We start from the raw sequence: 60,948 nt of genomic DNA, 5'->3' as shown, positions 1-60,948 counted from the left end.
CACGTATCAAAACGCAGCAGATCCGAGCCCGTTGTTCTGAGATTCTGATGTTCTTCGAACTATCATTATAGAATTATTCTGATAGATGAAGTCATGTTTTGACTTAACTCCCATGTCACCTGGCACGAGGGTGGCTGAAAGTTAGGAGATTCTTTGGCAAAGATCATAATATAAAGTGAAGATGAAAACAGCTCTGCTGGCAATGTAACAACAATAGCTGTTCCAAAATCCAATTGTGACAACGAATGTTTTCAACAGTACGATTGCAAAATTACAAAGCGGTACTGTTGGAGCTCATGGGCCGATAAAAAGGAGGGAGATGCAAAAAGGATTGTATTAACTGGATACATAATCTTACAGTTCTGTGGTTGCTAAATGCCTGGGTTCACTGGGATTTAATTAGAACTTATATGTTAAAACAGGATGTCAGACTGGTTTGTTCTAAGATATGTGTTAGACTCATGTATATTAGGCCAAACACCGTGTGTATTTAAGCTGTGTGCTAGACCTTTCTAATCCTTTAATTGAGCCAAGTGTAAAAGCTAATTAACTCAGGCAATTTCCTTTTGAGGTGTTAGCCTGAGGATCAGGCCATCTTCAGGAACTTGTAATAGTTGTGTTTTTAACAAACATATGGATTGAGCATAGGTGGAGACACAACTCCACATTCCTAGCCAGGTTTTGTCATAGTGATTTCGACTTTTGGTGACTTCTTACCCAGCAGGTATGGAAAGATGGTGAATGGGTCGATGGATTTGGCAGCCGTGGAGCCAAGGTCTCGCAGTTGGGCCCTGCTGTGAGAAATCTGGTAAGAAGCCTTTCTTATCAAGTAGACAAACACACACTCTTCAGACCCTACCCACTTCTCAGTGGCGTAGCGTGGGGAGTTTGGGGGGGCCGGCCGCACCGGGCGCAACATCTGGAGGTTAGGGTTAGGGGGCGCAAATCCATGGGTTAGGGGGCACAAATCCACGGGTTAGGGGGCACAAATTACTTGCCTTGCCCCGGGTGCTGACAACCCACGCTACGCCACTGCCACTTCTTCCTTCTCTTTCATAAAGGTAAAGGTAAAGGTACCCCTGCCCGTACGGGCCAGTCTTGACAGACTCTGGGGTTGTGCGCCCATCTCACTTAAGAGGCCAGGGGCCAGCGCTGTCCGGAGACACTTCCGGGTCACATGGCCAGTGTGACATCGCTGCTCTGGCGAGCCAGAGCTGCACACGGAAACGCCGTTTACCTTCCCGCTGGTAAGCGGTCCCTATTTATCTACTTGCACCCGGAGGTGCTTTCGAACTGCTAGGTTGGCAGGCGCTGGGACTGAGCAGCGGGAGCGCACCCCGCAGCAGGGATTCGAACCGCCGACCTTTCGATCAGCAAGTCCTAGGCGCTGAGGCTTTAACCCACAGCGCCACCTGTGTCCCTTCTCTTTCATATCATTCTGTAATTCTGTGGCATCTCGTTGCTGCTTCAGACAGCCCTGCTATAATTATGCAGTCTGCTCTGTCTTTACCTGACATCGCCTTGCCCACCTGCCCCCATGCAATTCTCAAGCAGACACTGGTGGAGGTGTGATAATAGATCCACCAGACAAGGGTCTGGTGTGTGAAGAATTGGATGCTCCCAGCCTACGGATGGCATTCATCTCCAAATCCCCAAGGTTTTTAAACTGGTCTTGTCAACATTTAAAAGAGAGGAGCGGCATTGAGCCCTCTGGTATGCTAAAGGAAAGATACTGAGGAGTTTATTGGTGATGACTGATGGCAAGCATTCTTGTACCTTACAAGAAAATTTCAGAGGGTAGTGATGGGTGGTAAGGTAAAGGTAAGGGTAACGGACCCCTGGACAGTTAAGTCCAGTCAAAGGTGACTATGTGACTGTGGCGCTCATCTTGCTTTCAGGCCAAGGGAGCCAGCGTTTGTCCACAGACAGCTTTCCGGGTCATGTGGCCAGCATGACTAAACCGCTTCTGGTGCAATGGGACACACTGCACATGGAAACGCCATTTACCTTCCTGTCACAGTAGTACCTACTTATCTACTTGCACTGGTGTGCTTTCAAACTCCTAAGTTAGCAGGAGCTGGGACAGAACAATGGAAGCTCACTCCATCACAGGGATTCGAACCGCCGACCTTCTGATTGGCGAGCCCAAGAGGCTCAGTGGTTTAGACCACAGCGCCACCTGCCTGGTGGGTGGTAACCCATAAACAGGGAGCAACAAGGTGTATTGATGGTCACTGACTTCATAGAATCGCGGAGTCGGAAGGGGCCACAAGAACTTTCCCAGGTACCTGAAGAATGGTGCCAACTCTCTTGGAGCTGGTGTACTTGGTGATGGCTTTGGTGCCCTTGGAGATGGCATGCTTGGCCAACTCCCCGGGCAGCAGGAGGAGCACAACAATCTGGATCTCACAGGAGGTGATGATTGAGTGCTTGTCTTTAAAAGGGAGTGAGGCAAATTCATAGAGGATAAATCTAGCAATAGCTGCTAGTCATGATGACTGTGTCCTATCACCAGTATATGGGAGTGGTTTGCCTCTGAATACCAGTATCTGGGATGTGCAAGCAGAGAGAGTGCTGTCTTGCTCATGTCCTGTTTGAATTTTCACTATGTTATAGGAATTCTAAGGCCTCCAGTAGAGAATAAATGTTGATAATTGCACAAGGTAAACACACACACATAAGTATATAAACCACATGTCTAAAATAGTACAGGAGAGCAATCCAAAAGCCATCTTGGCTCCCCTAAAGATTCTAAATATTTCCTCTGCCTCCATAATCCCCCTTGCCTCAGAACATCAGGAGAAATTCCTGAAGGGATTCCTTTCCTATATCTATGAAACTCCTTTGTATTGTCATCGTTTGCCCAGATGCTCTGCATTGAGGGATGTCTGCTGGCATCCTAATTGTCTTATCAGATGCTACTGTTTTCTGTAAACTGTGTCTGGAACTATGTAAAACTTGCGGAATCCTCAGGAACATCACACTTTGGCCTGCCTGAGCCACAATAACCCCACCTCATGTGTGATGTAATTTCTGACTGGTTGCAGAGGGGATGTCCTGCTTCTCCACACCAAAATGCAAACCCTTAAAAGAGATGCTTCTTCTTGGTTCTGGATCTCTCTTGCCTTTTTGTTAGGAAGGGAGGGAACTCTGTTGCAACAGAAAAATAAGGACCACTTCATTCTGCCCTCCATCCATTCATCTCTGACCGATCATGGACTTGGGGGGCTCAGTCCCTTGGGGAGTTGGGCAGCAAAAGCCAACCACCCCCATTTTTTTCTATATCAGAGAACAGAAAGCCAGATGAGATGGGCCTTTGGTTTCATTAGGTTCTTAACAGTATCAAAGGCCGTTCAAAGATCCAATAAAACGCCCAGACTCGGATCTCCCCTGTTGATTTTCTAGAGTAGCTTGTTTTCCATGGCTGCACACAGAGGCTCAGAAATATATTCAGGTGTGTCTAAAGCTGAGCAGCAGCTAACCACTGTCTATTCTAAGAGATCATTAGAATCGAATTAGAAAAATTGAATTAGAATTAGAAAATGGGATGAGAAATAGCTGGTGAATCAACAAGAAGTTAGTTTATTGATCAAGCTCTTGACAACAGTACATTTTGAGTATAAATGATTGCCACTAGAAGGAATAGAGTAAATGGGGTAATGCTAAATACAATTGTAAAGCAGTTATTGAATGGCTGAGTTTTTAAAATTAAATTATGCTAATATGAGGAGCATGGAACAATACCCTTTTAGAAAAATATTTCTTAAAATCTTCACTTCATTGCAATCAATGGATGTTTTGCTTGAATGAACACCAACTCATTCTATTTAGTTTTTCAAACATTGGCTAGTTGCCACTGCACCATTTTTTAGTGAGCTTGCCAGCCTTTTGTACTATATTTAAACTCCGTAGTGGTAACAGTGCATGGAGATAAATATGTTTGGCATAATGTGCCAGTGTATACATCAGCCACTAATTCTGGAAATTGCTAAACTCAGAATATGCTTGCATGGAATATAATATATTCATACTCGTTTGTGCAATCACACAACCCCATTTGCTGAGTAAGGAATTGCCGAAACTGCCAGTTTTATGAAGTAAAATCTTTAACATTAATGCCTTCAGAATATTGCTGTTGTTGTTGTTTATTAAAAATAAGATTTAGGCAAAGTCCTTCCTCACAAGTGATCTCAGGGCAGATGACATTTAAACAAAATATGAATAAAGGAATACAATATAATCTATCAATCAAAGCCATTTCAAATTTGATTTTCTTCCTATGAAGATAGAAAAACTCCTATGTTTTAATTTTTATTTCTTTTGTAAATCACTTAGCTATTTTACTACAATCAAAGCTGTCTGTGGACAAATGCCAGCTCCCTTGGCCTGAAGCGAGATGAGCGCCGCACCCCATAGTCGCCTTTGACTGGATTTAACCGCCCAGGGGTCCTTTACCTTTTTACCTAATATAATACATGGCAGACTTCTAGAACCTGATGCCCTCCAGATGTTCTTGAACTCCCCCCAACTCCAGATAGTATGGCCAATGTTCAGAGATATTGCTGGTTGTACTCTGGCAGCATCTGAATGGCAGCAGATTGGGAGCAGACTGATTCAGGGTTTCTTTGAGCTGAAAAGCCAATTCAAAATAACAACATTCATATAGAACTTCGTACCATCTCCCCTTCTCAGCCCAGTCTTAGTATAAACATGACCTAATTCCGCCACAGAACAGAATAAGGTAAATTATTGTTTCGTAGTTATGGTTATTAATTAAGTTTTCTGATAACGAACATTTGTCAGCTGTCAAGCTGGAACATTTGCAAGCTTTCTTTCGGAATTAAGGTCAGGAGGTACTTTTTCCTTAATGAGAGTTGTCACCACTCTTTAATATAGATGGCATAAATGAAGTAATGATCTTGAGGCAGAATGATAGTTTGACAGAAATGTGTGCAGGATATCCGTGTCATAAATGGATACTATTCTGCATTGATTTTCAGCCATTCAAAAGATTTTTAGTTTTAGTTTTTGCTTTGCTTTGTGCCAAGAGCTTTTGGTATTCTTCAGATATATATTTTTTAATCTCCTGAATGTCAACACTGCATTTGGGGAGGACACTAAACATGGACATGCTGCAACAATATCTCGTTCCCTGTCCAAGACTGGTGGGCAGTTATTCAGAAGATCTGGGATCTCCCAGTCTTTTTATTCTGACATTAAATACAGCTGTGGAGAGCTCTGAATTTTAACAGCAGGGCTCTTATTATGCTCTTACAGTCACAGAAGCCTCCACTGGATCAGAGAGCCTTCAATGAACAGCAGGACACCACTGAAGTCAATTCATAATCCAGTATTTTAAAGCAAACAACACTGAAATGTTCAAACTGCAAATAATTTAACACACAGTTTGAAAGAGTGATATTCTTAAAGACAGGAATAGCAAAACTAACCACCAGTGTGTACCATGAATAATAATTTCAGTTGTTTCAACCTTTTTTTAATGGCTAGGGTGGCCATTTGTCTTATTTACAGATGACAGTCCTCTGCTTGAAAGGATGTCACTGGGCAGTCCTTTGTTTGGAGGAATCCTCTATTCCAGTGGTGGCCAAACTTGGCCCTCCAGCTGTTTTGGAACTTCAATTCCCATCACCCCTGGCCACTGGTCCTGTTAGCTAGGGATGATGGGAGTTGTAGTCCCAAAACAGCTGGAGGGCCGAGTCTGGCCATCACTACTCTGTTCAAAAGGCTGTCTGGTGCAAGTGTGGTTTAAAGGTAAAAGAGCTGTAAGAAGAGAGGGCAGGTGCAGGAGCATCAGTACTTAGCACCTGAGCAGTAGACTGAAAAGGTGCACAGCTCACTTGGTCACAGTGTTCTCCAGTATTGTGAGTTGCATTGTATATCTATTATAGTAAAAGTAAAGGGACCCCTGACCATTAGGCCCATCTGGGGTTGCAGCGCTCATCTCACTTTATTGGCCAAGGGAGCTGGTGTATAGCTTCCAGGTCATGTGGCCAGCATGACTAAGCCGCTTCTGGCAAACCGGAGCAGCGCACGGAAACGCCGTTTACCTTCCCGCCGGAGCGGTACCTATTTATCTACTTGCACTTTGACGTGCTTTCGAACTGCTAGGTTGGCAGGAGCAGGGACCGAGCAACGGGAGCTCACCCCGTCATGGGGATTCGAACCGCTGACCTTCTGATCGGCAAGCCCTAGGCTCTGTGGTTTAACCCACAGCGCCACCCACATCCCTATCTATTATAGTACTGAGTTCTAAACATGCATCCATACATGCACATCAGCATATGCACATTTCACATATTTCTTATGTTCTTTCTTTATTAGTGGCATAACTACTCTGGACTATGAAAGAACTGCTCAGGCTTGCATAGATCAAAAGACTCGTGCGCTTAAGGGGAGATGTTAAAAAATAATAATAGCGAAAACTTTCCAGTTACTCTGTATGCAAACCTTACCCTATATAAAGAAATACTAAGGGCTGAGCTGCACATAGCAACTTACCTAGTGTGTCATAGAACTGTCTTGTACCTCTTTGGAAGGCTGCAAAACCTTCTGGTCTTTGCTCCCTAACTTCACAGAATGCAATGGGTCATTTAAGTGGGGTAATCACTTCCTAGGAAAAAGAATCTCCATTTACATATAGACCACAACTATCCCTCCAACAAGCATCAACTGATAGACACCTTGTACCTTGTATCAAAAAAGGTACCAGTCATGTGGTCTTACACTTAAGGATATCACTAGCAGTAGTAACACAGTGCCCACATATATAACTTACCTGGTGGTATGTGTGTGCTTTGAATGTATGGTGTCTACAGAGACTCAGACTATCCACATCCACCAGCAGGTCTGTCAGGGGTGCAGAGACTTTCAACTTCATAGAAACCACGACACAGCGCTGTGGTTAACACCGTAATTCAAATTACAGACTTGGCCTAGTCTTTTACATCTTTGATGACTGCTTTATGAAGGCTACTTGGGGACATGATTTGGTTTAGGATTGTGAAACTCTCTCCTGCTGGAGATACAATTGCCCCCCTCGGTATTGGCATGCTGTTTAAGGTGGGGGTTGTTCTTGTTGTTGTTATAGTTAGGGAAACTGAGGCACAAGGGCTGAACATATTTTGAGTCTTTGAGATGCTCACAGTTAGTTTATTTCAACATTAGGTTTTTTTATGACACTCTGTGGATCTATTGCATGATTTTATATTATATTACTGTGTACCATCCTGCAACCTTCAGATAAAGGGTGGTAATAATAATAATAATAATAATAATAATAATAATAATAATAATAATAATAATAATAATTTAATAGTAGTAGTTTATTGATGGGAGAGTCAGGGGTTGGGTATTTAAAAGTTGCCTCCCCTTTCCTCCATAAATCAAGCGCTGGTTAACAAACTGGCAACTAAGGGCAAGAATTGACTAATTTTGCATTTTCTTGATTACTGCCATTTAGAATGCTTTAATTTTAGCCTTGATACTGCTAGTAATGGACTTCCTGCCATTAAAAGCATCCTAAAATGGCATTGGATTTTTTTTGTGCTACAGCATCACTGTGTTGACTTGTGCTCCTAGTCTCTTATCGCTCAAACATGTTCCCCTTGACAACATTCCTTTTGATTTGCGCTGTGCATGGCACTACAAATTACATCTAACTAGTGCTGAATAGTCCTGGCTGCAAGGACTATTTAATTCCAGGTACTGAAACTACCATTTTTTTAAAAAGAATGGATGTTTTAAATAAGGGTGCTAATCAAGTAAAGCTGTTCAATTAATTAACTGTCTTGCTTTTAACTGATTAACAGACACATGGTAGAAGAGGCAAAGGAAGCTGGAAAAACAAAGTCAGCTTGACATTGAAATTCTAGGGGGGGGAATTTACTCTGGGGTGGGGGCGAGGGGGTGCTGTGGTCTAAGGGCTGCATCCTTGGCTGACCCCTGGGGTGCAGGGGGGTGGGGAGAAGGGTAAAAAACTGGGAAGGAGAAGGAGCTGAAACCAATTGGGCAATGGAAGGAGGAAGTTGATTGAAAACCCTCCCTGAGAAATCTGCCCCTTCCCCAACCAGGGTGATGGACAGGAGAGAAGGTGGTGTCAAGATGAGTGAGGAAAAACAGGCAGACAGATCACTGCTGGCTTTGGCTGGCTCACTGCCAGCGTGTGACCACAGACAGATAACCTCCAAGGGGAGTTGGTCCTCAATAGGAAAAAAGAGAAAAGAATAAATTTTCTGCATGTACACCTCAGAGGTCCTGTTCTTTTTCTGAGAGGGACATCCATTCCACATGTCCTCTTCCTCAATCTGTTGGGAGGAGATGCTCCAGAAGCAAGCACTCAGAGTGGCCAATGAGTGGACAAAGAGACTGTTTGTTCCCTGAAGTTTAATGGATATAACTTTGTTTTCCTTTCCCCGAGCCATCAAGTTTAAAGATCCTGGCAGAAGGAAGGTGGCTGGAAGGCCATCAACTTTGGGGTAGCAGTGGTGGGATAATTTCTCAAGCCCTTGTGCTGCCTGTCAGATCTCCTGGCCAGTCACTGTCCACTGTTACCTACCCCTCTGGAAAGGAGGATGGATACGGCTAACACATGAATTGACTGCCTGGTTCTACATATTTCACATCCTAATACCACATCCTGTCAACAGTTCTATCCATCTGTGATCTAGCCCATAAGAAGAGGTTGTAGCTCTCTGGTGCAGCTCTCCTAAACAATTGCTTAATGTTTGCACTGGAGAAGAAGAGGCTCAAGAGCTCTTTGCTTATGTCTCCATTTTGGAGAAAACGGTTGAGGGACATGGTGGCGCATGTAGAATGGAGGGGCTGGAACTCCTTGAGATCAGGGGTTATGTTGGGGCCCAAATGGGAAGACCTGGGGTATGGCTTCGGGCATTGAAGAAATTGCTTGCAACATACATTGCACTTTTATTTTCAAGTTTTGCTCCATCCAGTCATGCAGGTCTTGAGAACGGTAACGGCACATCCTGAATTTTGAATATATTAGTAGAAAAATTCTACTCCTGTGCAGTGAAGCTTATCTTCACTTTTACAGAGATCATCTCTACATTAACAGGTCACAGTTGACTACTGTTCTTCAATTTACAAGACAAAATGCTCAAGCACTGGGGTATTTAAAAAAACCACAAAAAACCTCAGCAGGTTTTCCAATTTCAGAACCATCAAGCAGTTACCAACTTTCAGGCATTATTAATCATGTTTGTCACTGTTAAGCACTATGAACTCCATCTATTTTCTTTTAATAAAGCACTTGGTGCTAAACATGTAACCTTAAGCAAATGGAAAGAACAAAATCAAGTTAAAGGATAATTTTCAGCTATGGATTCAAATAATATTTCAGAGGTCCCAAGAGCTGTACTGTATTCAGAAGTCAGAGCAAAAAGCGTTCCCAAACGGACACTTGAGCGAGCGTGGTGTAGTGGTTAAGAGCGGTAGTCTTGTAATCTGGTGAACCGGGTTCGCTTCCCCGCTCCTCCACATGCAGCTGCTGGGTGACCTTGGGCTAGTCACACTTCTCTGATGTCTCTCAGCCTCACTCACCTCACAGAGTGTTTGTTGTGGGGGAGGAAGGGAAAAGAAGATTGTTAGCCGCTTTGAGACTCCTTAAGGGGAGTTAAAGGTGGGATATCAAGTCCAAACTCCTCCTCGTCTTCTTCTTTGCATCTACGCAGCCAATTTCCTCTTACATCACTGTATCATTTTGCAGTACAAAGTTCTACAGCCGAGGTGCAGAATTGGAAGCCCAAATGCAAATATCTCTGTCCCTCAGGATTGTTCCTAGGTCTTGCCCTCCCCAGGGACACTCACTCTTCCTGCCCTCTCCTGAAACACTTCTGCTTGGACTGACACATGTCCTTGAATTGGAGGTGTGAACCCAGAAGCTGCTCACCCAAGTGCTCTGGCTAGCTTCCTGGCAGCTGTGTCACTTTGGCTCACTGGAAGAGGGGAAGGGATGGAGAGGCAGCCCTGGGAGCCCTGCCCCAATGCCCACCAGTGAGCTTTTCATCTCAACTAATTTCAAGAGTCGGAGGAGAGTAGGTAGGAGTGGGTGGACATGTTTTATGGGGCAATCCAGTTTTCTCCCTGAAGAATTCTGCAAGTGGAGGCCTCCGAAAATTGTAAGTGAAATCTTCCTTTTAGTGCAAAAAAGGGGAAAGATTTCAAATAACTATTGTGATATGTGTAAATCAATGGCTGGCTGTTGGCATACATCTGTCTCAAGAGACAATGGAGTGCGCTTCCGCAGGTGCAGTCAAACTGCTTGTTCACCTCTCTGGAGTGCAAGCCTGGGCAGCGTGTCTGGAGGCCTTGGACTGCCCAGGCTTGCACTCCAGAGAGGTGAACAAAGGGAAGCAGAGCAGCGTTTGTCGTATAGTGGTGAGCATAGCTGCCTTCCAAAGGGAAGCAGAGCAATCCAGTTGGCACTAGCTGGGCTGCAGGAGCTGTAGGTGCCATCTAACCACATTAGGGACTCCACTCTGGGTTGCTGTAGGGTTTACTCCTTAAGCTGCCCGCTGCAGGGTTTTGGGGGGGCATTTTTGAGGAGGGGAGTCAGCTCCTCCCTGCTCCTCTCCCCCCCCAACACGTTGGCCAAGGGTTGCACACTGAGCTGCTGCAGGAACACGATGGCCTCAAAAAAATCTTCACTCTGATGGAGTCAGCTGCCAGTTTGAAGTAAAAGGGCAAATTGATGGAGACTGATACAACATGTTTATCTACCTATTGACATTGTAATGGAAAATATATGGTAATTACGTTATGCACTGCCAGCTAGAAATGTCATGGGTGAAGGGAGGTGGAGAATGAGGAGAGTAATTTGGTTATTAAAAAAGGGGGCATTTTAAAAAAAAATCAAAGAGAAGGATTTTTAGCAAGCACATTGATTTTGCTCCTCCTCCTCCTCCCCTGAAATGGTACCCCTAACAAATTAAATGGTAGGCGACAGGAACATAGGAGGCTGTGTTATTCTGAGTCTGGCTGTTAGCCCACCTAGCTCAGTTTGGCCTGCACTGACAGTCCATGTCTCTCCATGTTTTCAGAGAGGGGACATTTCCAGCACTACCTGAAGAAGCCTGAAGAAGATTACCTTCTACATGCAAAGCGGGTGGTCTACAGCCAGTTTTCCTCTCTTTTTAAGGTACCTATAAAATTTCCAGACATCTGCACTGCTATGAAAGACTAGCTCTATGGCAATTTTTCAACTATTTTCTTGTTTTTTCCAGAGCCCTAAGCTGAGAGCCTATTTTAAAGTTTTTATGAGCCCCGTGTGGATGATGAGGAGTCCTCAGTAGGAGCACATAGCACAAGATTTGATTGGGACCCCAATTTGGCGTTTTGGAAAACAGACTACTTTGACCCAAGGCACTTTGTAGGATGTTCGATTCAGCTTGGGTCTGCTTCATCCCCTCCCCCTTTACTATAGGGAAATTTAATTAACTTTACCCCCTTTTGAAAGAAGCACTGCAAGTCCATACACATGCATTCCTTTTATGCCAGCACAGCTGCTGCCTGGCATACACAAAAGTAGTGTGGCAATGCCGGTTCAGGGTAAGAGAGGGTTTTAAGTATTATCTCCTGTACATGAGGGTGCCAATATGAGATTGTTGCATTTTCTTGAAGGTTCACGTATAAGAGGTCAGATGAAGCGTGACATTCACACTCTGCTCTTCCTATGTTGGGACAGCGCTTTGAATGTTTAAATGTAGCAGCCATCATGACCCCTGGATGTGCTGATGAGGAAAAAGCAAATACGAGGCCTCAACAGCAGGATTCATAATCCAAAAGAATTTGAGAATCGAAGCTCACCAGCCTACCTTTTAATTAGGATACATGAGTTTGAAAACTGTGCCAACAAAGACTACAAATTTGGGTTAAGAAGTCATTGCCTTTCGACAGTTTTTCCTTTGTGCCAGCTGCTGAGAGGGAGGTGGGGAGCCAAGAGATGAGGCCCAGTAACAGATGGTGGGGAAATAACCATCTCCAGCTCTGTTCTTTTTTTATTTCCAGTTTATACAAACAACTGGTGGAAAGTTTCTAACAGTGCGATCTACTCAGAAGCCCCATTGAGCCCAGTGAAGTTTACTCCCCAGGTTATAGGATTGAAGGCAACATACGGAAAACTTGGCAGAGCAACTTGAAAACTGCTCTGTGGGTGAGGAGGATAAGGTTCTCTTGTAACGCTGTGGTCAGCTAGCGCGAGAGAGAAACAAATTGTCTGCTTAAAGTTCTGTCTGCATGAAATCCAATTCCAGTGTGCTGAAAAGTCTATTTATTGGAAGCCCCCTACAGGTATTCAAAGGACAATATTAGGCCTCGGTTTATGTGGAGAGGATTATGTATTTTCACTTTTGCTTACCATTGAGTGCAATGCTGCTTTTAAAGTTCTATTCAGTTGTTATAACTGAATATTTGCAGTAAGGTGAATAAGACCATATATATATATATATTAAAAAGCTTAAAAGATCTGAGATTGTATCCTGCAAAAGCATTCAGCAAATATAGGTTGCTACAAGACCTTTGACAGTTAATTTACAACTTGTACTTTGTGGCATTGCAGTTGATCCTAATACAGTGGTACCTTGGGATGTGAACAGGATCCATTCCAGAGCCCCATTTGCACCCTGAATAGAACGTAAGATGCGTCTGCGCGTGCCGCATTTCACTGTTTCCGCGCATGCGTGACGTCATTTTGCACGTCTGTGCATGCGCAAGCGGTGAAACCCAGAAGTAACGTGTTCCGTTACTTCCGGGTTGCCATGGAGCGCAACCCGAAAGCACTCAACCTGAAGCACATTCAACCTGAGGTATGACTGTAAAGGTATTGCCCTATTGTGGCTTTTGGACCAGCGTGGTTCTTTTTCTATGCTAGCCGTGTGTCTAGTGACACAGAACCCACCACCAAATTGTCCCCGTACGTAAGATCTAAAGAGGCTCTTGCAAACTTGTCCCATTAACAAGACACATCATTGTTCGTTTTGCTTTTTTACTCATTTCTTCACATGCCCAAACTAAATGGATATTTAAAAGCACTTTATGGATTAACTGGATCATTCCTGACCACTTTTTGCCTCCGAGACATAACACTTGGGAGATTTCACTGAAATATATACATGGCGTCATTGTAATGGAATATGTCATTCATACAGATTGTTTGACAAGAACCCCTGGATCCTGGATTCCTGCCCACAGCACTAATCTTGAAGAGGTGGCTGACAAGATGCAATGAAAACAGTTGCACTGAAACAAGCCTCAAGTCTAACTCAAATCTCCTTGCCTTCTGAAATGTAAAGAGGTATGCAATGGTTATGTTTGAAATAAGCGTTGTAAGTTCACTATATGGGCCTAGATTGGGCAAAAAACTTGCTCTAATTTAGCTTGTAGCTGGGAATCAGGCTTAGAACCTATTGCATGGTATGACTAAAAATTCATCTTGGGGAACAGAATCCAGGAAATGCCATCTTTATCTCACCAGGATGAAAGAAAAAGCATCTTAGCTTGTGCCACTATTTTATGCTCTCTATTGTTAGCTTTGAAGTTAACAATAGTTATGACTTATTATTATTTTTTATTGAATTTATACCCTATACCCAGAGGTCTCAGGGTAGTTCATATACTTAACAAGGTAGACATTTACTAGCTGTCTTGCTTTCCAACGAGGCTTCCTTTCAAATAGGTGTGCCCAGGATTGCAGTGATATTCTGCTGTATTATTGTTAATAATAATAATTAGATTTATATACCACCCTTCATCATAAGATCTCAGGGCGGTTCACAGAATAAAGTACAGAATAAAAACAAGTAAATAATTAAAACAAAACAGCAAAACAATAACCCCAACTCCCCACAGACACATTTAAAAGGCTGTAGAGTATTAGTTAGCCAAAAACCTGGTTGAAGAGGAACATTTTCGCCTGGTGCCTAAAAATGTATGATGAAGGTGCCAGTCAAACCTCTCTGGGGAGAGCATTCCACAAACGGGAAGCCACTAACAGAGAAGGCCCTTTCTTGTGTATCCTTGCACGGGTTGAGAGTGCTAAACAGAAAACAGTCTCACGTCTCTCTATAGTTTTGCAGTGCAGAAGCTTTGTGAGATGCATAGCCAAAAGTTCTGGATTATGCTCCGAGGTTGTACAAAACAGTTTCAATTAAAGTATGCATCTTCCCCACCCCCCAATAATATTTATTATGTTTCATACAAATACAACACATACTATAAAACCAATGAAACAAAAATAAAAGAGAAAAAAGAAATAAAACAAATATAACGAATAGTAACAAAAGATATAACCACAAACACATAGACAATAAAAATTAATTAATTAAACTTCCAACCTCATAAACATATTGCTTGACTTCCTCTAATCTCTTCCATCCGAATTTCCTTGTAACTAAATGTAGCAGTTTTCCAATATCATTATTCAGAAAACAATCTTCCGATTATAATCGAATTTCTTAATTTTTCTTAACATTCTATATCTCATTTATTTATTTAAATCCTAATTTAAACCTAGGCCTATTTAGTACTTTCAAGTAACTTCTAATCTTTAATATTACAATATTTATTCAAACAGTCTTTAAATTTCTTCCAAACTTCTTGGTATTCCTCTTCTTTCTGGTCGCGGATTCTCCCAGTGAGATCAGCCAGCTCCATAAAGTCCATCATCTTCATCTGCCATTCTTCCACAGTTGGTAATTCTTGTGTTTTCCACTTTTTGGCTATTAAAATTTGAGCAGCAGTTGTGGCATACAAAAATACCTTTACATCTTTCTTGGGCAGTTCAAAACCTAATATTCCAAGGAAGAAGGCCTCTGGTTTCTTAAAGTATGCATCTTTTTCAGGAAACATGTATTTCAGCATGAAAAATTTGATTTAAGAGGTTATTTAAATTGGACTTTTGGGCACCAAAAGCGTTGTTTATAATGATGGTAACAAAGAAGAATGCTCAATTTGCCAAGGCAGATTGATTTAGATCACTGGCGGGGGGGGGGGGTGGGGTGGGAGAGACAATCCACCCTGGAAAAAATGGGCATTCCCCTCATGTACCAGAGTGATAATGATGTTTCTTCTTGCCAAAGTCTCAGTCCAGGCATTTTTACCTAGTTTTGTAGAAGGGAGGAATGAAAGCATCTGTCTATTGCTAGGTGACTTGAGAACATAATTTCCTGTTCTTTAAACCTGACAAACTGGCTAGGCTGCATACAGCTTCAGCGATGTGGCATGGGGGAGAGGAAGAGAGCAACCGTGCAAGGATGCTATGGGAGCTTAAATAATTAGTCCTACACCCTTTCCAAACAGAGTCCAGCTGTTATTTCCCTTCTGTTCTAGAAACTGTGAGCTGACATTCTTTGTGGGTGAAGTGTGGAATTATTCTCTCCCCCCATCCCTGCTATTTCTTACAGTGCTAAAGCACTGCTGCAAAATCTATTCTTACAGGACAAGCGAAGAATATACTCTGACAACTGTTAAAAAAAAATGTAGCTGTTAACAGATCATTCATGTATAAGCGCAAAATCTTTTTTCATATCATGGTAAATTAAATAAGAGCTGGGTAGAAGAACCCCGGGATGCGTCTGTTTCACAGTCTTTTACAGTAAAATAATACATCTGCAGACACTTCAGTGTTGGAGACTTGCATAATTTCCCTAGCCATCAATATCATGGGTTTTGGATGTATTGCACAATGTATAAAGAGCACAGTTAGTGAGTGGATAGTTTATAACCCAGCAGCTCACCCTAGTGCACAGACAATTTTAAAATAATAAAAATATTAATAATGAAGTCAGCAGAAAATTTTGAAGACTAATGCATTGTAATGTAAAATAAACTTAGGTGTCCTACCAACAATGATCGGAGTTCTTTCCATTATATTTCAGTAGTTTTGCAGGCAGTATGACCCCTTTATAACCTCTCAACCTGGCCCCTAAAATTTGCCTATCTAAATTCCAACAGCTGATATAACGAAAGCACCCAGCTCCCACAGGTTTTCTATAGTCTAATGTGCCCTCAGTTTCTACCACAGGCATGTCAAATTGTGTCACATTATGAACTCCATAAAGCTGCCCAACTATCAGTTCTGGGTACTGGTTAGAGAAACGCTCACAAGCACACATGCTCTTATGAAATCACAGGGAAGTTGAGTTATTATGCTTTTTTATTTCCAGTGAAACCAAAGTATACTACTGCTGTGGTCACAGAACGTCTTCACATTTGATGCAAATATGAAAGAGCTATGTACAAAGTAATCAAGTGGCACTATTTTTCAACAAAAAGAAACAACCCAAGCCTCAATTATTATATAATGTAAAACAGGTTATATGCATAACATCCGTAAGCTCCAACTGCACTGCAGTTGCATTACCTTGAACACAAGTGCCACATTAATAATGATCATTCCTTAAGACAAATTTAATATAAGCATTAGACATTAACAGCGACATGTTTTACTGAGGAAAACTAGTGCAAGCTTTTACTCCTTTTAGTCTGATAATTCTAGCTCTAAATGGTTTCTAAACCATTTAGAAAGGTCATACATTCTCTTTCTAAACTAGTATACTTTAAAGTGTTTTTAATATATATTTATATTTATATATATATACTTACATATAAACCAATTTCACATTGTAATTAAACAGGAGAAATTTACAGTAAAATTTGATGGTTCAAACTCTCTTTTCAGATGTTCGTTTTATTGTGTTCCTGATGTACTGTGGACTGAAGGAGTAGAATCATGATCAGGCAGGAAGGTAACTGTGGGAATAGATGGCTCTGGAAGCACAGGCGCAAGCACATGGCGGCATACAGGACACGTTCCGGACTGGATGAAAGAAAAGGCCATCGATCAGTTACAATGCAGCTACAAGAATTCCAGGTACGCAAGAATGCCAAAATGCAACACCTCAAATAAACGTAGATTTGCGGGTGTGAACCATGAGTGAGTGAAGCAGCCTGTTTACTAACCTAAGACCACAGTCTTAGGTGTCATGCCAATTTCAGAGAAATTTCTCTGGAATAAGCAAATTGGGAGACTGCCTTTAGTAGAGGTAGTGAAACATCGAACACAAAATGATGAAATGTGGTATTACTTGTGTTCAATATTTTAAGAAGGTTCTTATCACTAGATTAGATTTTTTTGTTTAAAGTTCACTACTATGTGAAATTGAATTTAGCTTTCTGAAATGAATTTTGCCTAATTTTGCACTCACTACCCTCCCCTCCCCCTGGACTAGTGTCTTGATGAGGGCAGGTTACCGTATTTTTCGCTCCATAGGACGCACTTTTTCCCCTCCAAAAATGAAGGGGAAATGTGTGTGCGTCCTATGGTGCGAATGCAGGCTTTCGCCGAAGCCTGGAGAGCGAGAGGCATCGGTGCGCACCGACCCCTCTTGCTCTCCAGGCTTCAGGAAGCTATCCGCAAGCCTTGCGAGCCCGGCGGGAGTTCCCGCGGGCTCACAAGGCTTGCGGGCAGCAGCCCCAGCGAGTGTCCGCAAGCCTTGCGCGCCCGGCAGGAGCTCCCGCCGGGCGCGCGAGGCTTGGGGCGGCAGCCTGTTGCCCGAAGCGCAGGGAGCCCTCCAGAGGGCTCCCCGTACTTGGGCGAGTGTCTGCAAGCCTTGCGCGCCCGGCGGGAAGTCCCGCCGGGTGCACGAGGCTTGGGGCAGCAGCCTGCGAAGGAGAGGCACTGCGCAGAGAGAGAGAGAGAAGGTACAGCACCCCTTGAGCAACGCGCCTGTCCAGCGAAGCCGGAGGAGGAACAGAAGGGTCTCCTTCTGTTCCTTCTCCAGGTTCGCTGAAGGGCGATGCCCCTTCTCCCTCTCTGCGCAGCACCTCTCCTGTGAAGGAGGGGCGCTGGGCAGAGAGAGAGAAGGCGCAGTGCCCCTTCAGCGACGCGTCTGTCCTGGCTTCTGCTTTAGCCGTGCGCAGCCTCTTTGGGCAGGGGGAGCCTTCATCCCGCTGCCCTGAAGAGGCTTGGTGCGGTTACCCCAGAAGCCAGAACAGCCACACGGTATCCCAGAAGCCAGATCCCTCTTGCTGTTCTGGCTTCTGGGGTTCAGAATACTTTTTTCTTGTTTTCCACCTCCCAAAACTAGGTGCGCCCTATCGTCCGGTGCGCCCTATGGTGCGAAAAATACGTTAAGTTAACACTTGTTGCCCCAGCAAATGTTGAAATCTCAGGAATTTGTTAGGGACAAACCACAAATAGAATGTAGTCAAATTTTCCAATATAAAAGGCCTAAAACATTACTAAAACAATATTGCTAACTTGTGTTTCACTGTAATCAAACTTTATAGTAAAGCTGTGAAATTTGCAAATATTCCAAAAACTTTGGGGGTGATAGTCTGGGATCTACTCGTAGGTCTCTGAGTAACTTGCTGTAGACCAGCAAGGACTGCTGATTCCCAACTGTTTAACAATAGCAAACACACCCACACCCTACTTCCCCACCTTAATTAGGCTGCTGAAAGAAAGAAAGCTAACCAGGAGTGAACTTGTGTGTGGAAGGAGTGTTACTTAGGTTCAGTTCAGCTACTGAAAACAAATGCCTAGGATTGAATTGAACTGATCTTTATATTCTTTCAATACTAAGTTGAAGTATGACAATCACCACCAGCAGAGCTTTTCTGCCTTTAAACACAAGAACAATTGGATCTCTAGTCAATGAAGCATTTAAAAAATAATTAACATGGCACTGAACATATTCATGTAAATCGACTGGATAAAACAATGCACTTGTAGTTATACATTTAAATCTAACTTCAAAAAAGAGCATTATTATGTTTGTTGGGCATCTTCTCAAAGTACAACTGAAATCAAGTAGGAAGAAAGCCATGTCCACCGAGTGTAGTCAATGTTTCACAGAAATTGCGAGTTTTAAAGGAATTTGTTACATTTCAATGCAAATACACACCTTTTGCAACCAAAGTGTTATGCAGGGCTTATGAAAGAAGTGATGACATGGAAGTTCTGTTACAATTTCTTCTTTGATATACTCACTGCAGCAGATAGCACAGCACTGCTCCTGACCTACAGCTTAGGGAAACAAAGTACATATCAGTCTGCACTTTCAAAACCTAGGAGATCTCAAAGATTAAGGTGGCACAATTAGAAATATAAGCCTTCTAAGCATAAAGCTTTTGAAACTGGCCTCCAGTTCTAATTGCAGGTCAGATACTGCCATGCTAAAGCTTGCAAAAGAAAAAAACCACAGGCCACCATTATTTTAATCACAATTTGACCCGAGTTGTCTCATTTATGCTTACCATTGTGATCTTCTGTTATAATAATCTGTGGCAGACAGTCTATGCTCTCCTTACTAGCTGGTGGATGGGCCTGCTCAACATCAATTGCGAGGGACTCTAAATGTGCCAGAGCGGTCTAAAAAGATGCATAAGAAGGCATTTCTGTTATGCATAAGACAGATATAATTTATTCCTTTTAAAAAAATCCATTTAAAAGGGTTGCATGAAGCTCAACAACTGTAGAAAAGGATGGGTACAAATTGACATGCTTCTACATTTCCCCTCAGAAATGCTAAATTGATATAATACGTAGGAGAGATCCGGTTGTAAATATTAATCTCTGAGAATTAATTAAAGAATAAAATTTACTCCTTAATGAACATGAATCTATATTACTAAAGTGGATGAACCATCTGTCATCTTTTACTTCAGCAGGAGAGAGCGGTCCAAGCTTGATTGCCTTAGTAACAGCAGGGTGCTATCATGGATTAGTCTCTCATTTCAACCAATCACAGTTGTTACCAGTTCAATTTTCAGTCACAACAGTGGTTTGCATAGTTTAATGCTGCTATGCAGCAGGTTATTAAGTCATGCTTCTAAAACATATGCTTCCCTCTTTGTGCCTTGCCAGCTACATCTTCCTTTGCCACAACTTTGCTATGCTGTCCTTCTCCCCAAAATGGTGCTCAGGGGGGAAGCAGTGGATACATGCAGTATAATCTCTTAGGAAAATGGAAACCAGATGCCATGTGCTGGTTTGCACATACAGAATGAGCTGCAGATAGGTGATCAGGTGGTTCGATTGGGCTGCAGAATTAGGAACTTGCCTGTGGCGCCATATACTTTGAAGATGCCTTTGTTCAATATTACATCAAGATATTGTCTAAAAATTGAGAAACTCACCCACACAAGGGCTATTATTATTTAAACAAGATTTCCTATGTAAACTTCATTGGGTATGTGGCCAAGATAACCAAAACCCCTTTCCATAACCACAAGAATGCAGTACATTTTTGCTCTGGGGTCTAACTGCTTAGACTACATCCATATTTCCAATTAAGTTCTGATTGATTATGCATGGTCATTTTGGTGAACAGATGCCAAATTTCACCTTCAACACTGCATCACAGTGCTTAGTGAAAAGGTCCATAAATTTGCATTACTTCCCCAGAAAAATACTAGAATGGCATTATTATTCATCATTTACAAAGAACTTGCAGTTCTTCAATAAAAAATACATCACAGGAATATCTAAATCTATGTATTCTTTTAATACATTAATATTTATTCCATTAGACTACTTGCTGTTGTTTTAACTTAATATATTTTAAAAGGGAAACTGTTAGAAAGTCTGAGAGAAAATACGTTCACTTACTCAGGAAATCAAAACAAATAGTACTTTGAATTTATATTGTGCATTTTGAGTGCTCAAAATGCTCCACATACATGTCTTCTGCACTTCCCACAACAGCTATGTAGGCCAGGCCAAGCCCTACATATTGTAGATATGGGGCTGAGAGGATAGTGTGTGGCCCACAGCTTCTTAGTGAGTTAAAGGCTAACCAAATAAGCTTTTGGAGCAACACCACTAGTGTTATGTTAAACATACAACTCTAGTATTCAGATTTGTGCCAAACATGGTTTGGTTATTTGTTCTCAGGAAGATTAACAACTGCACCATTGGACCTGTGTTGTGCTTTCATAAACCTATCAGCCACTTAAGGTAAGCTGTACTAAAAACTGCTTGATACAGGTTTTAAGAAGCTTTAAACACTTCTCTTGATGAAATTTTTCCTCAAAACACATTTGCAACCACATTCATTTGTGCATCTGCCTTTTTGCTTTTGGATGTTTCTATGGCTGTTATTGATTCCCCCCCCCCCTTTTGCATTATTGAATGGGTATCACCGAGTTTGGTGCACAAGTGTCGTGAATCACAAGTGTTTCTGAAACCTAGGGCAGCTGACAATTGTGTCCTAGAAGATAACAAGTAATTGAGGCAAATTCTGCTGTTGTAGCAAAACTACTATTCTGTTTGTAGTTGTGCAAATGATAGAACTTCATACCATTAATCCACCAGGCAATACAAATATTTCTCAGTAACATCATTCTCTACCTACTTTTCTTAGTATTAATTATTATTATTAGCAGCTGCCTCTGCTTGTAGCAGAGTTCTGAATTTTCAAAATTGAAAAGGTTGTCAAAATATGAGAAAATTATGAACTATTCTAACTACAGTGGTGCCCCGCAAGACGAACGCCTTGCAAGAAGAAAAACCCGCTAGACGAAAGGGTTTTCAGTTTTGGAGGCGCTTCGCAAAACGAATTTCCCTATGGGCTTGCTTCGCAAGAAGAAAGCCCATAGGGAAATCTCCGGGGACCTCTTTTAAATGCTAGCGGTGGGGAGCAAAGCCTTCCCCCCCCTCCGGCCTTCAGAAGAGGTCCAGGAAGGCCAGCGGGGGCCGAAAGGCTTTGCTCCCCACTGCCAGCATTTTAAAAGCAGTCCGGGATAGCAGGGAAGCACTTCCCGCTATCCCGGATGGCTTTTGAAGGCAGGCGGGGGGGGGGAGCAAAGACTTTTGCCCCCCACCGGCCTTCAGAAGAGGTCCTGGACCGGTGGGGGGCAAAAGTCTTTGCTCCCCCCCTGCCTGCCTTCCCGGGAGAGCGGAGAAACGCAGCGCGTCTCTCCGCTGTCCCGGACGGCTGTCCAGGACCTCTTCTGAAGGCGGGCGGGGGGCAAAACTCTTTGCTCCCCCCCTGCCTGCCTTCCCGGGAGAGCGGAGAAACGCAGCGCGTCTCTCCGTTGTCCCGGATGGCTTTTGAAGGGGGGGGGGAGCAAAGACTTTCGCCGGCCTTCAGAAGAGGTCGGGGGACAGACTGTCCCCGGACCTGGTCTGAAGGCGGTTTCCATAGGAACGCATTGATTGATTTTCAATGCATTCCTATGGGAAACCTTGCTTCGCAATACGAAAAACGCGCAAGACGAGACTTGCGGAACGAATTAATTTCGTCTTGCGAGGCACCACTGTAATTTATCCTTAGAGAAGAGCCTGTCTCTGATTTCATGTTTATCTTTTCTAACTCCAACTTCACTGCACAAAATTCCACTGTTTTCAAAGAAGGTGCAAAACATGTAATGAGATGTTGTGACTTTCCACCTTGACCTACAGGGGATGTTCTCCCCCAGCCTTTCCACTAGCAAGGCAACACAGAAAGGTTATTCACAATGAAATGTATTGCAAACAGTAAAAAATGCAGATGCAGCTGCTTGGAGATGCCACACTTATTAACAAACCTAGAATGATGGGAAACATAACACACAAACAAATCTAAAAGATTAAGTTTAACTACATAAGCATGATGACAAAGTTACTTCAATGATTTGGAAGATTAATCTTCTAAACATCTAAAAGAGTTAAAGAATGAAGGAAATAATCTTTGCAGTAAGGCTGCCATCTTAAAGAAGGATTTGCTTACTTTTCTCTTTATAACTGCTTTGCAACACAATTTCAGTATTTAGTTAAGTCAGTGGTTCCCCAACTTTTTTCCCTATGGACCACTTGAAAATTGCTGAAGTTCTTGACAGACCACTTAAATCATTTTCCTGTCCATTGTAGCAACCGTAATTCCACAGAATTCAAATCATAATACAATAAAATGAAATGAATAAATGAATAAATGCACAATTCAAATCAATACAAATATTCAGTGTGATGGATGTGACGTCTCACATCTTCAATCACAAATTCATATATTTGCCACAGACTATCTGAATGAAGTTTATGATCTCCTGGTATAGGACATGCATCAAACACTTTCAACATAAAACACATCAGCAGGGCACCAGAACTATATTTAACTTAGATAAAAGTTCTCTTGATGAGGGTAGAATACACCCAATACCATTTCTAGATAACATAGGAATGTAAGAAGTATTCAAAAGTATTCAAAGAAGCTAAATAAATATAAGTAAATAAATAAATCCACAGCCAAAACTGCCACAAAATGACAAGTACCAATTACGGTATGGCATCAACATTTTACATTGTGCCTTTTCCAGGAAATGAGACTACCTCCGACTCCAAATCCTACATGCAAAGGCTCTTGTGCACTGTAATGTTCTTGGAAAGGTCACTGAATCTTACAGGAAGGCAATGACTCACTGAATCAGAAGAAAATAGAAAATAAAAATGCTGGCGCTCTGCCATATTAAGTACATCATCTACATAGATGGAATGGAGGCAATCAGAAATTACAAGTACCTGTGGACACTGGTAAGTCATTTATATGAACATGTTTGTTATTTGAATAGATTCACATTCCCCCACCCCGCACCTTGGATAAAAAGCCCGCAGGAGCCGCACATCTTTTAAAGAGCGTGCCACTCTTGGGGGCTTTTCCCCGAGGAGGGAGAAGGGACTGACTAGCAGCGTCAGTCCCTTCTCCCTCCTTGTAGAAAACCCTGCAGGAGCTGCGCACTCCTTAAAGGGTGCGCGGCATCTGTGGGCTTTGGCAGGAGGTGGGGAATACTCCCAGAGCTTGTTGGGGCTGACGGGGGAAGCCTGGGCTTTCCCCTCCAGCTCCCAGAAGCTCTGGGAGAAGCGGACAGGCTGTGTGCAGCCTGTCCGCTTCTCTTTGGGGCTGGAGGGGGAAACTCGGGCTTCCTCCGCCAGCCCCGACAAGCTCCTGAGCAGCTCTGGGGTAGCCATGCGAAGTCTCCGCAGGGCAGCGGGATGAAGGCTCCCCGCTGCCCTGCGGAGGCTTCGCGGGCTACCCCAGAAGCCAGAACAGCTAGAGAGAGTGCTGTGCAGCGCTCCCTCTAGCTGTTTTAGCTTCTGCCCTGCGGAGGCTTCACGTGGCTACCCCTGGCTTTTGCCCGTCAGTGATGGGCTGCCCTTCTCCTTCCTCGGGAAAAAGCCCCCAAGAGCCATACACACACTCCACACAGCTTGTGAAAGGGAGCGCTGAGCAGAGCCTGGGATGCATACAAGCTCTGCTCAGCACTCCCTTTAAATATTTTTTTTCTTGAATTCCCCCTCTAAAAACTAGATGCGCCTTATGGAGCAAAAAATACAGTAGTTTAGTGATGAAGAGGAGTAAAGCATTTTTTAAAAATGTGTACCCCGAAACTAAAGTAGCTAAGGAGTGGAATTTCAAAACATTTCAGTTCCTATGTAAACTAATGGTTGTTTCTGGTGCAGTTATTTTAGCTATAATGTTAAATTCTTACACAGCTCCTCTCTGATAAAGAAATACTAAGCATGTTATTTAAATGCAGCACATAGAAAAGGAATCTTTGTTTAAAGGTGTTGAAATAAATATATTGACAAAGGAATAAAACAGGCAGAGGGCCTTCTCGGTGGTGGCGCCCGCCCTGTGGAATGCCCTCCCACCGGATGTCAAGGCGATGGACAACTACCTGACATTCAGAAGACATCTGAAGGCAGCCCTGTTCAGGGAAGTTTTTAATATGTGACATTTTAGTGTATTTTTCATTTCTGTTGGAAGCCGCCCAGAGTGGCTGGGGAAACCCAGCCAGATGGGCGGGGTACAAATAATAAATTATTATTATTATTATTATTATTATTATTATTATTATTATTATTATTATCATATTCAACTGAAACAGAGTAGTGTTGACTAGTTTTTTTGCCACTTGAAAACAACTTCTCCAAGCTACTCAAGAGTACGGTGTTTTAAAGGAATCCACCTAAATGTTGATAACACAATGCTCAAAGTCAGTTCTGAATTTTCCTCTTAGAACAAAGTTCAAGAAACTGAACTATCTTCTAAAAAGAGTTGTTAGAATCACAAACTTTTCTCTTTTTATGAAATAAGACATTGAAAGAAATACACAGAAGTCTTTGGTAAAAGGACAAATGGCTTGTTTTTAAATCAAATAAAATGGAGAACTCATTTATTAATAAGGAATCACACAACTTATTTTTATACACAATGAAATCCTGTGAGACCAAAGCAAGACAGAACACATGCATATACTACCCACACACATACATAGGCACGCAAACTCTCTTTTTTTCTGTGTAAAAAGTTACTGACGTGTACTTTGAAATGTATAATTTATTCAACTGAAGTTGGGAATGCAACTTTCATTTATGATACTGTAATAGTAATTACATATTAAAATATCACTATCCTATTTTTAAAGAATATTAAGTATATTTATTTAAAACTATTGTTGATTTCTGCGGTCCCCCAACATGTAATAAAGATTGTATGTGTAAACAAAAAAAAGTTTGCCATTATTCTACGAAAGAAAATATCAAAAATGTCTAAGGAAATGAGTACCAGCATGTGATACCTCAGGGCAACTGCCAGGGTCCACCACAACTGCTGCCAAGTTCTTGCTACCAATGCTACCAATAAGCCTGTCCCAGGTAGCATGCTGGTAGCAACACCAACAAGGGACTTGTCATACTTCCCTGAGTTTACTGGTGCCCTGATGTTTAGGAAAGCTAGTGTGGTACAGTGGTTAGTATTAGAGACCAAGTTCAAATCCATAAATAAATATTTTCTGTAATCTAAGGGTGTGGCTGTCTCTCATCCCTCAAAGTAAGTTATGCTTCAAAAAGTTGGTAGAAAATTAAGGTCTTAACTCCAAGAAATTAGTTTTCTCCTAGCCAGTATTATATATAACGGACTGAAGTTCATCCCATTTTACTAAATGGAAAACCTACATCTCGACAGCTTTTCCAATTATGCATTCAGAAGTCAAAGTGCTTTCCCCCCACTTCAGACATTAGCCAGAAAAATGTGTTTTCCGTTTATTCATGAACTCAACAGGGAAAGCACAGAACTATCTAGCATCTTGGGGCAGGAGAAGAAAGGGGGGGGGGGGAAGCAGGGGAAAAAAGGATGTACAGGATAATTTCAGCAGTGGCAGGCACAATGATTTATTTATTTGCATATTCAGCAGACCTGAGCCAAAAAGCTCAGGACTGGTCCATATGCAACCTTGATGCTCTTTGCTCTACTCTCTACCATTTCAATTCTCCAGTAGTTGACCACATGTCCAAATTCTGAATCTACATTTTTGAAAACCTCAATCTGCATTATTCATTTAGACCACTAAACACTGCTATTTTAATAACGCAACAACATGCAACTCAGGCAATTCCTAATTTAATTTTACTGAGAGAATCCAAAAGGCAACTGACAAAAATGTCAATAAAGTGGCATTAATAGCAGAGCATGCAGACCTAATTGCAGGAAATCCAGGGAACATGTGACTATATTACAGATTAGTATTATATGCTCCCTATGCTGTGTTCAAGGGGTTGTGACAGAATTCTCTAGTTCAAACATATCCAAAATACTTTCCCAGGCTATAATGGAAAAGATCCAAGAAACTATCAGGTTCACAATTGTTACAACAGGTGGCTGAAATATTGTTAGCCCAAATAAATAGAACTGGGTTTAGTTTTGGCAGGGGGACTTTTCAACCTTCCTTGTTCACTAAAAAACAGGTTTATTATATTTCTCATTACGTTAAGATTCCAAGTGTTCAATGACCTCTATGATCTCTAAACTTGGATCTAAATTACTTGTGATCATATGGCCTGTTTCGGTACTTATCCCAATAATATGTAGTTATTTCAAAAACTAACTTAGGAAATAGCTGAATTTACCCACATCCGAAAGCCTGAAACTGATCTCCTACATAATACTGAACTTAAATACATAACAAACTAGAGAAACTGTTATACTGAAGAGCAGGTGCCAAAAATTTGATACCAAGGGCTATCTCTGTATACTCTGATAATACTTTGGTAATATTAAAGGATGAGCCACACTACTTTATCTACACTCCACCCCAAGGCCACCAACCCTTCCCCTACAACAGGTGAGGCAGGGACCTTGTGACATGATGCTAACCTCCAGAGGTGTCCGAATGCTTGCAAAGCACAATGCAACTGCATGGAAATCTTTCACCTTCCTTTCCAGCTCCTAAATCAGAGAGAGCCCTTGCCCTTCTCTATGTTCTATAGAAGAACTACACCTCTTTCCAAAGTAGCAATAACAAACAGCTTGGACCAGCTTGGCTTTAAAAACATACAAACAAACAAAAACTTAACTTAAAGCAGAAACCAATGAGTGGTTTGGATCAGATGTCACAGTACTGCTGAACCTGGGGGAGGTGGCCAGTCCCTTAAATGGGAGACTAATGGCAGCCATGTGTAAGATGCTATACAATATAAATTTTTTTTTAAAAAAAACCTTGGCTGGATCTAGACACGTCAAAGAAGTGATTCAGTTAAACACATCGTAAACTCATACAGGGAAATCCGGTAGGGAAAGACAGGACTCCACGGCACCATCTGGTGCCAAAGTGTTATATCGCATATACAACACATATAAAACGCTTTTTCTTTACCAACCTAGCTGAGTCCCTTGACTTAAACCAGGGGGAATATATAAACACATTCCAATGCTACAAGGATGAATGAACAAAACTGAAATAACTGAGACATCCATCCAGCAACATATACATTATAAATAGAAATATTGCCAATGTTTTAACATTGCATTTAAGACAATACAGTACGCTCAATGCTCACATAGCACACGTTGAACAGCAAAATCCTGTTTTAATCAGAGCAAAATCGAAGGGCAGAATAAAGCTTATGCAGATATCTTTATACTCCCTTTCCTCAATTCCTTACACCATTTGCAGCCCACCTCCTGCCTCCCCCCCCATTTTTTGGGGGGTAGGGGCTGGGCCCCTCCAATGTTCAAAAAACTATGTTTGGCCTCCACTGTCAGAGCCACTGTGCCTCGGAATACCAATTGCTTGGAGTCACTGTGGGGACAGTGCTACTGCACTCAGGTGCTTCTTGTGGGCTTCCTCACAGATGCGATAAATATGAAAAAGCCTAATCCACAGTGGATGTTCGCGCTAATACAAATGTAGCTGAGCTATGTTTTCCCTCAGTTTAACTAATCTTAAAATGAAAACTTAGAAAAGTATTGAATTACCTCCATGGCCTGTGCCAGTCGTTCTTCCAGGGCCATATATGTAAGGAACTGGGGATCCACATACGAAATGGCTTGAGCGACACCCAAGCCATCACCAAATTCATCAAGCAGCCTAGGGGAAAAGCAGGATTTATGTTCTCAATTGCAATTAGATACCATATTCCCCCCTGCCCCTCAAAAAATTAGGCTGTTACAAGGGGCTGCATACATGTGCTTCTCATGTTCCAGAACTTCAGATAGTAAGTTCTCAGTCTAAAAAACGAGCCACACAAAGAAACCTGCTGCTGCTGCCGCCGCCAATATATACAACCATTCAACAGGCTTGGCCTGGTGATCTCAGAAGATGCATGCAACACAAAATCAACCTGATTAGCAGTACTTTCAATATGGTACCTTAAGAGCCAAAATTTCTTTTCTTTGAGTCAAAAATGTTGGCTTTTTTAGGGTGACTATAGTTCCTCTGGGAGGAATAAGTGAAAGTGTAGTCTCCAGGGCTGAGCTTTAAGAGGTTTTTCTTGGATTTTTATTTTAAGTTGTGCTAATGAACACTTAGGTGGGAAGTAGAGCTGAGCAGTCATGCAGAAAGTAAATACAAAAATATCTTTTTTTAAAAAATTAAAAATTGTCCAGTAGCACCTTAGAGACCAACTAAGTTTGTTTGGGTATAAGCTTTTGTGTGCATAAGCATGCACACTTCGGAGTTGGCCTCTAAGGTGCTACTGGACAACTTTTAATCCCCCCCCCGACCTACCTGAAACAAAAATATCTGCAGCTACAGGATAACTATGGTAATCCGTTAGTGAGTGGCAGACCAAATATTCCCCCTTTGCACAATTGGCCTTGCCAGTAAGTCCCCCATGTATGCCAAGGAAACAGGTGGCATGTGAGGTCAATCCTTAGCAATTGCCCAACATGCTAACAGGCCTTCCTTTTTGACATGGACATACGGTCTATAAGCATGACTTGCCTCATTATATATACAGTGGTGCCCCGCAAGACGAATGCCTCGCAAGACGAAAAACCCGCAAGACGAAAGGGTTTTTCAGTTTTTGCGACGCTTCGCTAGACGATTTTCCCTATGGTCTTGCATCGCAAGACGAAAGCCCATAGGGAAATCTCGGGGACCTCTTTTAAATGCTGGCGGTGGGGAGCAAAGCCTTTTCCCCCCCCTCCAGACTTCAGAAGAGGTCCAGGAAGGCCGGCGGGGGCGAAAGGCTTTGCTCCCCACCGCCAGCATTTTAAAAGCGGTCCGGGATAGCAGGGAAACGCTTCCCGCTATCCCAGACGGCTTTTGAAGGCAGGCGGGGGGGAGCAAAGACTTTTGCCCCCCGCCCGCCTTCGGAAGAGGTCCTGGACCTCTTCCGAAAGCGGGCGGGGGGCAAAAGGCTTTGTCCCCCTGCCTGCCTTCCTGGGGGCTTTTAAATCGCCCCGGGACAGCGAATTCCTCCGCTGTCCCTGGGCGATCTTAAAATGCTGGCGGGCGGCAGCGAAGGCTTCGCTGCCGCCCGCCAGCCTGTTAAAAGCCCCCGGGACAGCGGAGGACTTTTCCGCTGTCCGGGGCGATCTTAAAATGCTGGCGGGCGGCAGCGAAGCCTTCGCTGCCGCCCGCCAGCATTTTAAAAGCCCCCGGGACAGCGGAGGACTTTTCCGCTGTCCGGGGCGATCATTTTAAGATCGCCCCGGACAACGGAAAAGTCCTCCGCTGTCCCTGGGCGATCTTAAAATGCTGGCGGGCGGCAGCGAAGCCTTCGCTGCCGCCCGCCAGCATTTTAAAAGCCCCCGGGACAGCGGAAAAGTCTCCGCTGTCCCGGGAAGGCAGGCGGGGGGGAAGCAAAGACTTTCGCCCCCGCCAGCCTTCAGAAGAGGTCGGGGGACAGACTGTCCCCAGACCTGGTCTGAAGGCGGTTCGGTTTCCATCGGAACGCATTAATTGATTTTTAATGCATTCCTATGGGAAACCGTGCTTCGCAAGACGAAAAACTCGCAAGACGAAAAGACTTGCGGAACGAATTAATTTCGTCTTGCGAGGCACCACTGTACCGGTATATCTAAATTTTATTACGGTCTCAGACCAGTTTTACATCCCATACTAAATGAGCATAAAACACAGTAGAATTAAGTTTGGATTAACCCTCCCCTCCCTTCCATCATGCAACTCTCCAAACTCCCTCCCTCAACCCCACACATTTTAATTTGCACAAAGGAAGGAGGGAAATCGCAGTGCTAGATAGCAATTGGGGAGCTAGCAGAACCTCTCTCTATGTTGAATTTGATTCAGAGACCCACCGGATGCTGAGACCCAATGTTCATAATACATTTCAGTAGTTCAGTTAGCCTGTTACAGCAGCACGGAACGCTTACTATGCCATTTCTCAGTTGATTTTAATGCAGGCAACATGTGAGTGGCGAATGTCTCAAATAAGCATCAGCACATAGTAAAGTACCTCCATTCCACATCTAGATCTTCACTCATACTGGAATCATCTTCCAGATTGTTGTTTCCATCCAACATGAAAAAGCCAGGATGCACAAAATGGCTCACTTGGTCATTTTCCTCATCGCTGCTGCTTTCAATTTCTTCATGATACTGCAACCAAGGAATTTCGCCGTCCTCTAGGGTAGTCTGTTCCCTTTATACAAAAATGAAAAAAGCTATACAAAATGAAAGTAAAACTACATGTAAGCAAGTGTACATAGGGTGCTCTTCATTGGTGAATGCTCATATTATGTCCAGCTGCTAGCAAACAAAACCTGGCAGCCGTTTTCCATAGAAAGCAGCACATCCTATTAAGTAACGATTCAACAGCAATACCTAAAATACCATTATTTCTATTTTTAAAATTGAGAGGGAGTAAGTATATACATATGAATAATAAACATCTAATGTCTGCATAAACTGCTCGGGTGATGTGAGCCAAAGTCCTAGCACATTGTGCAGAGAAGATATTACCCTACTACTCTCTTTGTCAAGTCCATTCATGAATCTATAGTTGAATTTTGTATTCTTCTACTGCTATAGCACAACGATGATAATTTAGTGTGCTTTTAGAAGTTTTTTTATTAAAAAAATACTTGTAAATGTTTTTACTTCATTTTTAATTGTTTTATTACTTTGGTGGTTGCTGTCCAGGGCTCCCATGGGAGGAAGGGCAGAATATAAATTTACTAAATGAATATTTTTTTAAAAAAAAAACTTCACTGTGTTTATTGAACATTCATCCTTGCATAATTATTGAATGATACTGTTTTCCCCATTTCATAAACAGAATACAAGACAAAGGTTTTATTGTAACTGAAAATTAGCGATCTTGCTCTGAAGAGGAATAAATCTGCCATCTTCACAAAATGCAAATCATGAAGGTAGGCTGTAATTGGATCATTTGGAAGGCAGATAGTCAGAGAAGTGAGTAGGACAAGTTAAAGCAGCTGGCTAATAACAAGAGCAGAGGAATTTCTTAATCAGAACTGTAATTTCTAGCTATATTAAATTTATTTTTCATAAATATTGATAGTAGTCAGAAAATATCCCTTTTGGAATTGAGCCTGGATAGTTCAGCTGGTTGGAGCGTGGTGCTGATAATGCCTAGGTTTCAGGTTCGATCCCTGTATGGACCAGCTGCATATTCCTGAATTGCAGGGGGTTGGACTAGATGATCCTCAGGGTCCCCCCCAACTCTACAAATCTATGCTTCTATGAATTGTGGAAGTGGAAACATCCACTAAGAACATTATTATAGTAAAAAGCAAATTATATAGTACAAAAGGAGCAGACCTGCACAAAGTAATGCACTTATGATTAGGGACACTAAACGGGTACATCTTTTTTCACCTTTTCTACTGACCCACTGCACAAGGAATGAGCCTCAAACTCCTGAGAATCTGGCACCGTGTGTTAGAATGAGGAGGCAGACCAGTGACTCAATCAGCACTACACAAGTGGCTATGCATCTCTACTACTTGTACTGAGTGACTGTGGAGGGCCTTAGTAGAACTATTACCTGCTCTTTGTAGAGTTCCTGCTCTTGATCCTTCTGTGTGAAAAGACAATGACACATTGTGGGCTTATACAACCCTGCATCTGATGAAAAACTCTTTGATTCAGCACAGGCTTCCATTAGCGAAAAGAGAGGGGAGAGCATTTTCACATATTCTTCCTTCCCTGTGCAGCAACCTGCACACACTCAAGGGACTGTAGGAGAAAGCAGGAGTTTGTGAAAATCACTTTCCTCTCACCTTTTAACTCACAGAAGTCTCCACTGGATCAAAAAGTCTTCTGTCAGCAAAGAAATACAATTAGATATAACCCTTTGCTTCCCCATCTGTCTTAACACAAAACAAAAGAACCCAAACTGTGTGTGTGTTTCTCTTAGCTTGAAATGTGAAGCTTGAGCAATTCTCTTCTTGACGATAAAAAAAGGCTAAATAAAGCAGTTTATAAACCTACATGAGACTAACTGGCTACATTAGCTGCAACTGAAATTTATCTTGCTTACTGATCACAGTCTACTGTCTTGATATAAAGGTCAACAATATCAAATGATTTACAAGACCTTCATATTTTTGTGTGTGAAAATAGGGAGAGGGAATAATTTAAAGTTAGCTACTGTTTAAAAAACTGTCAGCACTATGTATTCAAGAACACACGTACCTCTTATCTAAATCACTCTGTAAGAGTCACGATTTGTTATATTGTAGTCATGTGACATGAAAAAGGTCATTAGCATGCAAGTAAAACAATTTCCTTTTCAATTGCTTTATTGTGTAGGTGGACAAAATTATGGTCTTAACTATATTTTTCTTTCCATTTACAAAAATAAAATAAAAAATCTCAACCCAATGTTTCAGAATGAATCACACAATTCTTCACTACTTATTTGCAACAAGACATTCCTCCTGCTCTAGTCCAGTTCCCCAAAAGTGACTGACTTAAGCGGAAAGGTCATTAGAATCCCTGCTAATGAATTCTCAAGCTCTGTGCAACTGGTTGTACACAAGCACAACAAACTGGCACAGCTCTAAGAAAACATGACAATTTTATCAGAGCCAGAATTCTACATGCTCTTAAATCTAACCAGAAAGGAAATCATCAACCAAAATATTTAATATATGTTCCGTCTAGCGGAACTGAAGAACTGGAGGGAGTGGTCTAAACAGCTTTATAGCAGCAACAAAAGTCCACTTTGAGGTTTTCAAGTATTTTATATAACAAATTTACACCTTTCTCCCAGTGTTGGTATTGAATATGTAATACAGCACCTGCACCTGCAAAAATTACATAATCAATGACGCTTCTCTTAACATAACCTTTCTGCTATGGCCAAACTGTAACCCAGCAAAGTAACAACCATGGAAAAAACCCATTCCACCATATATAATTTTTCTTACAATTTGATATCACAGACTTTATGTTTGAGACTCCCTTTTAATTTCCTCAGTGAAAAATGCAGAAAGAAGTCAACATAGGGCAAAAGCTAGTTTTAGTATGATTCATGGTTGTCCTAAAAAGATTTAAATTCCTGAACGGCCCTTTAAACTGTGCTTTCACAATGAAACTACTGAATTAGATAACTTTATCTTACATCCATCATTACTGGCTTGCTTGAGAATAAACAAGTTTAATAAGGTAAGATAACACAGAGATTTTAGTGATACCATACTAAATTAGGAGCAGAATGAGGCCACATTAATGTTTTAGCTGTGGATGTATCAGTGGATATACCAATGTTATTTATTAGCACTATAACTACTCTTATTGCCTGCAGCCCTTATTGCTCTAATCTTACCAGCTCACCTTGCAGCTGGGTGATAAAAATAAATAAATATGCGAGACAAAAAGCTATGTGGTACAGCTTTATTGAGACTGTAACACTTCAGAATGCAGATAGAGGAAATGTATGTTGGAATGGTCCTCTCTACACCAAAACAGAAACAGCTGGTTTCTCTCCTATGTGATCATTTTCTAAGTGCTCTCTTGCTTACAAAAATTCCGAGTTACTTGTTGTTACCTTGACATTTTTGACAGTTCATAAATTATAAAGCAAGTAAAACGGAGAGAACAGCCACTTCAACAGTGATATATAAAGCTGACTGCATCCTGGAGTAGGCCCTGTACTTGTAAGTTACTGAGGCACAGAGCAAGAACAGTATCTGTAAATGCTTAAAAAGGATTTAGCACACAAAGGGAACACTCTGTAACAGTGACATCATTGTGCACCATCACATACCCTTCAACTGGTGTCCAGTAAACTCGGCGCATTCCATATAATGCTTACATTAGTAACAAACTGCGGCGTTCAAGTCACCATCCATGCACTTCAATAGAACTAAACCAAAGCTGAATTTGCTGCTTGACAATCACACCCCACCAACCCCCAGGAGATGTCACTATCTGGAGTCTTCATTACCCGTAACACTTCAACTTGACAAAATCATGGAAGATTGGACTGGGCACACTTGGCATGTCTACAAAAATAAACTACGCCGGAGTAAGCAGATGCTGCTTTTCATGGTAAGGGAGAGTCATAGTGTATTGAAGCTATAGATACAGGCAATCCTTGCTTTGCACGGGAGTTATGCTCCAGATGCCCATGCACATCGGCGGGGCCTGCGTAAAGCGTTCCACCCTGACCCCGTTCTGCCCTTTTAGTGACATTTTGGTGATACTTTCAGGTCACTTCCTGATTCAGTGCTGTGTACGAACACACATCAAATGCACGTAAACTGGTTGTTGCGTTCACACTAAATGTCACATACAGTGGTGCCCCGCAAGACGAACGCCTCGCAAGACGGAAAACCCGCTAGACGAAAGGGTTTTTCCGTTTTGGAGGTGCTTCGCAAAACGAATTTCCCTATGGGCTTGCTTCGCAAGACGAAAATGTCTTGCGAGTTCCTGCAGGTTTTTTTCCCTTTCCCCCCCTTTTCCTAAGCCGCTTATCAGCTGATCTGCTGATAAGCCGCTTAACAGCTGATCGCTAAAAGCCGCTAAACCGCTAATCCGCTAAGCTGTCAATGGGCTTGCTTCGCAAGACGAAAAAACCGCTATACGAAGAGCCTCACGGAACGGATTAATTTCGTCTTGCGAGGCACCACTCTATTCAATGTGCTGAAAGGCTGTAGGCTTATTGGTTCTGCTTCTCTATCTCAGCTAAACCTTACTGATCACAAAATAGGATATCAGTGACCCCAAAGCTGTTGATAATGCAGAGTATAGCAGAGCTAATGAAGACATGTTTTTTTGGAGGGGGGTCAGGGAAGAGGAGATTGAAGTCAACATCTACTTGGAAAACCTTACCTGATGTTACATACGGAAACCTATCCAAAATGGGGCTCCCAAAAGCTAATTATATACTTCCTGCTGGAATTATTTCAGCCAATGATCACATATGGAACAGTACATAATTAGTTTTCTTTTAGCAGCAACTATCACCTTTACCTATCACAGTAAAGTGTACATAATACATCAATAATTCTTACTGAGTAGTACACTTCATTCTATAAGACAACATACCCTGCTTGGAAACCAAACTCATTATGTTCCTCTTCCACACCACTGCTGTCACTCTGCAATTCAGGTTCCTGCTCCTCTTTTCCTGGTAGAGTCTCCCAGCTCTCATCGCTGGAGGACTGATCTTTCACTGTCACAGCAAAATAGGAGGGCAGAGATGCAGACCATTCACCATCACTGCATTCAGAGCTGCAATAGAAGACATTCCATTTGCATTTACAATGCTGATTGATTTTTATGTAGAAGTTAACATGCCGACTGTGATCTAAACAAGCTAAGTATATTTCTGTCCCAAAAACTATAATGACAGAAATTTAATCACAAGCTTAACTCTCCCATTGAAATCAGTGAGATTTGATCATGCTTAAAGTTTGGATGGATTGTGTGCCCATTGTATTTAGAGTGGTACCTCGGGTTACAGATGCTTCAGGTTACAGACTCCGCTAACCCAGAAATAGTACCTCGGGTTAAGAACTTTGCTTCAGGATGAGAACAGAAATTGCGCGGCAGCAGTGGGAGGCCCCATTAGCTAAAGTGGTACCTCAGGTTAAGAACAGTTTCAGGTTAAGAAAGGACCTCCGGAATGAATTAAGTTCTTAACCTGAGGTACCACTGTACAGTTTCTCTATGCATTATGTCAGTACACAATACATTGCCGAAAGCAAAATAAAAATAAAAATGGCTATCTTCCTTTTGGAGGGCAAACTAAAAGCTGTCAATTCTTTTACTGATTCTGGTCAACAAAATTTTCTTTCTCAAATCCAAATGTTTTCAAGCCTCTGAATCATGGACATCTAAAGAGATCTCTTCTAATTGGAAACTGGGGGTTAGTCTTGCTATTTGGAGCTGGTTAAACAGAAAATGGGAAATAGCTCTTTCAGAACACTTTACATACCATAGCAAAGTAATTCAAGAGCAAGCTAAACTGTAACTTGACTGTATAATTGCATCATTGTACTTCATAGTTGTTTGTTGTTATTGTTAATAAAACCAATAAAATGCGTATTCCAAAAAAATAAAACAAGAAACTGAAGGCATTTCTGCCCTGGCATGCTTTCAGCATGCAATTGTAAATCTTGCTGTTGCATGATTTAACTGTTTTGATATTACTGAGTTTGGTTAATTGCTTGTTTGTGCTGTATTTTATTACAGTTTTTTAACCTATTATAAGTAAATAACAATAAATTACCTTTGAGAAATATACACTTGAGATGTTTAATATTTTAGCTCCTGGTCAATTTGCAATAACTGGGAGTGGGAAACATTTGCCAAATAACAACTCTGATCCATGATTTTCAAACAAAATGAAATCAAAGGAACAAAATTTATGTCAGAAAGGGTGGATTCAATGAACAGTACTATATACAGTTTCATCCAAAGCCATGCCACATTTCTACAAGTATTGTGGCAATAAAGCTCCATGTGTAATAGCTTAGACTACAAATACTACCAGAAGCTATCAGCTTGGTCTGCTTCTCAGTTAAATAAAATAAATAAATAAGCTGCTTTTACAAGTTTAGATGAAGGTTCTATCTAAAAGCAATTAACCAAAATAGCTGGTTAGAATGTTGTAACAATCGAAGTACAGGCTACTGAGCTTCCCATTACTTATTCCCAAAATAGAAATGTATCTGACTAGCTGTAAAATGTTTCTAGCATTTCCCGCAAAACACTTATATAGTCATTCATATACTACTTTGATTTTTTCTTTACCAGACCTGATTTCTACATTTAAAAATTCTAAGGAATGAAGCAGGTCTAACCTAATTGGCTGTAGACATATTTAAGACCTAGAACAAAAAGTTATCTTAAGACAATTACGCTGTATTTTTCTGACCAAGTTATGGGACAATGTGCAAATGTGATTTTTCCTCTGCCATATGTTCATGGCTTTGTTGAAAATAATTTAAACTAAGAAGTAATATGCTGCATTCCAATAGGTTTGCCAAGATTGTACGGCATTCAGTTGCTCCAACAGCACAGAAGTTAAATATGATGAAATATTTCCATCTGTTCGTTATTCCCACTTGCAGAGGAGCACATGCTCATGACATGAGAGTAGTTCAATTAAAACAAAATACCCAGAAGAATGAACAACTAGGGAGTTGGTGCCTTGATGGAATGAACTAGTAGATGCTGAACATAATTTTCATTCTCAGAAATACCGAAGTGGTTTGGGCACCTCTTATTTTAAGATACAGACCCAAAAGTGTGCATAGTAGCTCCTAAACAGTTTATTGCTTTAACAGTTTTTCAAAACGCACCCTTCTGCATCACCCTTCCAATTATTCCTTTTCTTTTCCCAGTTGTTGAGCAATTTAGAAACAGGCCACCATTGTAAAATTCCAGCACATTTTAATTACATTTAAAATCCAAGTCTTCCTAATTACACTGCGCAACAATACCCAGTTAGCACTGAGGGAATGATTAAAAGTGAAACTGGAATGCAGCCAAATTAGAGAATCATTATGGATACATCTATTATTTCTTCTTTTACTTGGGCGTTTGAACAAATTAACTTTGTATCACAAAGAAGATTTAACATGGCAGAAACACATTTGCGCTTTTAATGAAGAGGTGCGTTTATATAGAGGAGAGCTCAGCACATGGAAATTTCATAGCTACTTTTCATTCAGGTCCAAGTTCCATGGAAAATGCCTTAAATATGCTAAAAAATTTAAAGTACTTCCATTCATTAAAACATTCAAAGAAAGGATAATGCAAAGGATATCCTACAGATACAGCTCTGAAACAGTTATTTTCTTTACTTGAAGTTGCAGAGAGCTTATTAGTTTCAACTATGGGAAATTAAAAATCTACTTAACTATCTAAAATTACTATACAGTGTACAACAACCAAATGAAGGTAGCCAGGCAGCAAAGGAGGTTGGGGAGAAGGCTGGGAGAAATGCATTGATGTAATGGCTCCCTGAACTTTTCTTTTGAAGCTAGTTTCAGTGGCAAGAAGAGCTGAAATTAATTAGCCCCCTCACCTTCCAAAGCTAGATTTGGGGTGTGTATCTTTGGGGCTGCATCTTTTTAGGGGGAAGGCATGGCCTCCACTAGAAAGTGGGCATTAATGCTGTGCTGTGGAACACTCTTCCAGCAGATTCACTAACACCCTCGATTCAGCAGACGCCCTTGCTTTTATTTCCAAGCATCTCTTAAAGACCTTTTTATGTAGTCAAGCCTATGCACCTGCTTAAATTTATGGATGAGCCAGTCATTTTAATCATTCTCAACTGTTTTTATGGTGTTTTGTTGTATGTGCTGCTTGTACAGTACCATGTTGTACTGTTTGAATTGGCAGTATATACTTTTATTAATATGAGGTGGGAGTTTGTGCACACAAGGATGAGTACAATGAGAAGGTGTAGTGTCCGACATCTCACCCCACCCATGCTGAAAACATCTTGCCCTACTCTACTTGATAGAACAATTTCCAAAAGCATTAAAGATGCTTGAAGCAGCATATTCCTGTGGCCTATCCCCAATTTTTATACCTATGAAGCATATATAGAATAATGAATCTGCTCAATTCCAGTAGGTGCATTAACACTATATCTGCACACTGCTGGGCAAACTCGGGACAAGATATAGATGTGTTCAAAGTTTGTGGTGCATTTGAAGAGGCCGAAAGCGATAAAGATTTTACTTCCACTTCACCTTCATTCCTAAATTTGTTTGTGTGGCTTCTTTTATGACTTCATTCTCTTTCTGTCATGTGGAGGTAATGACTTAAAAAGTTGTAAAGTGCTTCTGAAATATTAAGACAGCATTAACAGCAGTGAATATACCACTAAAGAAAAAGAAAAATGCAGCTTTGCTTTTAGCAGATGATGCTAATAGTCCAAAAGTCTAGGTCAAAATACTTATGTCACAAGATATAAAAAAGTCTGGCTATCAAGAAATCTTACAAAAATTAAGTTATTTCTAAAACTGCTGGTCTTATGAGTAACTGCTAAGGCTCTTAGGGCTGGCAGCTCCACCAAAAAACAAACAAAACAAAAAACTCACCACTTTTTGGCACCAATAATTATGTCATATAGTGTGTACATAGTGAAAAATATAAACATCAGATGGTATAGTCTGGAATTTTCTTTCTTGGGGCCCACTCCCTTTGGCAAAGATCAGAAAGGGGGAAATTGGGACCATTAATTACATCATAAGGAATATGGGGTACTGGTACCATTTGGCAGATATCACCTTACTTCACCTTAAATGCGGTCCGTCCTACAAGACCATTTAATATTGTCCTAACCATGGTGATTTTCATTGTACAGGTATTCAGACATGTAGAAAATATGAATTAAACTTTGCAGAAACTCTTACCTGTCTTCATCTTTGTTGGAGCTTGATAGATTTCTGCCAGAATCTTCAAATTCATCCCAGAAAGCACTATCGTCCACTTTGCTTTTTTCTTGAAGTGTTATATTTTGTTTCCTTAGTTCACTTTTTATTTTCTTTTGAGCTCCTCCATAGTCTCTTGGATCAAAAAACATACTAGAATTGCTTTTCTCTTTGCTGTGCTTCAGGACACATTCTGTGTTACAGTGCTGGACATCCACATTCTCACTCCACCTTCTACTGCTGGTCTTTTCTTCCTCTTCATTTGAAAAAGACTGCTTCCTATCCAACTGGCTCACAGGATTTTGTTTTCTAACTTTGGGTCTTACGACCAGTTCTGATGAATTCTCTTGGTCTGTCTTCACAGTACTCAGTTCATTACAAATTCCTATTTGTGTCCTAATTGTAGGATCAGCCGTATTTTTTTGCTGTTCCATATCAGAAGTAACACTAAGGTTATTTTTTACTAGACGCTCGTCATCTTCACTAGATGTTTTTACAAGTGTCTTATTTTGGTGAGCAGTATCCAATTCTAGGCTAGAATGTCTCTTGAAAGGCACTGGTCTTATGTCTTCAAAACTTTTGCTTGAAGCATTATGATTGAAATTAGACAGATGTGACCGCAGATCACTAAAGGAGTCCACTCCTTTCTCCAATTCAGAAAGCATACTATCCAGTGTCTCTTGAAATATTCCCGCTTCTTCTTTAGCTAATGAAAGATCATTTTGGTCATTCTCTTCCTCTCCATCACTGCTATCTGGCTCATACGAGTCAATGTTTACAAAAGCAATTCCATTCTGACCATTAAGGTTATTGTGCTCTCCACAAGTATCAGAATTCATATTGTTACTCCCAGTTTGTCCGTCTCCCCAACTGTAACATGCTGGAGAAAATGGAGAAGCATCTGTGTTGACTGCTTGGTTCAGTTCAGCTTGACCAACAGGATTTTCTGAAGCAACATTCGCTAACAATGGTACATCTGCCAAAGGAGAACGTACTTGGGCAAGTGGACTGGAACCTTTATATAAAAATGTAAAGAAAGCATATGTTGGAATGATAAGGCCAATCAAAGTTTTTTTAACAACACACATAATAAAAATGGCATTTGTTGATGATGCTCAACTGTGGCTGTTCTTCATTAGAATGTTAAAAAAGCGAGTGATAATATGTATAAGAGGCATTTTATGACGATTTCATGGATGTTCATTGCTAGAATTAAAATATATTTAGGTAATGCTGAGAAATCATGCTGTATTGTGTGTCAGAATGAGAAAGCCAGCAGTTCTGTGTTAACCATTTTTATAGCTGCTGATATGCCACATATTAAGAACTTAGGGGACAACACAGAATGCTTGACTAGGCTGCAGAATTACTATGTATTACTTCCGAGTCAACACACAGTATTAAATTACAGAAATTTTAAAGACTATTCCTGCACTAGAAACTGTATCAAACCTCCTAACATGGCTAGTTAAAGGAAATTCTTGTTCTACAACATCTTAAGAAGAGGAATGCAGTATTTCCTATCAATAGCTATTACTAAGATTAAACAAGTGTATATTTATTGTGTCTGTCAATGCCATTCCTTATGATACAATCCCCCAAGTCAAAGCCAAGTGCTTCATGGAACAATTTAATTAGGTTCTGGAATGTCCTTCCTCTGTCTCTCCATCAGTATTTCTGTGATTTTGATGAAAGAATCTGAAAACATGGAAGGGCACATATTTTGCTAGCTTTAATAGGATGTTGTTTCACTTTATGTTGCCAAAGTTATTATTTTATTTTCATTTAAATGGTTTTATTGTGATTTATATTTAATATGCTGTAAGCAGCAGCATGAACATTTGGCTAGGAGGTTAGATGTAAATGTGTTAACTGATGATTTGGCATCACCTACGATATTGGCAAAAAATACAGTACTGTAATTGATGGGTTTCAATATAGTAGGGTAGTTGATGAGCATCTGCCTTGCATGCAGATTGTTCTAGGTTCAATCCCCTGCATCTCCAGGTAGGGCTGGTAAAGACTCCCTGCCTGCAATCGTGAAGAGTCGCTGCCAGTCATCACTGAGAATACTAGCTAGATGGATCAATAGTCTCATTCAGTACCAGCCAGCTTCCCAGATTCCTATGGGTCTTACTTTGAGAAAATTGGATTTGAGTTATTCTTACATTTTTAGAACAGTTAAAATACTGCTAAGATTTGGGGGGGGGGGGAGAGGAGTTCTTCAAAACAGCAACAACCAACAACATTAAGGTAATGAAGCTAGAAGATGATTGTGCAGAAACTAACTGGATGCAACAAATAAAGCAAAGCTGGAGAGAGAAATGAACAGAAGGCCACTTACATACTACCCAACACTACACTACAAAGTATGGTATATAATTGCCTATATCCATGGACAATGAACACCTGAAACATGCCCATTTCTGTGCATTCTATTGTTTGCATACATAATAAAACTAAAATTCCAATAATGATTTATCTATGAACCACTGTCATACAAACCACTTTTAGTATTTCCCTCAATAGAGAATTATGCAAATTTGGGGCCGTGGCTAAGGTTTTGGCCGCAGTTCAATAATTTCCTATTGTTCTGATGAGCTTCAAATACACTTGTAGATGTAAGAAAAAAGTTGTATCAATATTGCCAATTTCACTATTGCCTAGCCTTCTGTTCAACTGACTTGTACCAACAGCTTGTTATTATTTAAAATGCTTTCCCTAAAGAAGAAAAATATTTTCAGGTTGTAATTATTTGACACGCACACAAATAATTTTCTTTTTGAACATCATCTAGTTCTAATCCTTCACATTCTCCATCGTGTTGGCTCGAATTTCTCTCTTGATTCGTCAGAGATGGTCTAAAATTGACATAGGCATGCCTTCTTCCGTATCTTCTGCCTGTAATAGTCTGATACCCTCCTGCTGGTTTTGGCCATGTGGGCTTTCCAGCTTCCTGACCCATTTCTGCAAGAGAAAGAGGGGAGGAGGGAAGCAATTCTAAACACATTAGAAAATATTTTTTAATAAAAAACTCATTTTTTAATCATGGTATAAACAAATGCTACATGCAAAACTACAGTTTAGGTCTCATGCTGCTGGCAATACAGGTATGTACTGTATGTCAATTGTCATGTTACTTTACTTTTCAAAATATTGCATAAAACCTAAAAATAGGACAGCGGCATAAGCACAAAAAACAAACTAGCATGCTTTTTTGTCTAACAGCTTCCAATTTAGAAAATAGCTGGCATGTTAGCCCAGCTGAATCGATGCACTTGACTCTCTTAAACTTTTAGCAGCATCCCCTATTAAATCACATTTCTCTAGCATTTTTTAACATTAGGAAATATCACACAAACAATCCAACCCATTGCACAACTGTTCCTTATATCTCCCTTTTACTTTTGTCTTCAGTTTCACAGCCTGTTTTATGCCGCTGCTTCTCTCACGGGGATTCAAACATTACCTCAGAGTTTCTCAAGTTGTTGGAAGAAACCTACAAATAGGTGCCAACATGTAAGGGACTATTCTAATTTCCAGAGCCTTTCTTTTCTGGGCTAACCACATACAGCTACTTCTGAATGGCCACCTTTAATACACAGGTTGCTTACTACATCCCTTGTTGTATTTTATGCTTAAATTCTATTTAAATATATAATCCTTCATATTATCATTAAATATGGGGGCATTCAGTTGCTGAGTACAATATGCTTGCATTTTTCTGTTGTAGAGGACAAAATTAGGGCTCAAAAGGCGATTCCAAATAATTGCCTCTATCCCTTCTCCTTACAGTCACAACTATGATCTAGTCTGCTCCACTTCTGGTTTATTACTACCTTATAGGCACTGAAACTAACAATCACTGCAATCCCTGATTTTTATATAAGAGAAGCAAAAGAGGATGAGTAAGGCAGGTGAGGGTTCCACAAAAAGAAATAATGGAACTAGGGCAAGCGGCATGCACAAACACTGCTTGTTCAACCTGATGGCAGGAGAGTGCAAAATTACAAGATGGATTACATGAACTCACATTATAATTGGGAAACTCACGTTATAATAGAAACAAATTAACGTCTGCTGCAGTGCTGGCAGGTTCTGATGTTCTGTCTGTTCTTTATTGAAGTTCAGATAGGAAGCAATGGCAGTCAAGCAGATTTTAAAGCGTGGATCACGCAAAGAATGGACACGCAAACTGCCTTGCGAAATCAGATCAAAGACCAAAGAGCCCAACATTGTGCATCCAACAGAGGCTGAACTGTTTCTGGAAGCTGATGGTGATAGCCATTCTATTTCTCTTTCAGTAACTGATACTCAGAGGTACACTGCCCCGGGCACAGAGATTTCAATAAGCTAATAGCTGCTGACATAGCTGTGCCTCATGAATTTGAGTCTTTAACTCATTTAAGCTAGTGGGCCTCTATATACTTTATACCAATGAACATCACAAGATAAAGATGTACTGAAGAAAATGAAAAGTCTATTCACTGTGCCTATGGTACATTTGCCTTGTATCTTAATATTTATAATTTGTTAAGCTCCAAAAATGCAATTAAGTGCTGTATAGTTTTGTTTATAAAAAGCTTAAAATAATGTCCTGCCTTAATGCTTATGGATCTTCTGCTACTTCTCTCAGTATGTCTGTATAAAATAATAGTTCTTTTCGTTTTTTATCTGCATTCACTAGACTATGCTGCAGTAAAGTTATCCCTTGCAATCTGTATCCATCTGTCGCCTTCTAAGATAAAGTAAAAATAACAGTAATAATTTTAGAATAGTTGCAAACAAGAATAACCAACATCAAGCAGGCAAGGAAGGAAACAGAGATACTACATGAACTACTTCCAAGTCATGCACCCTGATTGGAAGTAATTCTATTAATATAAATCTTTAATTAGAGTTGGAGAAACGAGATCTAATCATTTATTCAGATGAGCAATGGAAGTTTGCCTTCAAACTAGTATAAGAAACAACAGTCTGAAGTGGGTTTGTGAATTCTGGTTTGTAGGCAAACTTTCGTTGGCAATAATAATGGCTTTCCTGATTCAGATCCCGTGTGGCAAGCTGTAGTTACCTACAAAACACGATGCGGAGGAAAAAAATGTCACGATGAGAGGAAAGAGTGTGCAAGCCCACAAAGTAACTGTTTTTGACACTGAAACTCGTCTTTGTTTGTGGAAACTCATTTTTAAAAATGTCTAACAAATTAAAACTTCATTTTCTCTGCTCTTCCAGACCTATTCTAGTAGATATCTACTTCCAACAATTGTAATACCTACTGCAATTCAGCAGGGTCTTGTTAGAAAAGACTTCAATATGATCCATATTTTCCCAGTAGTTTTCTTCCCGCCATCTCCTCAGTCCATCAGATCTATCATTTTATTTGTCCATGAAACCTGTGTGATACCAATCACATGATTTTAATTGGTATCTTTTAAACAAAGGCCAAGTTTGTCTATAATAGTTATGTTCAGTACAAAAAAAGCTGTATGTAGTCTATCATTAGGTTTGCACATTTATTTCATTTACAGCTATAGATTTCCCAAGAGATCTAAAGAAGGTAATTCAAGAACATTATCTTACAAAAACACTTTTTCAAAGTCTGTTTTGATGTCCCTACAAGCAATCTTTTATATTTATAAAAGTATTAATTCTCATTAACTACATCACTTTTAAAGAATGCAGTAACTTCTGTTGCAAAAACAATTTTAGTTTGCAAGGTCCTTTTACAAGGCAGAGTATAACTTATAAATGCTAGAGAGAAACTTTATGGTGCCAATGAAACAAGCCTGTTTCAAAATGCTTCCTCTAATACATCTTCCTATTCTGTTTTGGATTATATGCAGTTCATCATCAAGGAATGACTCAAACAATTCAGGTATTCACATTATTATTCAAGCAATATTGAGCAATAAAATAGAATTAAAAACAAAACAGTAAAGCCCTAGTTTAGGTCATCAAAAACTACTGCTTGCTGGGCAGCAAGTATTTAAGAGGACAAAAACACGGCAGACACTTTGCTTTCCTAGAGATAACTTTTCAGGACATACAGATTGAAGCAGCTGTGATCTATAAAGATGTATTTGCCTATAACACAATAAAATCATGCAATCTAGCCAAAGCAGAACGAATTCCTTATTTTGATGGTCTGAGTTAGAATGGAGATTGTGCTGTCATCTAACCATCCTACATACATTATTTCCTGGTCAAAATGGTTGTGGAGTTCTCACTCTGAATAATTTGGCATATGTGCATCAAAGGCCAGGATAAGAGGTTCGGCATTTCCTATCTTTAACAATCTGGGATCTATCCAAAATGCTTAGCTGATAAATAGTAGGTCATATACTACATTTAATATATTTTCCTGGCTCAGAAATACATCCTCCAGGGAATGGAAATGAGATTGCTGTTATTACAGTTGGGCCACTGCCTTTTAAATTATCTTTGTCACTGCTTATAGCATAGTTTGCTAAGGAAATGGTCTTCTGTGTGGACAATCCGTCTATTCTACATGGAAATTGTTCTGACAAATTCAGGCTCTCTTTGCCTGAAAATTGAGGAACTGCTCATTTTCTTGCCAATGATACACCAGCTGCTTTGCATACAAAATTGCTTAAGATTCAGTTCCCTTGGAAGTTGCTAGTGTTAATGGAGTCAGCATTCCAGGTAGGGCCTGTTATGGCTTCAACTGGATAGAGGACTGCATGTTGAGATTCCTGCACTGCAGGGGGTTGAACTAGATGATCCTTGGGGGTCCCTTTCCAACTCTACAATTCTATGATTGGAAGCAATCACTGACACACTAGATGCAGAATTTCTAGTGAATGCTCAGCAGTCAGCAGACTCTGCACTTTGTTATTGCTTCATTCATGGAATGCAGTGTACAAGTTGCCCTCCTATCTGCAGTACTCTAGATTCACTAGACCAGTGTTTCTCAAACTGATGTGGTGGACCAGAAATTCTCCCCCCACCCAACTGGGCCAGCGCCCAAAGCATATATGGTCCCGAAAGCATCCCACCCAACCTAGGCTGTGGTAGAATTGCTGCGGACCAGCAGCCAATGACTTGTGGACCAGCACCAGTGGACCACCAGTTTTGAGTAGCAAGGCTCTAAACTAGCTGTTGTTGATTTCCATCTTCTTCTTCTGTAAAAAAAATACTGTAATAACCGTCCTTCCATTTTGGGCACATCTAGATGCAAGCATTTTTAACCACTATCTATTTGGCATTCATAGCAGATATCACAAAGAGATAGCACTTGTGATCTTGGTTGCTTTATCTGCCTTGAAATGGGCAAAGAAAATCACACCCAAGTGATCCTCTTGGATCTTTCAATGGCTTTCAATATTGCTGATCATGACATGTTGGTGACATTGCTTCAGATGCATTCTGGGCAAGGAGATTCTGGAACAGGAGAAAGGGTAGCTAATCAGCTTTCCAATACATCTAAGAGGCTACTGACAGAGATCATAGGAAGGCACGGGGCTTGATGCCATCCTATGCTGATGGTACACTGTGCTCATACTTTCCTTATGGCTAAGGTCTTTAGTACTGGTATTCATGTGGTACCTCTGTTCATAATAAGAGACTGAATGCAGCAGAGCCACTAAAGAATGACACAAAGAATTCTGGTCAACTTCTTAGTCAACCATTTTAACAGCCAGTTGAGATGTGAGGGGTTTTGGAGATGAGTATCTGTAGCAACCCCCAACCTTCAGTCAATGACACTGAATCCCAACACAGTGCACAGCAGAGCACCATGTCAAGAGTTACTTTGCCTTCTGTGCCAGCAGCCTTTTCAAAGCCCATTATCCCTATGGAGGATATACTATGGAGGATATACTATATATGAATGCCACTAGCAACAGATTTGTGGACCTTTAGTGAAGCCAAATTCAAACAAAACTGAAATAACAGGCCACCAGGACTTGTGATCTAAGGCAGACAGAATATCATTAACATGCTTTTGGCCACAAACATTTAAGCCTTTGGGTGCTCAGATATTCATTACTGCTGAACCCCTTTGGTGGTGCATGTAAACTAACTGTAGAATCAGTGTATTCAACTATCAAAGAAAATCCATCAGACTGAAAGAGATTATCTGTTCCTGCAGTTTCCTATTCCAATGGGAGTCTGCAGTAGAGATTCTGACAACACAAAATATCAGCTGCCCTATGATGCTTTAGGGGATTATCCCTGCAATGAAAGTGCTTTTCTCTGAGGTATCTGTCATACAATCCTTCTCTAATGCCAAGTGGAAAACACTGTGATGAAAATATTTCCCACAAATCTCAAGTCCAGGGCCCCTTCCAACCCTTAACAGAAGTCTTTCTACAAGGTTCTCTGTTTCTCAGAGCGTATTGAGCAGGAATGCAGTTGAGCCGGTATAACTTGTTCTTCATCTGTTACGAAGACAGGTAGTCTGTGGTCCACTGGATACTGGAACACAGACCAATATTTAATGAACATTTGGAGTCTCATGATCAGTAATGTGGGTTTTCTGGAAAATTTTGAATCAGAAAACCTATCAGAAAGTTTGGAAAGGACTCCTCTTTGAATCTGGAGAGTAGCTGCCAAATAGCATAGATAGCATTGAGCTAGATGGACCAAAGGTCTGCCTTCCTAGAAGCAAACTATGTTCCTATTAGGAAAAGGATTGTAGGTTTGTTTGTTTTTTAGGTGTTTTTTAAAGTAGATCTCAGAAGACTGGAACAGCCCATTTTTGCTTTACAGTGGTACCTCGCAAGACGAATGCCTCGCAAGACGAAAGGGTTTTTCACTTTTTGCATTGGTTCACAAGACGATTTTCCCTATGGGCTTGCTTCGCAAGACAAAAACGTCTTGCGAGTTTGCTTCCTTTTTCTTAAAGCCGTTAATACCCAGCGAATCTGCGCTCCGGAAGACGAAAAAATCGCAAGACGGCACAACTCGCGGAAAGAATTAATTTCGTCTTGCGAGGCACCACTGTATTAAACCGATAACCATTTAGTAATATTTTCTTTTTCCATTTTTTCCTCCGAGCTTGTCTCCTTCTCTTTTTTTAAAATAGGCAGTTAAGTCCTTCTTCATCCACTGCTTCAATCCTCAATTAACCATATCCTTGACTTCCTCTAGTTCTGCACCACTGCTGAGACAGTTACTGCTTGTGGCAGCCATTTTCCTCCTTCCTACCCTTCCTCTGACACACCATTCCTTCTAGAGGTAGTCCTCTAGGAAAACTGCAGAATGTTGGAAATGGCAGACTCAATGGTTCTATCACTCTCAAAGCACTGGCAGCAGCCAAAACCGTTTTTTCCTATCAGTGGCTACTGACTTTTGGGGGGGTCATACGCAGATCTGGCAGTCTTCATTCATGCCTTAGCATACACTACTGCACTACATATCCTAGGCCACTGATCAAAGCTTCAGCTAGTGCAAATGTTAGACGGTCTTATGTTCCTATTGGCCCCCGCATACTGTATTACACAAGTACTACATAGGTGGCACTACTGACCCCGAGCACAATGGAAGGTGCTAATATTTATCCACAGAACCTTACACTGAGTGATCTTAGTCTGACCAAGAATGTCCTCAATATAATGTTGCATGCCATGTTCAGGCATCAATAATATAGAAGTATTCTCAGTGGTAACTATGGAATTCTTTCCCTATAATTTGCCAAATTCCAAGCAGCTTTCAAAAATATTGCAAGATCTTTCTGAGTTGGTCTGTAGGTTAATGGCATTTGGGAAGGTGTAGCAGAAGATGTGGAGACTATTATTGAACAAGTCACCATGAACTGCAAGTTTTTAAAAAAATAATAAAACACAGAATAGTACATGAACATATTTTTTATTAGAGCAATTTCACCCCCACGTCAGTTTCCCCTTATTCTTCTGAAATCATCTACCTCAGCTTCTCCACCACTATCTCTATAACTTATTTGCAGAAATAACAGAATAAGTTATCCATGCACAGCAGCCCAAAATTTATGATTATGATTGGCTTAGAAAGTCTCACAACAAACTTGTGATTCAGTTCCTATTTTACTTCATTTTAAACTAATTAAACATGCAGAATAAATACGGAGCTACTTCATAATTCACAGTTGCCAGGTGAAAAGTGAAATGCTGCAGAAAGCGTACACTTTACAAATACTCCAACAATTTTTGGACTAGTGGCACTACTGAGATATTCAGATTCCAGGAGTTTGGGATTTAGAACTACAACACTTCAACTTTTTATGTAATATTAAAGAAATCATCTTCAAACAGACAATAAACATTTTAAATTCATGCCAGCGGCACTTTGCAGCTAAATAAAAAATAGTGTTGTGCGCAGTGATATAACTTAAGTAATTATCTCTAAAGTGTACACTTGATGTATCACAGTTTAGGATTACAACAAAAATGATAGGAACAGAAGCACCCAAAGTATATTCAAAGGTCTTACATGGTTAGTTTTCTTATCCTTACAATACAACATGTTTTATTGATTTAGGTTGTCTTGTAAAGCCTGGAACAAGCAACATGTTCCACATCTCTAAGCCAGGCTGCTCTCCCTTGTCTCCTCTCCTATGGAAATTATTCCATTTCCACTTTTGTTAATGCCTCAGTTAAATTTAATCAGGGTATGCAAACATGCATACCTGGAGGCAAACTTTGATTTGACACTAACCACACAATGTGTTAACATGGGTGCAGATATATTATCTCCAAAAAGGGTAGGAGGAAATTAAACCAGGGGTTTCTAAATATGGTGGCTAACCTGTGACCCTCCAGATGTTGCTCCTATACATCCTTAACCATGCTATCCCTTAACCACGCACGTTAGCTATCCCTGCTCTAAACTGTGATCCTGATTTTACATCTGCATCAGGCCTTGGTTATAAACAAATTATCAAGGCCAGCACAAGTGAGTCGTAGCTTTCAAAGAATACTCATGAAAGCCAAATGCACTAGCTCTGTAAGAACCTTGAGTTCACACATGGCCTCCACTTGAATTCTCCTTTAACTGTTACAATGGAGGCACAAGTCACTTACACATCTGTTTTTCAGCAGTTCATACAATGCAAAAAGAGATAAATTTGAAGCTAGGATTAAAGATTTCCAGGTCATGCTTTGTGCCCATCTCCAATAGATTAAAGTAGCTTGTCAGCTCAGATATGGATATCATCTTCCAAAAACACCCAAGTCAGAAAAGAATAGGATTCAATGTTTATTACAACTGCATTAAGTGTGACACGGAGTAGTATGTTCACAATTTTCACATGACGAACCAGATCAAAATTTCTTAATTGGAAAGTCTTACCAAGAACATTTTTTGAACTTATATTTTCTGAAATCAATTAATCTTACTACCAATCAACTGGATTGCAATCTTCTACCATTGGAGCATCCTAAGATGGGCAGCATCTACTAAATCAGGCATAGGGAACGTGCACTCCATAGTCCAAATGTGACCCGAAAAACCTCTCTATCCAGCCTTCAGGATTCTTCCTCCTCCCCCATCCATGCCTCTAACCAACCCTGCTCTATGCATTTGTCAAGTGACCCCTTGAAGGCTGCCCATCAGACAATGCTTTGGGACCACACTGATGATGAAAAGGAGTCAATTTTTTTTTTTATAAATGAAAATGCAGACCTTAAAATTAAAGTTTCTCCGCCTGTGCATTACCAAATCAAACAGTTAAGAAATTAAATGTACACTGGATAATTTAAGAGTTAAAAGCACTGCATTTAGAAGTTTTCCTGCTCCTTTTTATATAGTTTTTTTTGTTTGTGTTAAATCAACATGTAACATCTTGAAAAGTAGGTTTAAGCTTGCATCCCCCCTTTTTATTTAACAGAGGAAAGGGGCATAAAACTAATTATCTGAGTTAGAAATATAAAGATCTAAATAGCTTCAGTGTCTCTTTCAGTGATACATCTTTTTTCCATGCATTTTATAAGAGAAAAAAGCTTTTCTCTTTGAAACATACTGGATTATGTAGCCTGGTGAGAAGAAAGAGGACAAAGTGTCTGCCCTTTGAGCAGGGGCTGAACTGAACAGGCTTTTGAGCCTTTCCAAACTTGATTCTGTGAGCAACCAATCATAAGTTTTAACCCTTTCTTCAGGAAGCATACCGAGGCCCAATATACCACAATAGCTTTTATGTTAGGACTACTTTTTCAAATGTGATGCCTTTATTTCCAGCTTGATCAATACTGCAAAAACAAATAAAAAGGTGGGTTTATTTGCTTAAATCCTGTATGTTTTAATAAAAAGATAATTTGAAATTGGAGTAATTCTATGTGCACCCAACTGTCCAAGTTCCTTGGAAGTAGGAAAGAATACAAAACAGATAAATAATGTTTAGCATGCAAACACAGTATGGTAACTACAGGCAGACAGACTGAAGGAGGAAACAACATGGGAATGAAAGAATGAAATCTCAAAGGTGTACTAAATGCTCCCTACATGTATTTTGAGTTGTAGGGCTCTTCTGGGGGACCCAGAAGACCAAACAAAATGCAAAACAAATGTATATACAACTTCTTTAGGAGCAATTGAACCAGTCGTATCAACCATCAGCTAAAACAATATTACATGCTATCCGCTCAAGCATGCTATTTTACTGACCACCACCCCCCTCAGCATTCTGTTGCTTTTAATAGTTTTTGCTTGTTTATGGCCAGCTCACTTCTGGTGTTGGAAAACTGCTTAAAGCAGCAAAGTGCATTAGGAGCAGATGAGGTTGCTCCCCTACTCCTTTTTATATAATCAGTATATGCTTGCAAACTCCCCCCCCCCACACGATTTATATAGGGCAGAGGCATAAAGACCATTCCATCTTGTTTGCTTCTCCGTTGCCTCCAAATTAGAATCCTATGTAAAAATGCATTGGCCCTCTTAGGTAGTACTTCTGGAGACAACTCTGGGGGGGGGGCTCTCTCTTTTGTTTTTACATAAGCCCCAGGTGTGGAAGTGAGAGCTGGACCATAAAGAAGGCTGATCCCTGAAGAATTGATGCTTTTGAATTATGGTGCTGGAGGAGATTCTTGAGAGTCCCATGGACTGCAAGAAGATCAAACCTCTCCACTCTTAAGGAAATCAGCCTTGAATGCTCACTGGAAGGACAGATCCTGAAGCTGAGGCTCCAGTACTTTGGCCACCTCATGAGAAGAGAAGACTCCCTGGAAAAGACCCTGATGTTGGGAGAGATGGAGTGCACAAGGAGAATGGGATGACAGAGGACGAGATGGTTGGACAGTGTTCTCGAAGCTACCAGCATGAGTTTGACCAAACTGCGGGAAGCAGTGGAAGACAGGAGTGCCTGGCGTGATCTGGTCCATGGGGTCACGAAGAGTCGGACACGACTAAACAGCAACAAGCCCCAGGTGTGCATGCAATACCAAAACACGTGCAGAAGATGGCAAATTAAAAACCCGCATTTTATATCTCCGGGCCTCCGATGGAGAGCCGAAGAATTCATCCGATTCCCAGCTCAAATCTCGGTGCGAGTCGTCTCTCTCTCTCTGCCCCATTCCCAAATCAAACCCACGTGGGGAGGAGGAACGTAGGCGGGGAAAGAAGCTTTGCATCACACGCCCGTGGCAAAAATCACACGGGCCGAAACAAATGCAGGCCTGTCAAAAAGGGAGCCAACCCTCAGCCCCCTCGCTGCACCACTCTTGCGCGACCTACGCGCCTGCGCCCATTACGCGCCCCCCCCCGCGCTAAGAAGCATGCTCACATTTCACTGTATACGTCCCCATTCGCTATGTATATACACACAAAACACGTAACTCTGCGCATCACAAAGCTTCCCCCCCCCCCCAAGAATTGGGCACCGCGCAACCAGCGAAGCCCCGTCCGGAGCCCTGTGAGGCCCACTCCCACCCCACAGAGTACCCAGCTACGGCGGTTCCCCCTGGAGAGCACCGTCCCCTCAGCTGACGGGGAGAACCAAACCCCGGGCGGAGAGAGGAGAGGGAGGGGGAGGGGCGGCCGGCTCGGCCTCCTTCCCCTCCCCCACCCCAGGCCTCCGCTCTGAGGAGAACCGCGAGGGGGCGGGGAACCAGCCAGGCTCCCGCCCGCCCGCCTGCCTCTTCCTCCCGCCAAGGCCCGCAGTGGCGCGCCCCGGAGCCCACCCGGCCGCCGGCCCTCAAGAATCCGGACGCGAGAACTCACCGCCTCCCCTTAAGCCAAAGGGCGACATGGCGGCGGCGGCGGCGGCGGCGGCAGTCGAGACGCACCACCTCGGGACGGAAAGCCGGCCCGGCCAATCCCGCCCGGCAAGCCTCGCCCGCGCCGGCCAATCCCGCCTCCCACCTCTCGGGAGGAAGCCAATCGGTGAGGGGAAATGAAGGAGGAGGTTTGGGGAAGGGCCCGCCCACCGCTCTCCCTCGTTCCCTCTGAGGGCCGGAGTTTTGCGGGCGTCTGTCAGGAGCTCCCTCGCGCGCGTTTCGGCCGAGGAGGTTCCCAGGCAGGGAGCTGTAGTAATAATCCCGCCTGGAGCCCGCAGTAAAGTTGTCCTTGCGGAGCTATGAGGGTATATAAGCTCCTGGCAGCGGGGCTTTTCTTAAGCAGCACACAAGTAACACGCAATGCATATCCCTACCCTTGAGTTCCCACAATTGCTGGGAAACTCGAAATCAGCCACTGATTTGGTCAGGAAAGTACCTTGCTAATGTATGTGGGCTGATTTTATTGCAGATGTTCGAGGGATAATAATTCACATACACATAAAGTTATCAGCTGTCCATCCTGAGCCCTAGGTGAAACAAATGCAAGTCACAGAAGAAGAGTGGCCCTGCTAACATAAAATGGGCATTTTCTCTCTTCAGATTAGAAGTAACAGCCTGATCCTATCCCCTGTCAAGCAATCCGATACACCAGACAAGCCTAGCGATGCACAAAGTGCTAGATTGGCCCGTGCAACAAGGCTATCGAAAGGACAGAGGCACTACCGGACTCCCTAATAACAGCAATAATGATAATAATGATTTTATTATTTGTACCCCACCCATCTGACTGGGTTGCAACAGGCACTCTGGACAGCTTCCAACATATATACCAAACATTACTGGGCAGAGTAATGGGCTGGATGGGGTACATATACCCCAAGCATTGTCGATACATGCTTAGAATGTGCCTTGAAATATATTATTATTATATTTAACCTATCAATTAATTTAATCTATTATTAATTAATTAATTTGCATACCACCCAAAGATCTCACAGCATAAAATTACGAGAAATTATCCAGTTGGTACATCAGCCAGGACCATTCTTTGATGCGATAGTTTGGACAAAGGTATCCATGCTCTGGGGTCCCCATATGTAAGACTATTGCAAGGCATTGTGCACGAGGCTGCCTTCGAAACGTATCTAGAAGTGGCAGTTGATCTAAAAAGAGGTCTTCAAAATCTTAAATTGGGACCGGATGCTTTCATCTTATTGTTATTGATTTATCGGTGCTAGAATTTAACTTAAGGTTTAGGGGTGTCAAAGCTAATTTACCTGGAGTTAATAGCCAGACTCAGGTGTATTTACACTGTCTGATAACCCCAGTTAATCCTTTAATTAGCACAGGTGAAGGCTAATTAAGTCAGACCCTGTGTGCTGGACAGTGTGCCAGTCATCCTTAATCCTGTGAAATTAACATGGGTTCAAAGGTAATGGAGTCAACCTAATTTCCTTCAAGGTGAGAGCCTGGGGGTATTAGCACAACAAAGCATCAATCACCAGGTGTGAGGAAGCAGGTGAGTGGGGCCTCCCTTTGTGTTACAGAAGGCCAGGGCTTAGGTTAGCAAGGTTAGAGCAGGTAAGAAATGTGATCCTTGGAGGAAGGCGGCCAAGGGAGGGATGCTGCTGCCTTTGGGATGGGATGTTTGGAACTCCCTCCACAGCAAGCACAGTTTGTATACATGTGTAAATAAACCATATATCATAAAGATACCACAGACTCCACTGTGCCTCATTGGTCCAAAAGGAAACACAAACCCTGGGTTTAGAGCACCTGAGACCCTCGCTGCTGTGGTGATTAGGGTGGTGTGCAACAATATAATCCATTGGATCCATTTCCAAGGCAAGTTCAAAGTGCTGGTTTTAATTGCTAAAGGTCCTTAGTATCTTTGGACTATTGGATGCGGGTGGCGCTGTGGTCTAAACCACTGAGCCTCTTGGGCTTGCCGATCAGAAGGTCGGCGGTTCAAATTCCTGCGACGGGGGGAGTTCCCATTGCTCGGTCCCAGCTCCTGCCAACCTAGCAGTTCGAAAGCACGCCAAAAAGTGCATTAGATAAACAGGTACCACTCCGGTGGGAGGGTAAACAGCATTTCTGTGGGCTGCTCTGGTGTCGGTGTTCTGTTGCGCCAGAAGCAGCTTAGTCATGCTGGCCACATGACCCGGAAAAACTGTCTGCAGACAAACGCTGGCTCCCTCGGCCTACAAAGCCTGATGAGCGCTGCAATCCCAGAGTCATCTGCGACTGGACTTAACTGTTAGGGGTCCTTTACCTATTTATATCTTTGGACTAGGTTACCCAAGAAGTTAATTTCTTCCCAAGGCACATTCTCATTCCTCGCATTTTCTTTATGGCCATTTTGGCTCCAGGTAAATTTCTCTCTACCTGCCCACCCCATCTCTTTAAATAATGTGTGATCTTAATATCAGGACTCTCAATGTCTCACCTGTGTGTTATTGTATATTTATGTTCCTAAACTAATTTTTGTCTCTTCCCTTGCAGGTAAATAAAATACTATGCTGCAGTTAATTTTATACGGTGGATTGATTGATTGATTTTATTTTATGTCTTTGTGTAAGTTTTGCAGCTAGGGCAAGAGACCAGACTTTGGACCACAATCCCTGCAATAAGAACTGCATGGAAATCTTCCAATGATGCGCTTTCTCTACTCTTAAGTAGCAGCAGCTTTCTGACAGAGGTCTTTCATATCTCTACAATGGTACCTCGGGTTACATACGCTTCAGGTTACATATGCTTCAGGTTACAGACCCCGCTAACCCAGAAATAGTACCTTGGGTTAAGAGCTTTGCTTCAGGATGAGAACAGAAATTGTGCTCCGGCGGCACAGCAGAAGTGGGAGGCCCCACTAGCTAAAGGGGTGCTTCAGGTTAAGAACAGTTTCAGGTTAAGAACGGACCTCCAGAACGAATTAAGTACTTAACCTGAGGTACCACTGTATTTGCCTTTCCCCCCTACATATGCCTGGAATTGTATCTCAGATATTTCGCATGCCATACTATCTTCCTACCACCTTTGCATGCATAGCTCTAGTGACTTTTAACACTTGCATAACTGGCAGAATAAAAAAATATTTACACAGGACAGTATTCAGATACTGTAGAATACCCCGGTCTGGCTGTTGTCTGGAAACCAGAATTAGGGAATATCTCACTTCCATTCATCTGCTGCAGTTGTACTGGCTGCTTATCAGCTTAAGGTCCCAAGTCAAATTGCCGCTTACCTGTAAAGCCATATGGAGGCTGGGCTTGGCATACCTGAGCCTCTGCCTGATCATTGTGTGAGAGAGAAAGGAGGTGTGGTTTAAGGCTGCAATCCAAAGCACACTTACTTCTGAATAAACATGCTCTCTTAAGCACGTACAAGTCACCCATCCTCTTCAGCAATTGTGACATCACTGGCTATTGCTTAATGTTGTTATTGTATCATTGCTAAGGGACCTGTCTGTGAGCAATAGTGTGATTGGTAGACTAACTGTGCAGTTACTATGGGCTTTGTGAGAATGGTTGTTACTGTACTGGTTGTGCTTGTGATGTTTTCAGTGTGTGGTTCTTACTGAGCACAAGATTCCAGCTAAGTAAAAGCTCAGCAATAGCCATCTTACCTAGACCATAGAACTGAGCGACAGACACAGTGTGCTTAGCAACTTAGTTCCAAAACTAATATAGGACCAGATTCTCCAAGTGCCCCTATTTTCCAGGGACGTCCCAAATTTACAGAATCCATCCTTGTTTCTGATTTGATCCTAGAATATCCACTTTTCCTTAGGACATCCTTATTTTCATCAGAGAAATGTTGGAGGTTGTGGTAGGACGTCCCTATTTTATCAGAGAAATGTTGGAGGGTATGGAGTTATCTGACCCCTGAGACATCTGAAGGGAAGTTTTTAAAAAATGTTTAATGTTTTTATATATGTTGGAAGTCACCCGGAGTGACAACCCAGTCAGATAGGTGGGTTATAAATAGTAAATTTTATTATTATTATTATTATTATTATTATTATTATTATTATTATTATTTAGGACGTCCCTATTTTCATCAGAGAAATGTTGGAGGGTATGTAGGAATAGAGTCTGGGGTATGAATTTGTGACTAGGGTGGCCACTTATGCATTGCCAAAAAAATAAAAGGGCACATTCAAGCAGAGGATCGTCCCCTGTAAAGTAGGGCACATGGTCCCCCTACTCTTGACACATTAGCAGTGATGGCCAAACTTGGCCCTCCAGCTGTTTTGGGACTACAACTCCCATCATCCTTTCTTAACAGGACCAGTGGTCAGGGATGATGGGAATTATAGTCCCAAAACAGCTGGAGGGCCAAGTTTGGCCATCACTGCATTAGAGTAAGAACTTTTGGTGGCTGTGGACAGGATTCCTGCACTTCAGGGAGTGGGAGTACACAACCCTTGGATTCCCTTCCAGCTCTATAGTTCTATGATTCTATGAAACTCCAAAGGCTTTATCAGGCTGGACAATTGTGGGGAGATAGATGGGGAAAGGATAGGCCAGTGGGAGCTCACTTGCAGGGAAGCAGCAAGAGGAAATGGAATGAACTGAACATGGATGGGGAATTGGCATAAAGAGACCAGGCCTACAGGTAAAAGGAATATCAGTGACCCAGGGATTCTGTGCCAAGAAGACTGGGAAATAATCATATTGGGGATAGCTAAGATTCATTGAATCATAGCCTGTTCATTTATTTAAGGTACTTATAACCCATCTTTCTATGAAAAAATAATCAAGGTGGCTAGCAATGCAAACAGACAGCAACACAATAAGCTAAAACTCTTTTAACTAACAAAAATAGCATCTGCATTTGCTCTTTTTAAAAAACAAAACAAAAAACCACCATCATTCTATTTTAGCTTGTAAACCACCTAGAGAATTTTTGGTGTGAAAATAGATATATGCCGTTTCATACCAAAAAATAAAATAAAAATCCCTCCGCACTGAGAAGTGGATTTCAGGGAAATATTCCAGCCTACTTTTACCTGTAATATGCTTGCCTCTATATCTTCTTTTTGATGGGAAGTGTTTGGTTCAGCCATGGGAGTTCCCACCTGTGGTTTGAAGTGTACAATTTTGACACAGGTTTGCCATTTCAAACAAGAACTAGGCCCTTGCAGACAGTGCTGCATTTAGCTATGTCTGTCACAGGGCCCTTTTTCACCTGCCTTTTTTTTTTCTCCAAGGAACAATATATTAGCACAATAAAGTATTGTAAGCAATACCTTTTAAAAGGTAGTCACAGAGGAGATGGCAAATTTGCAGAAAATATCATATATAGTTTCATCCTTTCTGTCAGAATTCACGTAAACAACTTTCAAGCTAATATTGCTTATATAATAAACAAATAAAAGAAAATGTGATACAACCCTATAGAGTGCCTCTTTGTATTTTCCTCGCTGAAATGTTTCCTTGTAGCACAGCATCCATTTCTCATGGCAGTACATTATTTCTTCCCCCTCTCGTAGCGTTTAAGATGCTTTAGGTTTAGGACATGATTCTATGCTTCTGGTATGCCAGCTAGGGAGATAAAGACTTTTCAGAAGTCCCCTATACAGGTGTATTGTATTGTATACAGTGGTACCTTGGTTTTCAAACAGAAAACCAAAGCACGGGCACAACCCCCTCTCAGGGGTTGACCAAACCATTGAGTCCCTGGATTCCTTTAATGAAATACCCTTCACATGGGGATGGCAAGAGCGTTCTCCCATCCCTATCACCTGAACCAGAGCCTATCCGCAACCTTACAAGTTGTGACGATTTGCTACGTGCCAGGCGAAACCCAAATGGCAACAGCCAATCTGCCAAGTGAGAAAACTCCTGCCGTGCCCCTGTACCAACGACAGACGACACACGACGGCATAGCAAGGTCAAGCGCACAAGCCCTAAAAATAGGGAGAGGTGGGCGGGTGTTCCAAATGCACGCGCCGAAAGAGGAAGCTCTGGGTTACATGCATGGGTATAAATAGGTCCCTTGATCCCTTTGGACTCTGCCCCATTGGCCCGATTAAATCCAGCATTGATGGACCTCCAATCGGGTGTTGTGGCTGATCAATCAAACCCACCCACAACACAGGGTGTTGGTTTCCAGGTCTCACCGCAATATGTGCCCTCTTTAAGGGAGGACCCAATTTTTCTTATCTTTTTTGGAACCTCCTCAACAGCATATGGGGAAAAACTATGCCAAAAGGGGCAGCGGACTAAATCTGGCCTAGTCAGAATGCACCCCCCCCCCCCGACAAATTGAGAGTGTTGAATTTTTTTACAAGATGATTATGCATGCACTTATAGCTCTTGGCAATTTATTGAGTGAAATTGACTTGCCTGGTCACCAAGAGAAAGCTTCTGCTTATTCTGATGTTTGAGTAAAAACGTATTGTTAGTGTTATTATTAGAGCCATAGTGGCAAAGCAGTGAATATAATAGATTTCATTCTCAGGCAAGTAACTTATATTGATTTCTCAAGGCTTTTTCACAGATATGCTGTCAAATGAAGACTCTACAAAATAAAAAGAGACCAGCAGCACGACAGAAATGAAGACAGATTTGCATTAAGGACATGTCAAGATATACAGAAACACATCCAGGTGCATGTTG

At 41.5% G+C, this 60,948-nt stretch overlaps 1 protein-coding gene across 8 annotated transcripts; it reads right to left on the bottom strand.

The window, feature by feature from the left end:
• Positions 1–16,168: 16,168 nt before the first annotated feature.
• Positions 16,169–57,798, bottom strand: PJA2 (praja ring finger ubiquitin ligase 2). 8 transcript variants are annotated; one of them, XM_081930563.1, is made up of 10 exons: positions 57,678–57,798; positions 45,398–45,514; positions 42,885–43,085; positions 40,101–41,133; positions 35,773–35,958; positions 30,710–30,895; positions 28,266–28,377; positions 19,291–19,405; positions 18,939–19,060; positions 16,169–16,849 (listed from the first exon to the last, which is right to left on the bottom strand). In XM_081930563.1, exons 2-10 carry the CDS (start codon positions 45,441–45,443, stop codon positions 16,721–16,723), a joined length of 2,130 nt encoding a protein of 709 aa, XP_081786689.1. In that variant the 5' UTR covers positions 45,444–45,514; positions 57,678–57,798; the 3' UTR covers positions 16,169–16,720. The 8 variants fall into 8 exon arrangements, with proteins under 8 accessions (XP_081786689.1, XP_081786687.1, XP_081786688.1 ...); XM_081930561.1 differs by having other exon boundaries at positions 57,570–57,725; XM_081930562.1 differs by lacking the exon at positions 57,678–57,798 and adding an exon at positions 54,270–54,364.
• Between the last annotated feature and the right edge of the window lie 3,150 nt (positions 57,799–60,948).

This window comes from Podarcis melisellensis (genome assembly GCF_964234715.1).
Source record: "Podarcis melisellensis genome assembly, chromosome: 11".
Lineage (NCBI taxonomy): Eukaryota > Metazoa > Chordata > Lepidosauria > Squamata > Lacertidae > Podarcis > Podarcis melisellensis.
The sequence above is the reverse complement of the archived record's forward strand: the minus strand, read 5'-3'. Positions and strand labels throughout refer to the sequence as shown.

Coding starts and splice junctions, on each gene's coding strand:
- PJA2 (XM_081930563.1), bottom strand. CDS start 45,443: ATGGATCATATTGAAGTCTTTTCTAACAAGACCCTGCTGAATTGCA. Junction 43,086..45,397: donor CAAGACCCTGCTGAATTGCA/GTAGGTATTACA, acceptor TTTCTCTTGCAG/AAATGGGTCAGGAAGCTGGA. Junction 19,406..28,265: donor GACTGGCACAGGCCATGGAG/GTAATTCAATAC, acceptor GCATCTTTTTAG/ACCGCTCTGGCACATTTAGA.